The sequence below is a fragment of the Camellia sinensis genome, chromosome 4, assembly GCF_055761805.1.
Source record: "Camellia sinensis isolate YWXY chromosome 4, ASM5576180v1, whole genome shotgun sequence".
Lineage (NCBI taxonomy): Eukaryota > Viridiplantae > Streptophyta > Magnoliopsida > Ericales > Theaceae > Camellia > Camellia sinensis.
Window position 1 is genome coordinate 23859720 of NC_138964.1, and position 72089 is coordinate 23931808.

General features: G+C 42.0%; 2 protein-coding genes across 2 annotated transcripts; both read right to left on the reverse strand.

The window, feature by feature from the left end:
* Positions 1–41953: 41953 nt before the first annotated feature.
* On the reverse strand, positions 41954–50477 carry LOC114288265 (topless-related protein 2). The gene is given in 15 exon segments (XM_082923128.1): positions 41954–42250; positions 42339–42419; positions 44954–45019; positions 45800–45895; positions 45979–46107; positions 46436–46615; positions 46721–46831; positions 46904–46975; positions 47639–47731; positions 47813–47908; positions 47991–48067; positions 48141–48210; positions 48969–49078; positions 49186–49346; positions 50281–50477. Coding segments are annotated over 15 exon segments (1836 nt in total).
* Positions 50478–50678: 201 nt separating this feature from the next.
* Positions 50679–51667, reverse strand: LOC145823641 (uncharacterized). The gene is made up of 2 exons (XM_082923129.1): positions 51584–51667; positions 50679–51209 (listed from the first exon to the last, which is right to left on the reverse strand). Exons 1-2 carry the CDS (start codon positions 51665–51667, stop codon positions 50679–50681), a joined length of 615 nt encoding a protein of 204 aa, XP_082779255.1.
* Positions 51668–72089: the final 20422 nt, after the last annotated feature.

Sequence of the window (72089 nt, forward strand, 5' to 3'; positions counted from 1 at the left end):
GGAGGGGAGGCTAACCCCACCAAATTTGGACTTCCAAACATGATTTACCCACTGAAATAACTCTGAACAACAGTGTTAAAAAGCTCAAAAAGAGTTGACAACAAAGTAGGAAACACAAGGGCAAAGGCCTTAGAAGAAAGGTGTAAAGAAGGGCTATCAACCCCTCTACCTTTAATGGCCTTAAACTACAAGTTTCAGTCCAAAAATACAGGTTTTAAATAGTCCAAAACACAATAGAAAAGATGGAAAATAAGTGGTGTAAAGATGGTACAAAGGAAAGAGAAGATATATCTCTTGAAGAGGAATGAATCCTCAAGTCATAAACTACCAATTTCACACTCTCAAGTGCTTCAAGAGTTCAAATTCAAGCTCAAATAACATCAGCAAGAAGCTCTCTAGGTTTGGTTTAGAGTGTTTAGGCAAAGGCTATGCAAGTTGCAAGAGAGAGAGAGAGAGAGAGAGAGAGAGAGAGAGAGAGAATTTTAGAAAGATAGGATATTTTAAAAATTATTTCCTCACTCCTAAATGTTTCTAACCTTGAAAGCAAGAAGAGAGGTCCTCTATATATAGAAAACATGAGCCATAGGTCGAAAATATCTATAAAGGGACAGTTGGAGCTTTGTGGAAATAGCTGGCAAAAATATCTGGGTTTTACATTAGTGGTCAGCTAGTGGTCGGTCGGCCAGAAGTGTGAATTGCAGGCCACCAAAAATCCCTTTCCAAGCCCGACTTCAAATGGGCATATCTCCTTTATCCGAACTCAGTTTCAGGTCATTCTTGAATATAAATTGAAGCCCCGGAAGTCTACTTTCCAATGATGGAAGCCTCACATTTTAATTATAAATGTGAAAAGAGATATTTCTATTTTAGTGATGGTTGCTCGGTTTTGTGTTAATCGGATTGATGCCTAACTTCAAACAACCATATCTCCCTCATCCGAACTCGGCTTTAGGAGATTCTTGGGTCTAAATTGAAGCCCCAGAAGTCCAATTTCCAATGGTGGTAGCCTCACAACTAAATTCTAAGTGTAGATAGAGACAGACCGGATTTAGTGAAGGCTGATCAGTTCTCTCTTAACGGTTTCATGCCCAACTTCTCCCCAACTAGTTTTCTTCCCTCTCCTCCTATTTTCTTTAATTCCAAACCTCTAAATAAGATGTTTTAAAGATTTTTTCAAAGATTTCACCTCCCTTCTTTTATTTCCACTTTGTCCTTGCTCGGTTTACCGAAAAGTATAATTTTTAACAAAATGCGAGCCTCGGAACATCGTAGAAACTTTTGGGAAAAATATTTTGAAAAATAGGGTTTTAAGGTCTAAAATGATTTTGGTCAAAATAGTTTTGGTCCAAAATGGGGTGTAAGGTTGGGATTTAGAAGCTCTTCTTGCTGAAGAAATCGAACATTTGCACAACATAACTTTCATCATCGAGTGATTAATCAGTGGCGCCCAACTCTTAAGGGTGGTCAAAAATGGGCGTCTACAGCGACACTTCACTTTGTTTTTCGTTTCTCCACGCCGCTACCCGCTGTTGGGACCCGCTTACTAATGTGTTTCGCTTTAGATCACAAGAGATGTGTCCTACTCTTGAAGAATTTCAAGCGTCAATAGAGTCCCAATGCAATAAAGAGATTATGCCTCAACCCCTTTTTGGCCATGCACGGGCTCTTTAACAGATGTGTGGCTTCTCTTTCAATGAGGCTAAATCTTTGGCTCACAATGGAGAATTGAACATTCTTCGCCTAATTCACCATTTCTTTGATATCGAAAATAGGCATGATCTTCTTTGGCTAGGTTATCGCCAACATGCTCTCTACATATGCTTGCTCGCTCATTACCTTCTTGCCCCTAGTGGCAGCAGAGTCTGCATTCGTTTGATCGAAGTAGCTGAACACCTTAAGAAGGACCAAAGTTATATAGGCTTGGCACTAGCCAAAACCTTAATAGGTTTGGATGCTTTCCACAGGCGAGAGACTTCTCGGTTTGCGGGGAGTCCACTGTTTCTCTAGGTATTATTTCCCACCCTTTCTCATTTATGATTCCTCACATCACTTTGGCACTCACTCTCTATTTTTTCTCAAAATCCTTTTTCCTTTCTTTTTCTCTCAACGCACATCTCTTTATTCTTTGATCTCTCTTATATTTTATCCCTTCCCAGGTGTGGTTGATGGATTAGCTGAAAGTGGTGAACCCTTACCCCAAGTACTCGGCTAGATCCTACTTCTTTCGTGCACAACTAGTGCGCTTCTCCACAGAGGGGTTGTGGTGCGACTGGATATGTAGCAGATCGTGACAGATATGGCTTAGTGTTGCCCCTAGCTTAACTTGTCCGAGATGAGTTACAGCGTGTCCCGCTAGCCGAATATACAGTTGATCAGCCTTACATACTATGTTTTCTACTTCCCATTCTGGTTTAGATGCCAGTTTGGGCGCGAGCAAACTCATCCATATGAGGGGGGCGAATACCTAGCTTTATTTCCCGTCTGTGCTTCACTCTTGGCCCGATATCTCACTATTTGGAGGATGAAAGAGCTTCTGGCCCCTACTGCTAGCTTCAGTTGTACCCTTTCTAGCGAGTGCCTGGCTTAGCTTGAGGATGAGAGACAAGTCGGACCATCCTTGGTGGTAGAGACTTCTGCGAGTGCGGGCAAGAGGCAGGTGACCACTACCTAACTTGTCTGTACCCCTAGTTTATTGCTTTGACTTTTCTTTTCAAGTGTTATGGTGTGAAAGCAACTTTGATTTATCCTAAGAGTTGGAGGGTGTACTTGTGTTGAAATCATGTAATTAAAGTTGTGAGTACTAAAAATTTTCCTTTTTGGCCCAAAGAATGGTCTATGTTGCAAAAAGTAAAATTTTTAAGAAAATCAACTTCATTAAAACTTTCCAAAACAAATTTTCGCAAACAGTCAGTACCAGATATACATGGAATCAATCCTTAAGACGTACAACCCTGAATCAAGAAGATCATAACTGTCCATAACTGCATTCTCCTTCACCATTGTTCTGCCCCTTGATTTATCTTGCAACTGGACCTTCTACCAAATAGAGGTAAAGCAATCAAGCCAATAGATGGTGAGATGGACCGATTAACAATAGGTAGAACAATTGAGTTAAAAATGGTTAGGGTCGAATTTCAAGATGAAGTTTCCTACGTATCCCAAAGATAGGAATCAGGCCTTATGTAGTTCGGTTAAGGTTTACTCGAGTATTAACTCTCTCATTTTACGCTCTAACTTTTGCCAAAGCCACCATTTCGGGTTTTCAACCTTGCGAGCTCTATCTTTCTTTACTTATAATTTTTCACGCTCTAACTTTTGCCTAGGTCGTCTTTTCGAATTTTCGGCCTAGCGAGCCTCTCAATGATAGTATTTCTTTAACTTGTCCATGTTGATCGGTTGTGAGAACTCCAAGCCATCTAAATCTATGAGAATGATTGCTTTTCCTGACCAGATAGATTTAATGATGTAGAGACCAGTCCAATTGGGTCTGAACTTGCCCCTAGGGTCATGGATAGGGACTCAATTGTTTTTTAACACCATATCTCCCTCTTTTAAGTTTCTGGAATGGACTTTCTTGTTGAAGGCCCTGGCGATTTTGTGATGATATCCCGAGATGTGATGTAATGCCTTCAACCTCCTCTCATCAAGTAGCATCAATTCTTCGAACCTGTTCTTCTGCCAATCCGCCTCTGTTATCTGACCTTTGACCATAATTCTCAATAACGGTACTTCAATCTCGATCGGCAAAACTGTTTCCATCCCACATACCAAAGAGTAAGGGGTTGCCCCTGTAGATGTTCGAATTGATGTTCTATAACCCCAGAGTGCAAAAGACAATTTGTCTGGCCAGTCCTTATAGGTTTCAATCATCTTTCGCATAATATTCTTGATATTCTTGTTTGCAGCTTCAACGGCTCCATTGGTCTAGGGCCTATATATTGATGACTTGTGAAAAGCCGCGTTGTATTTCTTAAGCAAATCCACCACCTCCTTTTTGAAGTGTAAGCCATTGTCTGATATTATCTCATTTCGCACCCCATACCTGCAAATGATGTTATTCCTGATGAACTTGGCAACATATGGTGCTTTCAACATAGAATATGACTACGTCTCCACCCACTTGATAAAGTAATCTATTGCCACTAGAATGAACTCGTGTCTATTCAAGCCCTTTGGCAAGACCGCTTCGATGACGTCAATTCCCCAAACAGAAAAAGGCGATGGTGAAGTCATATTGTAGAGCTTTGATGGTGGGATATTCATGCGACTAACATGGATTTGACTTATGGCAACGCCAAACAAAGTTGATACAATCATCCTCCATGGTTAACCAATAGTAACCTTGCCTGAAGATTTCCCTGGCCAACATCACACCATTTATGTGTGCTCCGTACTCTCCCCCGTGATGGCCTCCATGAGATGCTTTGACTCTTCATGTTCGACGCGGAGCTTGTGCATTCCTAGATGTCCTTTTTTGTACAACTTACTTCCGTATATTATGAACCCGATGAATAGGCGTCGTATTTCCTGTTTATTCTTGGTGTTTCCCCCTTGTGGGTACATATCCTTTTCCAGGAAGTTTCAAATGTCATGATACCAGGGGTTCTTGTCTTGAACCTCGTCTATTGCGGCTATTGTCTCGTAAGCACGCGTATACTTCTATTCGATGATAATCGGATGTATCTTAACCCCGATCGGAATGTCTACCATAGAGGATATAGTTGCCAGTGCATCAACAAATTGATTGTTCTCTTTCAACAAGTGTGTAAATGTCAGTTTTTCAAACATTGGAATCAAAATGTCCAGGTTCTGGTGACAAACCTTTATTTTCTCTTATTTGACCTTCCAATCTCCATTAGCTTGAGAAACAACTAGGTTCGAGTCTCTAATGACGTCCAACCTTATAGCCCATAGTTCTAAGACAACTTCTAATCCAGCAATACACGCCTCATACTTTGCTTCGTTGTTGAATACTTTGAACCGGACTTTGAAAGCTATGGGTATATGGGAATCATCATGTGCTATACGCAACATGCCTATTCCATAACCATATTGATTAGCTGCTCCATCAAAGTACATTTTCCACGTCTCCTCTTCTACCTATAAGGTCTCCTCATCTGTGAATAGGTACTCTAATTCTTCATCTCCTTCCACTGGGTAGCCTGCTAAATTCTGCTACAGCTCTTCCTTCAACCAACTTGCGAGTGACATACTTGACGTCGAACTCAGAGAGAAGAAGCAACCAACGAGCTAGCCTACCCGTAAACACCGGTTTCTCAAAGAGATATTTAATGGGATCTAATCTTGAAACGAGAATTACAGAATAGGCTAACAGGTAGTGCCTCAACTTCCTAGTAGACCAAACCAAAGCTAAGCAAGCCTTCTCCAAAGGAGTGTAACGGGTCTCATAATCCAACATCTTTTTATTCAGATAGTAAATGGCCTTTTCCACCTTAGCTTATGATTCTTATGCTAGCATGCATCCCATGGTTGACTCTGTCACCGATTGATACCAGATTAGTGGCTTCCCCGGCTCTGGTGGCGACAATACATGCGGATTCTAAAGATACTGCTTGACTTGTTCGAAGGCAAACTAACATTGATCGTCCCATTAGAATTTCTTTCCCTTTTTTAAGAGACCAAATAATGGTTCACAAGTCAAGGTTAATTTAGAGATAAACCGTCTTATGAATTGCACTCTTCCTAGAAAGTCACGCACCTCCTTTTCAATCCTTGGTGGTGGCATTTCTTAGATGGCCTTGATCTTGGATGGATCTACTTCAATTCCCCTCTGTGTAATCAAAAAACCCAACATTTTCCCTGCAATCACCCCAAAAGTGCTCTTCTGTGGATTCAACCTCAACCTATGCTCCCTGATCCTCTCAAAAAATTTCTTTAACGCGATGTAATGGCCTTCTCGCTCTTTGAATTTCACAATCATATCATCCACATACACCTCGACTTCTTTGTGGATCATGTCGTGTAGTATTATGGTTGCAGCTCTCTGATATGTAGCCCTAACATTCATCAGCTCGAATGGCATGACCCTATAGCAGTAGGTATTTCATAGCGTGGTGAACGTAGTCTTTTCTCTGTCTTTTGGTGCCATCAAGATTTGGTTGTACCCTGAAAACCCATCCATGAATGACAACAAGGCATGGCCGGGGGTGAAGTCTACCAACTCATCAATGTGTGGCAACAGAAAGTCATTCTTAGGACTAGCCTTATTCAAATCCCTAAAGTCGACACAAACTTTGATTCTGCCGTCTTTCTTCGGAATTGGAACGATGTTGGCCAACCAAGTTGGATATTCAGACATCATAAAAAATTCAGCGTTAATCTTCTTGGTGCCCTCCTCTTTAATTTTCAGTGCCTAATCTAGATGGATTCTGCGAAGTTTCTACTTGACTGGTTGGGCCTCGAGGTCGAGAGGGATCTTGTGCTATACAATCTCAGGATCGATTCCAAGCATGTCTTCGTAGGACCACACAAAAACATCTTTGAAATCTTTTAACAAAGTAATTAAACGCTCGCGTTCCTCCAAAGACAACGTGGACCCGATCTGGACTAAGTGTGGATCTTTATCAGTACCGCGTTAATTGCAATGATCTCATCCATGTAAGGCTTAGCACGCCTCTCCTCCTCTTGGTCAATCAAGTTTTTCAAAGCCCGAGGAATTTCTTCCTCTCCGTTTAAGTCAAAATTTTGAAAATCGTTATCAGTGCAGCAAACTAAAGACACAAAAAAGTATGTAAAGTCCACTGCATTTTCATTTATAAAGTCTGGGTCCTCAGTTACAGTTGACTCAAAAGAAAAACTAACATATGATTAGATAGAACTTTAGCACCCAGGTTATTACCCTTGGAAGTGCCAGACTGACTCACTAGACTGACTCTAATTTGACTCAGACTCGACAAACTCGGTGGAATCAGACTCAGGCTCATCATCTGATTCAAAACTTGTAATAAAGCCCTTTTCCAATTGCCAAATAAGGCCCGCGCGCCCTCGACGCATCCAAAATAAAACTGGCAGAGTCCACAACCGGTTCATCCCCGATCATAGAAACAATAAAGGTATCCCCCAGGCTCTTAATACCAGTCTCAGGATTTGTCAAAAGACCAGCCTTCAGCTTCATTGCTATCTGAACCGTCATCTATGCTCTGGCCGATGTTTGGATCAACCCCATTTTCATCACCATCTTGAAGCTGATGGTTGAAGAAGATTTCGAATCCATGGAAATGCTTTTTTTTGTTAACGAATCGACCCAAGGCTCAGAAAAGCCACAAAAAGGAAAATGCTCTCTTTCTCTGATGAAGCGCCCATTCAAAGTTCCATAGATCGGCCTGTGGACAAGCTCATAGTATTTCCCAGCTCTCTTGGCCTTAACCCTTTCTCTCATCTTTTCTGCCTTCCTTCTCCAGTCTTTTTTGGTGGGTACATAGCCTAACCCAAAAGCATGTGGGTTGTGTGGTACATCGGCTAGCATCGAAACACCTTTCCTTCTGCTCCTTCCGAGCCCCATCCCGAGAATATGGCTCAGTTTATTCATGAAATAAATAGTCTGAACACTGACATACATGCCCTCATCCTCGACTAAGATTGTCTGCACCAATTAGGATTCCGCTAGAGTGAAACCCAAGAGAAACACATCCTCATCACCGTGATTGAATTCCAGCAAAGGTGTAGTAACCTCTAGAGGTGGACAAATGGACGAGGTCCTAAACATAGTAGTTATTACTCCCTTATGAGGGTATTTTAGCATTTGATGTAGAATAGAGGACACAACCTTCATGTAGTGCAACCAGGTCCTCTCCAGAAGTAGGTTGAAAGTAGCCAGTACATCAAACACATGGAACTCAATCTCATGCTCTGAAGGGCCCACTTGAATCTGTACTTTCATAGTCCCCATAACATCCCAACTTGTATTGTCGTATACCTGGATCATTTGAGTTATGGAAACGAAATCCGCTGGCTTCAGGCCTATTGCATAAGCAGTGCGGGAAGGACAAACATTGATAGAACCCATTTTCCTCTACATTCAATAGAGATGTATAGAGTTTATTGTGAGTTGATCCTTCCGGTGGCAGCTCCTTATCAGAGAAGGTAAGCACAGGCTTCGTGCTACCCTGCAAGATCCAGCCAACGAGCTGCTCTACTATAGTATAGATAGATAGCTTAGCTTTATCCATTGCTCACAAGATTGTATGTTGGTGTACTCGCAAAGCCATGAGAAAGCTCCAAATAGAAATGCCAGCCTAGATCTTTTTTAATTGTTTCAGAACCAGCTCTTTCTCCAGCTTTTTCTCCTTTTCCTTCTCAATCTCCTTTTCCTTTCCCGAAAGTTCTGCTTAGTCCAAGTATGGAGGCTTGAAGTACATCCACTCTTGGTTAGGTGATCTATCTCTTCAGCATACCAAGTCTCATTAGGGATGTGATCTCCCCAATTCTCGTTTGTGTGGGCAAGATTTAGGTCGCTATCTTCCCGCCATTCACCTTCAATTGTCGACAAACAATTGTCGAGCTCAACTTGAATCACTCCTACAGGACAATTATCCCCCTCGAGATGACAGGGTGCTTTGGCCTTCTGACTCTCCTCAATCCTCTCATGTCCAAACTGTCCTAATACTACTTCCAGCGAAGCACATATGCTTTCTTCTGTACCCAATTCTTGGTTTTGCTTAGTTGTACCACTGCTCTTAGGCACTTTTCCTTTCTCTTCGGCTTCTTCAACTACCACAGCTATCTCAACTTTCTTTTCCGCCTTAGATTTATCTCCAGTTTCCTCTCCTTTCTTCGAATCATCACTCAAGCACCCATGATTATCAGCCGACATGCCTAGATTAAACCACCCAACCTACACATTACCCTGGTCCTGTTCCTCGAAGAATTGGAGGTTATCCAACTCTTTCTCGAGATCTGCAAGATCGTCCAGTCCTTGGCTTAGGCCATCTTCTCTGATCACATTGACGTGAACTAAACTCGATAGCACTACCTTTGGCATTTATTGAACAATAGGAACAATGTATTGGCTCGGGTCATAATTTGCCTTAGACAACTCCCCTAGAATTTCAAGTAATAGACCTGTCACGCCCCAAAATTTGGACAATTACATATTAAATTAGGACTAAACCCCAATCAATATTCCGTCATCCAAATCCTAGGGGTGAAACAAGATCTAAACGTTCTCGTCTCCATAAGGTTTAAGTAAATTTCAATACTCAAAAAAAATACAAGGGATAAAAAAAATAATAATAAACACCAACCAAATTATCCATCATAGATTCATAATTATCCAATACCTCCAACATTAAAGTAGCAACAACTAGTCAAAACAACTTAAATAATGTAAAGTTGAAAAATAATCCACAATGCCAAATTGCCAAAATACTAAAGTCATAAATAAATAAACTAATATCAAATAAATGTAAATAAATAAATAAAAACAACGAATTAAATATAAATCAAGGAAAGTAGGTTTTGCACTCACAATTATTTTTGAAGATCAAAGAATCACTTGGAGAATTAATGAAGCCACCAAAATAAAACTCTAACCCCTTTTGTTTTTGTCTCCCTTCTTTACTTCTCTTTCCCATCTCTCTTTTCTCTCTCTCTCTCTCTCTCTCTCTCTCTCTCTCTCTCTCTCTCTCTCTCAGCTTGTTGTCGCCGCACACAACAATCCCTCTTTTTGTTATTATTTTTTTTCTTTCTTTTCTAAAGGGCAGCACACTTAAACTTAATATATATTATTATACTATATTTTCCAAATACAACCTAAATACAACATATATAAATATAAATACCTTATATAAAATCTATATAAATAATTTCTTTTATATATATATATATAAATATATAAATATAAATATTTAGATTAATTATATATAATTAACTAACATATTAAATTAACCAAATATCACATGAAATTCTCATGTAACTACACAATTAATGAAGTCTAAAAATAAAATAAGGTAATAATAATAATAACAAATAATGACTTAAGGAAAAAATTACGGTCGCTACAATATACATACCTCAAAAGAATCTCGTCCCAAGATTTGATAGGAGAGGGTGCTAAACAAAAAGCTCCAGGTGCATACGCCAAACTTTCTCTTATAATTCCCAAGTGATATTGTTTTCATCCTCGCTCCATTGTACTTTCACCCAGTTCACTTTCTTATGCCGCAACTGCTTTACATCCCGGTCTAGAATAGTAACCAGTCGCACCACATACGTTAGATCGTCACTAATCTCTAACACTTCTGGTGATACTACTTGGGAAAGGTCTTGCACACACTTCTGCAATAAAGATACATGGAACACGTTGTGAATCATAGCTAAAGCAGGTGATAGAGCTAATTTGTAAGCCACATTACCAATCTTCTCAGTGATCTCGTATGGTCCCACAAATCCAGGTGTCAACTTTTCCTTCTTTTTGAACCACATGATACTCTTTATCGACGAGACCTTCAAAAACACAAAATCTCCAACATTCAACTCAACCCTCCTACATTTTCTATCAATGTAACTCTTTTGAAAACTCTGTGCAGTCTTAATACGTTCTGGAATAATGTTCACCTTCTCTATGCTCTCTCTCACCAACTCTAGCCCTAACAACGGCACATCTCCTATATCCATCCAAGAAGCAGGTGATCGACATGGCCTCCCATACAAAGCCTCAAAAGGTGCCATCCCGATACTTGAGTGATAGCTATTATTATAAGCAAACTCCACCAATGGCAAGTGTTCTTCCCAACTACCACCAAGATCGAGGACACAAGCTCTCAACATATCCTCCAAGATCTGATTTACCCGCTCAGTTTACCCATTTGTCTAAGGATGATAAGTCGTGCTCAGGTCTAACCTAGCACCTAAAGCATGCTGAAAACTCTCCCAAAACTCTGCCATAAATAATGGATCACAATCTGAAACTATAGAAACTGGCATGCCGTGAAGTCGCACTACCTCTGAGGGCAATCCTTGATCAAACCCACTACAAGGTCATCGAGCTTGCTGATAAAGAACCCATCTAAATATTGCATCTGAGAAACTTTACCCAATAACATCGGCTGCACAGTCAAACTACCAATGTATGCCCTCTCGACACTCTCTATTGGTTGAACATCATGCATCAAAATTAACTCCAAGGACTTCCATTCCTAAATCATCAAAGAAGCTATAATCCCATGTTGTCGACTAAGTGCATCTGCAACCACATTTCCTTTCCTCGAATGGTAAAAGACCTCAAAATCATAACTACTGACGAATTCAACCCACCTTCGTTGCCTCATATTCAACCCTTTTTGAGGAAACAGATATTTGAGGCTCTTATGATCTGTATATAACTCAAAGCGCTCCCCAAACAAGTAGTGCCGCCACACTTTCAACGCAAAAACAACTGCTACTAGCTCTAAGTCATGAGTAGGGTATCATCTCTCATGAGATTTTAACTGTCGAGAAACATAAGATACAACCTTCTAATGTTACATCAACACACATCCCAACCCAGTCCCACTCGTATCAGTAAACATTACTAACTTTTTCCCTTGTACTAGTATAGTTAACACCAGTGTTGTAGTTAAACACTGCTTTAACTCCTGGAAAACTCTCTCACAATCATCTGACCATAAGAACTTCATATTCTTGCACGTTAACTTGGTCATGGGTGCTGCAATAATGGAAAACTTCTCTATAAATCTCATGTAATAACTGGCTAGTCCGAAAAAACTCCTCACCTCTGAAGGGTTCGTGGGCTACTTCCATTCTTTGACTACAACAACTTTCTCAGGATCTACCACTATCCCCTGATTGGACACAACATGTCCCAAAAATTGAACTTCTTTCTCCCAAAAGTGACACTTACTGAACTTAACGTATAACTACTACTCCCTCAAAGTTTGCAACATGACTTTCAAGTGTTCTCCGTGCTCTTCCTTATTCTTAGAATACACTAGGATATCAGAGTTGACTCTCCGGAGTACCAAGTGTGGGCCTCTGGCGTCTCTCGATGCATGTGGGGCAGCTTGTGAGTTGGCAAGCTACTGCACAAAGACGTGCAGCCTTAAGGGGGTGGATTGTAAAGTCCCAGTGTCCCACATCGGGAATGGAAGGGAAGTTCCTGGCCTATAAAAGTAAAAATCTAGACCCTTATATAGCATCAAGGCCTTTTCTCGGGTGGTGAGATCCCTAGCAGAACTACTAGAAATCCTTGTGGTCGTGGTCCAAAGCGAACAATATCGATAACAAGTGAAGGGTTGGAGCGTTACAAGATTGTCACCTTCTTCGGGTGTTGTCACCACATGTTTATGAGGCTCAGATTATGGGTTGAATGTGTTCATCATGCACAAGTCTATACCATCTGGGATGAACAACACCGATCTTGGTAGATGAGAGGGGGTGATATAGACGCTTGGGTCATAGGAAATGGGTAGGGTATGGATGAAGTTCATACGAGGTGGGGGTGGCACCTGGTTATGGTTAGGCAATGGGTTGGTTATGGTTTTGGCGTTTGGGGTGGAGCTATAACTTTGCAGTCGATGAGATCTTGGATCTCATGATGTAGACGGAAACACCTGTTGTAGACACCCCATTTTTGACCGACCTTGAGACTCAGACGTCACCAGTTGAGCGCTTGGTGATACTGCATATTGTGCTCGTCCAAAAGTTTCCGAGTCTCGGCTGCGAGCCTTGCCTCCGGACTTCCGGACTCTTTTGTGGTTTGCCTCGGTTTGCGAACCAGGCTCGATTTTCTCTGTTTCTTTTCCTGAGGGGAGGGAGAGGTCCCGTAGACCATCTCTCAGTGGCCGTGGGCTACATTTTGTGGCTGTAGGCCATTTTGCCCATTTCGGAGCCCGGTTCCCGATTTTTCGGAGCCGTCAGGCCGTGTGGCTCGGTTCGGGACCGCCTAACTATCTCCGATTGCTCCAGTTTTTGGCATGCGTCTTATTTACTCCCTTTTGAGGGACACTGAGGTCTGAGAGACCCACTTCGTGGTCGAATGCCACTTTCGGTGCTTAACAGGCAGTTTTCGGGGACCCGAACTGCGCGTTCTGGCCCCCGAACATTCATTTTGCATCGGTTTTCGTTCATTTTTAGCAGGTACCTCTGTTTCATCACCAAGAAGGCCATAGAAGGGTCGGAGGCCAGCAATTGTTTCAGCAACCATTTATATTCCTCCGGTGCCCTCCGACGCCCGTTTTTCTCACTTCCAAGCCTATGTTGACCACCCTAGGGTCACTTTCTTCAAACCTAACCCCCATATTTGTGTTGTACACACATGGGAGGACACCAAAAGTTGGTGGCCGGCCAGTAATTCCACTTGACCCTTTTGAACCCTTCCTAAAAATGGCCTATTCTCTCTCATGTTTTACAGTTGACAATTTTGAACCACAGGGCTGTGTTGAGGGCATCTGGGAGGACACCAATTTGTTGTGGCAAGCCATTAATTCACCTTGGCCCTTTTGACCCCTGGCCGGCCGGCCATGGGGGGTGGCTGGCCGGCCACCTGAAGCTCCAAAACCTGGCCGGCCTTGATCCTTGCACCCTGCTTAGTTCAGAACTGACCTCTTTGACCCCCCAAATTTTGTATCCGGAGGGCCAAATTTTGGGAGGGAAACTTGAATGTTTTCCCCCCCATTTTCCCCCCTCTTTTTCCCCTCCTTTTGCCTATATAACAGAGCATCCAGCTCTGGTTTTGGGTTGACAAAAATTTGCTTAGGGTCTCTTGCATGCATATCTCCCTCCATATCTCTCATTTCCTTCAAAAAACACCCAAATCCTACCCCATTTTCACACCATCACCTAGCACCACTCCACCACTTCCATTTACAGCAGCTTGGAGGTCTTCTCAGAGGCTAGGAGGCAGCAAATTTGGTCCAAGAAGTTGTTAAAGACTGGTCTACAAGGGTAAGCACCCTTTCCCCTCTTTTTGGCCTTTTTTTTGTATGTTTTTTTAGTTATTTTGCTTACTGTTTTGAGCTCCGACCAAAACTGAAAGTACCCTTTATTTGAGCTCTATTTCATGTTTCATTAAGGGAATTTTGTCATTTGAGGTCCCCATCTTGCACCTCCTTCTTTATCTCTTCTTTAGGCCGTAATCTTGCATGTTATTTTTGGCCTATATGTAATCTGTTTTGGGGCGTGTTATAAACTGTAAGTGAGCTTATTTTGAGCCCTTATTAAATATTGAAGAAGGGCTCATCACTGTTTAGATACCCCATGTGCTACTTGCTTTGAAATCCATGTTTTTGCCTCATTTTGCATGATTTTTTTAGCCTATTTTTCTTCTGTTTTTGGACCTTGGTCCGAACTTAAAGTGGCCATATTTTGACACCCTTGTCATGTTTCATTAAGAGTCTTTTCGTGTTTGAGGCATGCTTTGTATACTTTGTGTTATAACCTCTTTTGGGCCCTACCTTGCATGGCATTTTGAGTATGTCTGTATGCTGTTTTGGGGGCTACCATAAACTGTAAGTAGTCATATTTATGGTCCCTCTTCAGTGTTGTAGAAGGGTCTTTTTCTGTTTGGGCTTTTCATCTACCACTTGCTTCATTGCCTCCCTTGCGGAGCCACTTTTGTATGCTAATTTAGCCCAACTTGTGTTCACTATTTGGCCATGCTTTAAACTGTAAAAATTATTGTCTAGGGGCTGCCTTGCTTCTGTCTTTTCATATCATGTTCAAATTATGTTTTTATTGTATAGTTATAAGCCATTTCATGCACCAAAATCCATGTTTCGGGGCTCGTTCCATGCATCGGGTTTCATTTTACCGGGTTTCGGGGCTGTTTTGCATCTCATTTTACCTCTGATTTTTGCATTATAGTGTGCCATATTCCATGTTTTGCCATGTCTTGTTAGAGTGGCATTCCGTGCCGTAAGTTCGGTCCTCGGTTTGCGTGCACGCGTGCACGCGTCTCGAGTTGTTTCTTTTTCATCCGATGGCCTCCTATGTGAGTGTGGCTGAGGTCCACTCATGTTGGTGTAAGCCCATATTGCATTGTGTATGCCATCTCATTTCATAGCATTGTGTATGCTAGGCCGTATGTTAGCGCATTGTGTATACCATGATTACCTCGTGCATCGCGTATGCCATTTCATAACATTGTGTATGTTAGGATTGTATCTTAGTTGCATTTCATGCATGTCATGCATATTGCATCGTGTTCGGGATAGGAGTTAGCCCGGGCACGGGAAACGAGGTGCGTTTCGTACTCCGAGTGACGGAACGTGTCTCAATTCCCCCAATTACCGACACTCCGGATTATCCATGATGGAGTTAGGTTTTGTTTTGTTTTCATGCGCATTCATCCTATATTGAATTGTGCAATTCGACCCCTCGGCCATCATGCATCGAGATGCGTGATTCGTGGCACGAGGATCGAGGCATGCATACATTTGTGAAAATACATTGCTATGTCCCTTTCCTGTTCTCTGTTGCAGCAAATCAAGAATCAGCGGTCTTCCGAGGCTTGGCACGCATTTCAAGAACAGGTGCAAACAGAGGCTAATTGGGGCATCGTCATGGATTTCCGCGGAAAGGCAACCCGAGCATGTATCATTCATCATCCGGAATGGAATCAAGGCAGTCCCTGGCTTGCATGCCAGTTTATTTATTTTCTTAGTTAATTTGTTAATTAATTAGGAACTTGTACATATTTGGACTGTAATATTTATTTGGACTGTACTATTCTTTTATTTGGTACTGTACATTATTTATTCGGACCCTCTGTGCGAGGGCATAATTGTAATAAGTGTGGGTGAGTGTGATGTATGTCTTCCAACCCCACGTCATTCTTCTCTTTTATTTACCTGCTTATGATGGTTAGATTAGGGCATGTTTAAATTAGCATACAGTATGATAGCATGTTTGCATCATTCATCTATTTTGCATGCACCGGGCTCGGCGCATCATACTAACTGCATTGTATTTTCAATTCCAAGTTGAATACATGTTAGCTATAGCATTTCATATGCCATGTTTAGAATAGCCGAGCCTGCTATAGTTTCATTCTTGCATGTGTTGCATTAGGCATTTCAGCATATTTAGGATCATGCATGGATTTCTAATTAGCTTTTGTTTTGGCTTGGAGTACTCGGTAAGTTTTATGCTTTAGCATCCTTGCATGCGTGTGAGTGACCAGCATGAATAGCATGCTTACCATGAGGCTATTTGCTTATGTGATATAACTGCCTTGAATGCCTGTGGGTGAAGGTTGGGTTGTTTAGATTGGAACAAATCATCAAATGTGTGTTTTAAGCCCACTGGATAGTGGCAAAACCATCTTTTCTTAAGCCCACCTGAGGGTGGCAAAATCTGCATTTTAAGCCTACTTGCGAGTAGCAAACCACCTTTCAAAAACAAATACGAAATGTTTTGTTCCAATTCAGGTGACCCGGTCTATACTTGTATGCTGTGCGCATCACATAGTAAATCTAGGCTAATAACCGGAATAAGAACACACAATGTTTTCAAAATTTGATATCATGGTTAGTAGAGGCCGATCTTTGATCGGGCGAGCGGGGGTGCTCACAAAGTGACCTTCCCCAATCGTACCCAAGTTCCCGAGCCGAGGCAGCTTTGGTGATGACAGACACGTGGCCTTAGGCAAACGAGTCAGGGTTTCCTAAATTTCCCCCAAAATAAAATATTTAGGTGGCGACTCTGTATCTGGCAAAGCAGTCCATGTTTGGCACTTCTTTCAAAAAAATCTGTTTTCTCAAAACGATTTGCCGGATTTGGACTCTTTGGTTCAGACTTAGAACCGTAACAATTTGAGAGTCCTGAGCTGTAGTGACCCCAAATGAACGGAACGGGAGCTCACCCTCCCGGGGCGTTCGGGGACGTCTACAGTTTCTAGCGACTCTGCTGAGGATTTAGAGGACTTGACTCAAACTCATGATATCTTGTTTTGACTACACTTGTGTGTCTCTTTGCATTGCATTTGCATTGGTGCGCCTAGGACACCGTGTTTGCCATCTGCTATTCCTGAACGGTTTGCCGCAGGCTTGTCTTGTCAAGGCATGACCATAAGGCTGACCGGTTGTGGGCTTTACCAGTATGGGAACACAAACCCCGGTTTTACCGGGGCACCCTTTTTGACCATTCGACCTAGTGCATATTCGGATCCGTAGTGACCATTCCAAACTAGGACAGGTTGCTTACCTGTTTATAGGTTGTTTGAAACCGCTGCGTGCATAGTGAAACCCTAGCTCCTGACAAAATAGGACAGGGAAACCCTACCCCAACATAGGGGTGTTTTGGTTCTCACTTACTTGTTATGTGCTTTTGGGGTGCGTCTCCATACGAATGCATGTATCAGTTTACCGGGTTCGGGCATCAGGCCTGCGGGCGCCAGTTCAGTATTGTGGGTATCAGGCCTGCGGGCATCAGTCAGTATTTGAGAATCTGTTCTCTGCGGGTATCAGATTCAGTTTGAGGGCAGTGATTCAGGGATAATAATCAGTGTTGGAGGACAGTGTGAATTCAGCTTGTCAACCGTGTGTTGTTATGCCAGGCTGTGTGTTATGCATTTATTTTAAGCTGTTATGCTGTCCGTTTATCTGTTTATTTATTTCCTTTTCGTTTTATTTATCTTTTGCTAGGGCCGTTCTAGCACAATTGCTTCCAACCTAGCAGACATTCCCCAAGCACTTTGGACACGAGGTCGTCGACTCAATCGATCCGAGGATCTAATTGACGGACAGCCAATGTTCCATTCTCTACCCCCCGTTGTCAGAAGAAAGCCGAGAAAGCGTAGTGCGTCTGAACAGAGGTCGCCAGAACAGTGGTATCCCCCATCAGCGGACAGTCGGATTGAGATCCCCATTGTTGCTATAGAGATAGATCTGCCAGTAGTTCAGATAGATCAAAACAGTATGGCGGCACCAACAGGAGTTGAGGAGATGATGCGCCAAATGCAAGAAACCATGCGGGCCATGTAGCAGGATGCCATTCGCCGAGATGAGTTCGCCAAGCAACAGGCCGAAATCAAGGCCCAGCAGGCCGAGCTAATTACCAGACTGCAACAGCAGAATGCGGCATCTGCTTCACATCAAGTTCCTCCCCCACCAGGGGCTCCACTGCCTGAGCAGACACCAAATACCCAGAACACTCTGCCAAACACCCAGAACATTCAAGCAGATACAGACGCACCAGCAGGGCCGGCTCCGCCCCCGATTCTACCTCAGATGTCTAAGGCGCCTACGCCTTTCAACCACCCGGACTCTCCCTTCGAGTTCGAGATAGACCATACAGCTCTGAAATTGAGCAAGCTTGAGAAACTCTTCAAGAAATCGCAAGGGGTAAAGGCCATCCCGGATATCGAGGACGGATATACCGATGAGGCCGTGACATTGCCCGATAGGTTCAAGATGCCGCAAATTGACCGTTTCGACGGATCCGGAGACCTCATGGTCCATCTTCGGCTATTCTCAGACATCCTGCGACCAATGGGCCTAACCCGACCACAAAAGCTTTCATTGTTCGGCCGAACCCTGTCGGGTGTGGCCGCCATCTGGTACGTGAAGTTAGAGGATGAGGTCAAAAGAAATTGGGATGAAATGGCTGAGGCCTTTGTCGCACAATACTCGTATAACACCCAGATCGAGATTACAACCCGTGATCTCGAAACGACAAGGCAAGAGCCCAAGGAAACTTTCTCTGACTTTGTAACCCGGTGGAGGGCAAAGGCGTCAATGATGACTTTGAGGCCCACTGATAAGGACCAAATCTAGATGATCGTGCGCAATCTCCAACCAAAGTTAATGCAGAAAATGATTGTACTCCCCTTTCCCACTTTCTCAGATTTACACGAGATGGGGGTACAAATCGAAGACGCAATGAAGCAAGGTCTGATTGACCAGGATAGGGAGCAACCCCAGAGAACATTCAACCGTAACAACAATGCAGGCCCGAGTGGCGCTGCAACTGCAAGAGCTTCGGAGGTCAGTATGGTCACCACCATTCCCCCTCCCCTTCCAAGGCCCATGGCGGCCACACCCTTCTCCGGTGCATCCGGAAGCAATACTCAAACCTCCAAATACCCCCCCAGAGGCCAAAGAACCTTCACCCCACTATACATGCCTTTGTCTAAGGCTCTGGGGGTCTTGATCAGAAAGGGGCATCTAAAACCCCTAGAGCCGAGGCCATTGCCGAATCCACTCCCTCCCTCTCACAACCCAGCCAAGTACTGTGCATATCACCAGCAGCACGGCCATGATACTGACCAATGTTTCAGGCTGCGTCACGAGATTCAAGACCTCATTGATAAAAATGTGATTTTGCCACCAAAAAAACCCAACGTCACAACCAACCCCCTCCCTACACACAACCAAGCTCCACCTCCCAAAAGAGTCAACCTTATCCAGACTGGGGTCGTATCTTACGATCCTAGCATCTATATTACTCCCACCCACCTACCTAAGCCAGACGTGCTCCTTCCCGACTGCATTGACCTTTTGTGCATGTTGGACATCTCTACAACCCAACCCGAACCAGCGGTGGTGACCGTGGAAGATAGTGCAGCAAGGGTTGCAGAGGGGGATAGAATGGTCGAGGCTGGGTTTGAACAGTCTGGAATTTTGCTGGGGAAGCCTACGACCCAAGTGAATACATCCTATCAGTGGGCCAATCCGAGCTGAGTGTGGGGTTGCCAGAACGTGCAGAACTGTGTATGATCCGAGGGGGGGATTTGAGCAGAGATCAGATGACTTGACAACAGTGGAAGAGGACTTAGCCAACCTCCAGTTCTTCAACGACCAAGAATCAGGGGACACAGCAGTCAACTAGTTCGAATATGAGGAGTCAGCAAAGGCCACTGGATGGCTCGATGATCAACCAGATGTAGTGGGAGAATCCCAACCAGAACAGGGCCCGACTGGGGCGAGAGTATCAGCTGTGGCCGGAAGGGCCGGAAGTCAAGTTACATTGCCGGAGAGCGCCGGTACAAAGAATTTCGCTCAGGACGGAAGCATTGTGAAGATTGAACAACAAACTGCACTGACGCAGATAGAACAACAGGGTTCTGAGAGAACCGGGAAAGCCAAGATCCATGAAGGGGTCGAAAGTGCTGCGGGCACGAAAACAAAAGATGCTGTGAGCATACGGGCTGAAAGTGCTGTGAGCATGAACATGCCCGAACCAGACGGGTGTCTTTTGAATGCCAGCGGAATGTGGTGGGAAGACGATGACTTATGTCTTGCCCACACGGACGAAGACTGGGGAAGCAATCAATCGGATGACACTTGGTACCTCGATGAGGTGGATCACATGACGAGAAGCGGGCGGTATTTCAAGCCCCCGCACCTAGACCAACCCGAGGCATCCGGGAAGGATAAAGAAGCGGAGAAACAGAAGGAGAAGCAGATTGAGGAGGAAGCTGTGCTGAAACAGCTAAAGAAGATACAAGCAGACATCTCCATCTGGGGACTGCTTATGGCATCGCGAGTACATAGGCAAGCTGTCCTATCTGCTATGGACAAGTCCAAACTCTCCATAGATACTACACCAGAGCAGCTGGTTGGGCTGGTTTTTCCGGGAGGAGGTACCCCGGCATTAACCTTTTCGGACAAAGAACTACCGCCTGAGGGCACAAATCACAACAAACCCCTCTACATTTTCGTGGAATGTAGAGATAAGTGGATACCGGTGGTACTTGTTGATACCGGGTCCGCTATCAATGTCTGCCCGACTAGAACAGCGTATGCAATCGGGTTGAAGCCCGCGGACTTCGTCCCAACTACTCAAGTGATCAGAGCATACGATACCACTAGCAGGGAAGTGATGGGGACTGTCAAAATTCAAACCAAGGTTGGTCCAGGACAACACAACATTGAATTCCATGTCTTGGACGTTCCCGCAACCTTTAACCAACTTTTGGGGCGACCGTGGTTGCACCAGGTCAAGGCAGTCTCTTCCACTCTACATCAGATGCTGAAGTATCCTCACGGGAAGGGGGTAGCTATTGTCTTTGGGAATTCATCAATCCATCCGCCGCCGGAAGTGTCCACACCAGTATTGGAAATCGAGCATGGCACTGAGGATGTGTTCTTGTCAGGGTTCACTTTGGCTGAGGCTCGACTGGTACAGAATGTTATGGCTGTGAATGAGGGGGTGTACGTCAGCGCTCAATCAGTCTACCTCATGAACAAGTTACAACACATTCCCGGAATGGGATTGGGAAGGAGCGGCCGGAGAGGCGTCGCGGCATTGGCCGAAGTGCCACACAACCCTCACACCTTTGGATTGGGTTATCTGCCCACCAAAGAGGACTGGGTGAGGAAGGGTAAAAAGATGGTCGGAAGAGCCAGAGCAAAGAAGGCTGGGAAGCCTTTCGAATTAATGCATAGGCCCATTCAGGGTACCCTAAACGGACGCTTCGTCCGGGAGGGGGAGGACTTTCCGTTTTGCGGCTTCCCAGAACCATGGCTGAACGCGGAGAGGAAGCGCGTGCATGGTTTCGAGATCTTCTTCGACTTGCAACTACCCGGGGATGACGTTGCCGAAGAGCAGACAGACCCATCAGCTGAGGTTGAGCAGTGTAAGGCAGTGGATTCTGAGAGCACTGAACTTGAGATGGGGGTAGCACTGGCGTGTCTACTTTCAGATCCTTCGATCGACCAAAAGTGCTTGGGGGATAACTCCTCGGTTTCTATGATTGGAGATGAAACAGCTGCGGGCCTTCCAGCGACTATCTTGGATGCATCTATCGCACCCTCTCTCACTTGGCAGTATGAGGAGGGATTTTTGTCCAGCAACACCGGGTCAGGTAGTGAGCCGGAATCTGATTCCACCGAGTCCTGTGAGTCGGAATCAGGTTCCAGCTCGACTGAGTCTGAGTCTGGTAATCCTGGGGATGATAACCCGGATGCCACAGTTATGTCCAGGTCGTCTTTTTCTTTCTCATTTGAGTCTGTTGTAACCGAGAATTCGGACGATTTGGATGAGCTTAATGAGAATCAAGTAACTGTGGTTTCTGAGTACTTTTATGTGCCCTTAATTTATTGCATAAACTCAGACTTTCAATATTTTGATGAAAACGACGAGGACGAAATTCCTCCAGTTTTGTAACGTTTAATTGAGCAAGAGCAGAAGAGATTTGTCAAACCCTTAACGGATGAAATCATTACCGTGAACATTGGTACTGAGGAGGACCCGCGGCTGGTCCAGATCGGGTCCACGCTGTCTTCGGAGGAATGCGAGCGCTTAGTCGCTTTATTAAAAGATTTCAAAGATGTTTTCGCGTGGTCCTACGAAGACATGCCTGGGATCGATCCTGAGATTGTACAGCACCGGATCCCCCTTGACCCCGAAGCCCGACCTGTCAAGCAGAAACTCAGAAGGATCCGCCCGGACTGGGCTCTCAAGATTAAAGAAGAGGTCACCAAGCAGATCGACGCAGGCTCCCTACTGGTATCCGAATACCCGACTTGGTTGGCCAACATCGTTCCAGTGCCGAAGAAGGATGGCAGGATCCGGGTATGTGTGGATTTCAGGGATTTGAACAGAGCTAGTCCGAAGGACGACTTTCCCTTACCGCATATCGATGAGTTGGTGGACTTCACAGCAGGGCATGCTTTGCTCTCATTCATGGATGGCTTCTCAGGGTACAATCAGATAGTAATGGCACCAGAAGATAGAGAAAAGACTGCATTCACCACCCCGTGGGGAACATACTGCTACAGTGTAATGCCATTTGGGTTAAAGAATTCCGGAGCTACTTATCAACGGGCCGCGACCACAATATTGCACGACATGATCCACAAGGAGGTTGAGGTGTACGTGGACGACATGATTGTCAAGTCCAAAGAAAGAGAGGGCCACTACACCGCCTTACAAAAGTTCTTTCAAAGGATCAGAGAATTTCGGTTGCGGCTAAACCCTCAGAAGTGTACGTTTGGTGTTACAGCGGGAAAAATGCTGGGGTTGCTAATTACACAAAGGGGCATCGAGGTCGACCCTTCAAAGATCAAGGCCATCTTAGAAATGCCACCACCAAGGACTGAAAAGGAGGTGCGAGGCTTTCTGGGTAAAGTGCAATTCATAAGACGGTTTATCTCAAAATTAACCTTGACTTGTGAACCACTTTTTGGTCTCCTGAAGAAAGGCAAGAAGTTCCAATGGGATGGCCGATGCCAAGCTGCTTTTGAGCAAATCAAAGAATATTTACAGAACCCGCCCGTGTTGTCGCCACCAGAGCCGGGGAAACCGTTGATATTGTACCTTTCAGTGACCGAAACTACAATGGGCTGCATGCTCGCACAAGAATCGGAGGATAAGGTGGAGAAGGCCATCTACTATCTGAGCAAGAAGATGTTGGACTACGAGACCCGCTACACTCCGCTCGAGAAGGCTTGCTTAGCTTTGGTATGGGCTACCAGGAAGCTGCGGCACTACTTGTTAGCTCACTCAGTAATGTTGGTTTCACAACTGGATCCCATCAAATACCTTTTCGAGAAACCGGCACTTAGGCGTAGGCTGGCTCGTTGGTTGCTGTTGCTCTCCGAATTCGATCTGAAATATGTGTCACGCAAGTCAGTCAAAGGAAGAGCAGTGACAGAGTTCTTGGCCGACCATCCAGTCGAAGAAGGTAAAGCAGTGGAGTACCTATTCCTAGATGAAGCCATTTTGCACATCGATGACGAATATTGGACGATGTACTTTGACGGAGCGTCAAATCAATACGGGTATGGGATAGGGGTGTTGCTGATAGCACCCGACAATTCCTGTATCCCTCTAGCCTTCAAACTCCGGTTCAAAGTCTCGAACAACGAAGCAGAATATAAGGCGTGCATTGCCGGTCTAGAAGCGGCCCTAGAACTAGGGGCAAGACGTTTGGACGTCATCGGGGATTCAAACCTTGTTGTATCTCAGGCAAACGGAGACTGAAAAGTCAAAGAAGAAAAGATGATGATGTACCACCAGACCTTGGACTTGCTAATTCCTCGGTTTGAAAAGCTAAACTTTGCTCATCTTCCAAGAGAGAACAACAGGTTCGCAGATTCTTTAGCAACTCTATCTTCCATGATAGACATCCCATTTGGAATCCGGATGCGTCCAGTCGTCATTGACCAGAAATTTGCGCCAGCCTACGAGTCGATCGCCGCTATAGACGAGGTTCAGGACGAAAACCCCTGGTATTTTGACATTTGGAATTTCTTGGAAAAGGAATCATACCCGCCAGGGGTAAATGCCAAGGATAAGAGGGCAATCAGAAGAATGGCCGTCCAGTTCATCATCTGTGGGGGTAAGCTATATAAAAGAGGTCATCTGGGAATGCACAAGCTGTGTGTTGAAGCCGAAGAATCGAAGCGCCTGATGGAGGCCATCCATGGAGGAAAATGCGGCGCGCATATGAACGGAGTAATGCTAGCACGGAAGATCCTCAAACAGGGTTATTACTGGTCCACCATGGAGGAAGATTGTATTAGTTTTGTTCGGCGATGCCACAAGTGTCAGATTCATGCAAACCGCATGAACATCCCGCCGTCAAAGCTATACAACATGACTTCGCCATGGCCATTTTCAATTTGGGGAATCGATGTGATTGGGGCTGTCACTCCGAAAGGGTCGAATGGGCATGAGTTCATCCTAGTTGCGATAGATTATTTCACGAAGTGGGTCGAGGCCCAATCATATGCGGTGTTGAAGGCATCACACGTTGCAAAGTTTATTAGAAACAACATCATTTGTCACTATGGGGTCCCAAACGAGATAATTTCAGATAATGGTTCCCACTTCAAGAAGGAAGTGACAAACTTGTTGGAGAAATACAACGTGGCTTTCCATAAGTCATCTACATATCGGCCGCAAACCAACGGAGCAGTCGAGGCCGCCAACAAGAATATCAAACACATACTGCAGAAGATGGTGGAAACCTACCGGGATTGGCCAGATAAGCTGCCATTTGCTCTGTGGGGCTACAGGACTTCAATCAGAACTTCTACCGGAGCGACTCCGTATTCATTGGTTTATGGGATGGAGATCGTTCTACCTATCGAGATTGAGGTTCCGTCGTTACAAGTATTGGCTGAGTGTCAAATGGCCGAGGCAGATTGGCAGCAGAGCAGATTTGAGGAACTCATGCTTTTTGACGAAAGAAAACTGAAAGCACTGTACCATATTCAAGGCTATAACGCAGAATTGCTCGGGCTTTCAACAAGAAGGTTAAGTCCAGGAACCTAAAAGAAGGAGATTTGGTGCTCAAGGGCAATCGAGCTCCCATCCACGACCCAAGGGGCAAGTTCAAACCCAATTGGACCGGTCCCTACATCATCAAAGCTATCTGGTCAGGTGGAGCTATGGTTCTAATGGATCTAGATGGCCTAGAGTTTTCCCAACCGATCAACATGGACAAGTTGAAGAAATACTACCCCTGAGAGGCTCGCTAGGCCGAAAACCCGAAAGGGCGACCTAGGCAAAAGTTAGAGCACAAAAAATTGGAAAATATAAAAACTGAGCTCGCAAGGTTGAAAACCCGCAAAGGGCGACCTTGGCAAAAGTTAGAGCGTAAAAGGAGAGTGAAAATACCCGAGTGAACCTAAGCCTGAACTATGTAAGGCTTGATTTCCATCTTTGGGATACGTAGGCAGCTTCACCCTGAAGTTCAGCCATAAACTTTTCCCCGATCAACTTTGTCCATTTTGACCATCTCGGTCATCTTTATCCATCAGCGTTTATCGCGATCTCCAGTACAGAGCTACTCAGACTAGGGGCAACTTTCCGTTGCCACGACGGTGCAGAGCTATTCAGACTAGGGGCAACTTTCTGTTGCCATGCAGCGCCGCGGTACTCTTCAAACTAGGGGCAACTTTCCAGTTGCAAGGATCCGGGGTTGTGCATCTCAGTGACAGATCTTAGGCGTGTCCAGTTCTGATCCATATCGAAAATGGTTTTGAAAAGTTTTTGTAAAAGTTGACTTTGTTCAAATTAATCTCTTTACAACTAAGACTATTTTTGGACCAAAGCGGAAAATTTTCAGTACCACAACCTTCAATTTCATTGATTTCAAAACAGAGTTCTCCTGCTCTTGCATACAATCAAAGTTGCTTTTTATTACATTCATAAACAAAACTTGAAAGTACTAATAAAGCAATAAATCTGGGGCATAGTCAAGTCAAGTATCCCTGCGCCCCCTCCCAGAGCTGGTCGAAGCCTCTGACGCCAAGCTAGGCCCAACCTGTGCCTCCGCGTTGAGCCAATCCAAGCACTTGTCAGACAAAGTGCAATTGAAAGTGGGAGCAGGAGCCAAGAGCTCTCTAGTCCTCCATGCCGTGGCGTATCGGGCAAGCTGTGCACCTCGGACCGGGAAAGCAGCTGGGTACTCAATCTCTTCTGGTGAGCAAATCTGATCATGACCGAACTGGCGCAGGAACCAGAATGGAAAGTAGAACACACAGTGGGTCAGACCAATCAACTGGATCCCGATTAGCCGGGACATGCTATAGCTCATTGCCGGGAGGTTGAGCCAAAGAAAACGCCAAGCAATGCGATCTGCGAACAAATTGCACATCCAGTCAAACCACCACCCTTCGTCAGGGGCATCGACTAGGCGCTGTCGAAAGAAATAGCCTCGAGTCGAGTAGGCCGGGCAAGAGTCCACAACCTGCAATTTGTCCATTAACCATACCTGGGGGAGGGATGAAAAATGAGAGAATAAAGAATAGAGAGGTGTACGATGAGAGAAAAGTGAGAAAAGGGTTTTGTGAGAAGAAAAAAACCGAGCCTGAGGGCCGAGTGATGTGAGCAAATACATATGTAAGATTGGTGGGAAACATTACCTGCAGCAGCAGTGGACTCCCAGCAAATCTAGTCGTCTCCTGGCAATAGACAGAATCCAAGCCCATCAGCGTCTCGGCCAAGGTCATGGCGATGCAGCTCTTTCCTTCCCTCAAGCCTTGAGTAACATCAATCAAATGAATGCTAGCTCCACCGAAGCCCGGGGAAAGCAGAAAGTGAGACAACAAGCACAAGCAAAGGGCGTGTTGCCGGAAACCTTGCCAATAATGGTTGCTGCGGTCACCGGCGTCAGAAAAGCGATGGATCAAACCAAGGATATCCAGTTCCCCATTACAGATCAGAGACCGAGCATCATGCGCGGTAAGTCCACACATTCACCCTAAAGCTTGGGCGTGACCAAAGCGGAACTAGGGCAAGATCTCTTCATGACTTTCAGATTCCATCAAAACTTGAAAATCTTCAAAAGTTGGACATACCTCTTGACCGCCGAAGCTAAAGACGTGCGTCACCGGGTTCCAAAACCTCACCGCGGCATGGAGGAAAGGGAGATGCAGCGGAGTGCGGCTCAGCGTGAATAGTGCGTTCAAGCCGAATCCCCGGAAGTTTAACTTTTCCGAGCCATCTAGAAAAGCGATCCAAGCTGTGAGATTTTCAACGAGAAACGCCTCCATCTTTGTGCAAAACTAAGATGAATTGAATCAAAGCACGGAGCTAAGGCTTTTAAAGAGGGAAAAACACTATTCAGGAGGACAAGTGTCAAAAATTGGGCGGCTGCAGGGATAAGTGGCCGGCCGGCCACTTTTTCTGGCAGGCCGGCCACTTCTTGTTACAAAAATGGCCGGTGGCCCCCTCTCTGCAAAAAAAAAAAAAAAAACTGGCCGGCCGGCTCCCAAAAGTGGCCGGCCATGCTCCAATGTATGCCTTTGGCCCTGTTTTACCCTCCGAGAGAAAGTTTCAAGCATTTCCATGCAACGGATGTACCGAAGGCCCCTATTTCCCTCTGTTTTGGATGCGTTCCGTTGCCCAGATCGTCCGAAGTACACTTCGTTTTGTTAAGTCTTGTTTATCGAGTTGTTGTTTTGTTTATCGAGTTGTCGTTTTGCTTATCGAGTTGTTTGTCGAGCTGTCGTATTTCGCGTTTTTGAGTTGTTACTCTTTGTTTAAGCTTTTTTGTTTAAGTCTTGTTTATCGAATTGTCAACATTATTGCATTTTGATTATCGAGTTGTAAACTTGCTAGGGTTCTGTTATATCTTAGTAAGTTGAGTTGCTTAGTTTGTTGCGTCGGTTCACTACCTGACTTGGTGATTACACAATGCACATTCCCATTCAATTTTATTTTTGTGCAAAATAAAATGATGCGATACGATGCTAAAAGTTTAAAATACAAACACCTTTTCAAAAGCTGTTTCATTCCATCATGTTTTACAACAAACAAAGGTATAAGTTTTACAGAAAATAAAGCTGCCTAACAATATGCAAAGTGCTACAAACTACTAGCAAAAAGGAAAATAAAGCAGGAAACAGCAGCATCAATGCCCTCGGGAGCGGGAATGAGAGGCCCTCCTCATCCTCTTCTGCGGGACAACCTCTACACCACCATCATCATCCGGGTCGGAGCTGTCATCCTCAGGATCCCCCTCAGCCTCGCCTCCACTCCCGGAACCAAGACCGGAGTCCCCCTCCTCAGTAGATGTCTCTGACTGACGGTCTGTAAACTCCTCCTCCTCCTCCTCATCGGGCTCCGCCTCTATAACATGTGCCCTGCGTCTGCGAGAGGACCCTCCTCGAGCTCCTCGGAAAGGCCTGGATGGCCCAGCTCCTCGGGAAAGCCTGGATGGCCCAGGTCCGTGAAAAGGCCCAGATGGCCCAGCTCCCCGAGAAGGCCCAGGTGGCCCGGCCTGCGGCTGAGCATATACCAGAGGCATCTGAGAACAAAGAGTTCAAATTAAATACATCAGTCCAAACATGTACATCAGATGCAGATGCAAGCAAAAACTACATGAAGTGGGTGCATGTAAACACAGTGTACAAGCGGGGTATGTGTCAGATGTGCTCTACACAAATAGCCTATCAATGCAGTAGAAATCAACATGTCATCAGAAGTATGATAAATGCCAGAAAACTGAAGGGTACCTGAAAGCCCATGATAGACAACTGTGCCTTCCTCCGCAAGACCATGCCCTCGAGGGAGGCCACCAATCCGATCACCTCCTCCATGTACTCTCTGGGTGGCTGCAAATACAAGCTCAAATCATCAACAAATAAAGGAGTGTCTAAGCATTTGAATGATAGATGAAAAGCAGTAGAACATACCAGCGGTGAGTCGGGATCAACGACATATCGATGACCGGGCATCGGAGGCTCAATCGGAATCGGAATCAGAGAGGTAGTCCCAAACTACCACCTCATCAGCTCAGTCGGCATATCCGGCCACCCAGGATGAGGAGGAGTCGGAGGAATCGGAGGAACCGATCTACCCCCACCTCTCAATGTACCAGCCCTGCTGGTGGAAGGGGCGTCTGCAGCCCGAGCCCGGGCCTGGCTCGAGGATAGCATACCAGCGGACCTCATCATCGGGGTGCGAACTCCCGTCAATGGAGGCATCAGGTATGTATGACGGTAAGTGGCGTAATCCCCCTCCTCGAGATGTAGCAAAGCTTCAGTACCCAGCATAGCACTGACTACATCCTAGGAAGAGAGCCTATCAGCAATCCGCATACTGACTGGGGGTGCTGCGGGAGGGTCCTGAGAAATGTACCCCCATACCTGACGCAAAAAGCGTTCCCCCAGAAACCATGCTCTACCAACCGGTCCTTCGAGCAGGATCCTGTACTGGGAGGTGCCCGATCCTCCGGCATACTAAAATCGGAGACCATCGCCCAAGGGTGCCCAGGGCTGCCATGTAATCTGTGGATAACAAGTGCATAAACCAATCAGAAATCGGGAATATGCGGGGCAAATCAAAGATGAAAATGGAAGGGACTGAGAGTTTTGAAATACCTCCGTCGTTCGCACAGAGTCAAAATACTGCCGTAGATAAAAGAGAGTCTCTCGGGGTCTCGGCCGGTGCTGGCCCTCGAACACCAGTGAGTACGGGGTCATGAGGGGCCCTGACACCTCCAACTCTGGGGCTAACGCCGGGAAATATACGTAGACCCATAACTGAGAAAAGCAGTGCAGAATGTAAATACAAAGTGCTGAGGGCAAAATACAGACTATAAAGTGCGTTATGTGTGCAATGTACAAGTAATGAGGAGCAGAAATGTAAATCAAGATGACAGAAAGTACCTCCCAGGCTCTCCAATAACCGCCAAGTAAGTCTCCTTGCCCGCGGGAGGTCGCGCTCATGTAACAGTAAAGGGTAGCCAGGCCGGTGCCACCCCAGTCATACCGACCGACCTGTGATACGTCAACCAGAGCGCTCAATAGATACAGGCCAACCGTGTTCCCTCTATCGGAAAACAGAGTAGTCCCGAAGAGGAACATAAGAAAACCACGGGCATACTGCTCTGCCTCCTCAGGAGTCCCGGGCTCCATCTCCCCCCTCCGAAAATGGGAAGAGAACCAAGTGTATCAGACTCTCCCGGAAGCTCTGTCAACAGGCGGGCGGGCCCCCAGCAAATGTATCCAAGCGGCCTCCCATTCGCCCATGTCCTCGTCGTAAGGAATGGGCCAACCTCCTATGTCCAGGCCAGCCAATACAACAAAATCCAGCGGGGTCATAGTCAAATCCCCAGTGGCGGAAAAATGAAAGGAGTTGGTGGTGTCCCACCATCTCTCCACCAAATCTGCCATCAGTGTCCTCCTGGCAAGACAACGCGATAACCCAACGCAGAAGGCCCCGAACCTCGCCAGATCTACTAAATCCCGGACAGCCTCCGGGAACTCAACATACCAATCTCTCGCAGCGGTGGAGCCATATCACCGCACAGTGCGAGAACCAACCTGCATTCAGAATGAATACATGTGTAAGTATAAAAATGAATGAGCTGTGTGCCAATGAAATGAGTAAGCTGTGTGCAAGTAAATAGGCTGCGTGCGAAGAAAAGTATGCGAACTGCGTGTTCTACTCTCAATCAGTGTGGGCTGTGTGTTCACCTTCAATTTGGGCTGTGTGTTCAGAAAATCAGAGTTTGGGCTGTGTGTTCACCTTCAATCTGGGTTGCGCGTTCAGAAAATCAGAGTTAGGGCTGTGTGTTCTACTCTCAATCAGTGTGGGCTGTGTGTTCACCTTCGACTTGGGCTGCGTGTTCAGAAAATCAGAGTTTGGGCTGTGTGTTCTACTCTCAATCAGTGTGGGCTGTGTGTTCACCTTCAACTTGGGCTGCGTGTTCAGAAAATCAGAGTTTGGGCTGTATGTTCTACTCTCAATCAGTGTGGGCTGTGTGTTCACCTTCAACTTGGGCTGCGTGTTCAGAAAATCAGAGTTTGGGCTGTGTGTTCTACTCTCAATCAGTGTGGGATGTGTGTTCCCCTTCGACTTGGGCTGCGTGTTCAGAAAATCAGAGTTTGGGCTGTGTGTTCTACTCTCAATCAGTGTGGGCTGTGTGTTCACCTTCGACTTGGGCCGCGTGTTCAGAAAATCAGAGTTTGGGCTGTGTGTTCTACTCTCAATCAGTGTGGGCTGTGTGTTCACCTTCAATTTGGGCTGTGTGTTCAGAAAATCAGAGTTTGGGCTGCGTGTTCTACTCTCGATCAGTGTGGGCTGTGCGTTCACCATCAATTTGGGCTGTGTGTTCAGAGAATTAATGTTTGGGCTGTGTGTTCAAAATCAGTGTGTGCCATGTCTTCACCATCAATTTGAGCTGCGTGTTCAGAGAATCAGAGTTTGGGCTACGTGTTCTACTCTTAGTCAGTGTGTGCTGTGTGTTCACCTTCAAATTAGGGTTGTGTGTTCGACAAATCAGTGTTTGAGCCGCGTGTTCACTTCTTAACTAATGTGTGTCGTGTGTTCGCAATCAATTAATGAGCCGAGTGTTCAGAAATTCAAGTATTTAAGCCACATGTTCAGGATACAAACAAAGTACTATGTCATAGGCTAAACTGTGTGTTCATGCATGGCAAAGGCACGAAATGCACGAAAAATGCAGAAAATGAAGTAAATACCTCTCGTGCCTCATAGGAGAGGTGATGCTCTAGCTCTCGCAGAAGTAGATCTCCAGGTGCTCGATCATCAAAATCAGTAAAGTGACGAAAAATGGCCCGGGGAAGAACATGTGCCGGCGGGGCATACCTCTCGGGAATAAAGGGTCGAACCCTCGGAGGCAAAGTCATGACATCAAAATCATCCCTGGCGCTCGGAGAGCCTCCACCATGAGGAAAATTACCCGCCATTTCGGAAAATCTACAAAAGGAGCAAAAATGAGCAAAAATGAGCCAAAATTGGAAAAAGTCAACAAAAGTCAACTCTCGGGAAATGAAAAAGTCAACAAAAGCCAACCCCCGAGAAAATCTTCCAAATATTGAGACAAACTCACCTCAAGTGGCGAAAATGAGAAAAGAAGCCCCGAAACCAAAATTTAATCGGTTCAAAGTGCTTGAAACTGAATGTTTTCGCGAAAACAACTTGCGTGGGGCGTTGGAAAATGCGTATAAAGCTCAGATCTGAGGGAGAAAATGGTTTGGGAAGCAATAGGAGAAGATTTCGTGGCTGAGGTTATGAGCTCGAAGTGTTTGGGTGAGAGAATATAAAGAAAAGAAGGTGAAAAGACCAATTTGCCCGCGGATTTGGGCAGGTGGCCAGCCGGCCACCTTTTCTGGCTGGCCGGCCATTCTCTTTTTGAAAAGTGGCCGGTGGCTTCCCCTTGGGAAAATAACTGGCCGGTGGTATCCCCCACATGCTCACCTAGCTCTCTGCAAATTTTGAGGAAGATCAGAGTTCCCGGGACCTGAAAAAGTTCAAGAAAAGTGCACTTTCTGTCGCGAAATTCCTCCGCCGGAACTTCAGCTTCAAGTTCTGACATGTGTCTCATCATTATTCATCGAAATCAAAATTTATCCTTTTTGAATGTGTTGTAGCCTTTCCAGGAAGTGAATCGGAGGCCGTGATCGAGTCGCCTTCGCCGAAACACGCGTTTCCTTGCTCGTTATTTCGTAACAAACGGGCACCTTGATTTATGCTCGTTTTGCACTATCATGCACATAACTTGCATTCTCATGAGCATACTTGCATTATTATGCACATTTCTTGATATTGCCATACCTCTATGCTTGAGCATGCGTTGTCACGCACGTTCCTTTCTCGCATCGCGATGCATTCACTCGCTGGCACTGCGTGTGTCAAACTTTCGGAATCACATTGAATATATGTTGTTAGCATATTGTGCTTGTTGAATTTCTCTCTTTTGCAGGCACGATATTGTATGTACGGTTCATTTGAGACTGGTGGGACCAGACGAATCGCGCAGGTATCGTATCTTCTCTGTGTGAGACGCGACGAGAATTGAACAATTCTCTGCATTCTTAACTGCATGAAATGTAGTTGTTGCTTTGCATTCTTGCTTAAAACTGTTGTATCTATTTGCGAATACTTGCTTCATTACAGCTTGCTGCATTTGCATGATCATTGAGTTACCTCCGGCTCTATGCATATCGCTTTGCATTTTGCCCCCTTGCCTACGGGCATGCCTGCGGGCACATCTCTGTTTATCTTGTACGTTTGTCTAAGTCTTCGGCCTTGTCAAAAATGGGTCGTCTCTGGGCTTTGACATTCACTCCCGTCACTTGTGACTTCCGAGTTCTGTCAAAGAGGGGCAACTATAAACACCCCATTTTTGACCGACCTTGAGACTCAGACGTCACCAGTTGAGCGCTTGGTGATACTGCATATTGTGCTCGTCCAAAAGTTTCAGAGTCTCAGCTGCGAGCCTTGCCTTCGGACGTCCGGACTCTTTTGTGCTTTGCCTCGGTTTGCGAAGCACGCTCGATTTGCTCTGTTTCTTTTCCTGAGGGGAGGGAGAGGTCCCGTAGACCATCTCTCAGTGGCCGTGGGCTACATTTTGTGGCTGTAGGCCATTTTGCCCATTTCGGAGCCCGGTTCCCGGTTTTTCGGAGCCGTCAGGCCGTGTGGCTCAGTTCGAGACCGCCTAACTATCTCCGATTGCTCCGGTTTTTGGCATGCGTCTTATTTACTCCCTTTTGAGGGACACTGAGGTCTGAGAGACCCACTTCGTGGTCGAATGCCACTTTCGGTGCTTAACAGGCAGTTTTCGGGGCCCCGAACTGCGCGTTCTGGCCCCCGAACATTCATTTTGCATCGGTTTTCGTTCAGTTTTGGCAGGTACCTCTGTTTCATCACCAGGAAAGCCGTAGAAGGGTGGGAGGCCAGCAATTGTTTTAGCAACCAGTTATATTCCTTCGGCGCCCTCCGACGCCCGTTTTTCTCACTTCCAAGCCAATGTTGACCACCCTAGGGTCACTTTCTTCAAACCTTGGCCCTTTTGACCCCTGGCCGGCCGGCCATGGGGGGTGGCCGGCCGGCCACCTGAAGCTCCAACACCTGGCCGGCCTTGATCCTTGCACCCTGCTTAGTTCAGAACTGACCTCTTTGACCCCCCAAATTTTGTATCCGGAGGGCCAAATTTTTTGGGGGAAACTTGAATGTTTTCCCCCCCCCCCATTTTTCCCCCTCTTTCTCCCCTCCTTTTGCCTATATAACAAGCATCCAGCTCTGGTTTTGGGTTGAAAAAAATTTGCTTAGGGGCTCTTGCATGCATATCTCCCTCCATCTCTCTCATTTCCTTCAAAAAACACCCAAATCCTACCCCACTTTCATACCATCACCTAGCACCACTCCACCACTTCCATTTACAGCAGCTTGGAGGTCTTCTCAGAGGCTAGGAGGCAACAAATTTGGTCCAAGAAGTTGTTAAAGACTGGTCTACAAGGGTAAGCACCCTTTCCCCTCTTTTTGGCCTTTTTTTGTATCTTTTTTTAGTTATTTTGCTTACTGTTTTGAGCTCCGACCAAAACTCAAAGTACCCTTTATTTGAGCTCTATTTCATGTTTCATTAAGGGAATTTTGTCATTTGAGGTCCCCATCTTGAACCTCCTTCTTTATCTCTTCTTTAGGCCCTAATCTTGCATGTTATTTTTGGCGTATATTTAATCTGTTTTGGGGCGTGTTAATAACTGTAAGTGAGATTATTTTGAGCCCTTATTAAACATTGAAGAAGGGCTCATCACTGTTTAGATACCCCATGTGCTACTTGCTTTGAAATCCATGTTTTTGCCTCATTTTGCATGATTTTTTTTAGCCTATTTTTCTTCTGTTTTTGGACCTTGGTCCGAACTGAAAGTGGACATATTTTGACCCCCTTGTCACGTTTCATTAAGATTCTTTTCGTGTTTCAGGCATGCTTTGTATACTTTGTGTTATAACCTGTTTTGGGCCCTACCTTGCATGGCATTTTGAGTATGTTTGTATGCTGTTTTGGGGGCTTTCATAAACTGTAAGTAGTCATATTTTTGGTCCCTCTTCAGTGTTGTAGAAGGGTCTTTTTCTGTTTGGGCTTTGCATCTACCACTTGCTTCATTGCCTCCCTTGTGGAGCCACTTTTGTATGCTAATTTAGCCCAACTTGTGTTCACTATTTGGCCATGCTTTAAAATGTAAAAATTCTTCTCTAGGGGCTGCATTTCTTCTGTATTTTTATCTCATGTTCAAATTATGTTTGTATTGTATAGTTATAAGCCATTTCATGCACCAAAATCCATGTTTCGGGGCTCGTTCCATGCATCGGGTTTCATTTTACCGGGTTTCGGGGCTGTTTTGCATCTCATTTTACCTCTGATTTTTGCATTATAGTGTGCCATATTCCATGTATTTCCATGTCTTGTTAGAGTGGCATTCCGTGCCGTAAGTTCGGTCCTCGATTTGCGTGCACGCGTGCACGCGTCTCGAGTTGTTTCTTTTTCATCCGATGGCCTCCTATGTGAGTGTGGCTGAGGTCCACTCATGTTGGCGTAAGCCCATATTGCATTGTGTATGCCATCTCATTTCATAGCATTGTGTATGCTAGGCCGTATGTTAGCGCATTGTGTATACCAGGATTACCTCATGCATCGCGTATGCCATTTCATAACATTGTGTATGTTAGGATTGTATCTTAGTTGCATTTCATGCATGTCATGCATATTGCATCGTGTTCGGGATAGGAGTTAGCCCGGGCACGGGAAACGAGGTGCGTTTCATACTCCGAGTGACGGAACGTGTCTCAATTCCCCCAGTCACCGACACTCCGGATTATCCATGATGGAGTTAGGTTTTGTTTTGTTTTCATGCGCATTCATCCTATATTGAATTGTGCAATTCGACCCCTCGGCCATCATGCATCGAGATGCGTGATTGGTGGCATGAGGATCGAGGCATGCATACATTTGTGAAAATACATTGCTATGCCCCTTTCCTGCTCTCTGTTGCAGCAAATCGAGAATTAGCGGTCTTCCGAGGCTTGGCACGCATTTCAAGAACAGGTGCAAACAGAGGCTAATTGGGGCATCGTCATGGATTTCCGCGCAAAGGCAACCCGAGCATGCATCATTCATCATCCGGAATGGAATCAGGGTAGTCCCTAGCTTGCATGTCAGTTTATATATTTTCTTAGTTAATTTGTTAATTAATTAGGAACTTGTACATATTTGGACTGTAATATTTATTTGGACTGTACTATTCTTTTATTTGGAACTGTACATTATTTATTCGGACCCTCTGTGCGAGGGCATAATTGTAATAAGTGTGGGTGAGTGTGACGTATGTCTTCCAACCCCACGTCTTTCTTCCCTTTTATTTACCTGCTTATGATGGTTAGATTAGGGCATGTTTAAATTAGCATACAGTATGATAGCATGTTTGCATCATTCATCTGTTTTGCATGCATCGGGCTCGGCGCATCATACTAACTGCATTGTATTTTCAATTCCAAGTTGAATACATGTTAGCTATAGCATTTCATATGCCATGTTTAGAATAGCCGAGCCTGCTATAGTTGCATTCTTGCATGTGTTGCATTAGTCATTTCAGCATATTTAGGATCATGCATGGATTTCTAATTAGCTTTTGTTTTGGCTTGGAGTACTCTGTAAGTTTTATGCTTTAGCATCCTTACATGCGTGTGAGTGACTGCCATGAATAGCATGCTTACCATGAGGCTATTTGCTTATGTGATATAACTGTCTTGAATGCCTGTGGGTGAAGGTTGGGTTGTTTTGATTGGAACAAATCATCAAATGTGTGTTTTAAGCCCACTAGATAGTGGCAAAACCATCTTTTCTTAAGCCCACCTGAGGGTGGCAAAATCTGCATTTTAAGCCTACTTGCGAGTAGCAAACCACCTTTCAAAAACAAATACGAAATGTTTTGTTCCAATTCAGGCGACCCGGTCTATACTTGTATGTTGTGCGCATCACATAGTAAATCTAGGCTAATAACCGGAATAAGAACACACAATGTTTTCAAAATTTGATATCATGGTTAGTAGAGGCCGATCTTTGATCGAGCGAGCGGGGGTGCTCACAAAGTGACCTTCCCCAATCGTACCCAAGTTCCCGAGCCGAGGCAGCTTTGGTGATGACGAACACGTGGCCTTAGGCAAACGAGTCAGGGTTTCCTAAATTTCCCCCAAAATAAAATATTTAGGTGGCGACTCTGTATCTGGCAAAGCAGTCCATGTTTGGCACTTCTTTCAAAAAAATCTGTTTTCTCAAAACGATTTGCCGGATTTAGACTCTTTGGTTCAGACTTAGAACCGTAACAATTTGAGAGTCCTGAGCTGTAGTGACCCCAAATGAACGGAACGGGAGCTCACCCTCCCGGGGCGTTCGGGGACGTCTACACCTGTCTGTTTCGTGGGCATGTTGTTGATAGAAGGTACAATACTTGGTGGGATCGTGCCTAGGTGGAAGACAGTCCGGAGGTGGCCGAGGGTCGAGGGGTTTCAGATGCCCCTTTTTTATTAACACTTGGATGGCTCGAGATAGAGTCCTGTGAAGCTGGTTGAAAGTCCTACCTGGGGATCAGGTAGGATTGGAGGTTTATGGGCTCATATTGGCAAAGGGGTTATTACACCCCAAAATTTGGACACTTAAATATTAAATTAGGATCAAACCCCAATTAATATTCCATCATCCAAATCCTATGGGTGAAAAAAAAAAAAAAAAAAAAACTAAACACCAACCAAACCATCTACCATAAATTCATAACTAACCAATACCTCCAACATTAACGCAACAATACATAGTCAAAATAACTTAAATAATGTACGGTTACAAACCATGCCAAATTATCCCAATACTAAAGTCATAAAAAAAAAAAAAAAACATAAACTAATATCAACCCTAAGCTCAAGAAAACAAAAGAAATCCAAGAGGCATGTCCAACAACTATAATTATTCCATATCACCACCGTACCCCTAACTAATCCTGCAAAGAAAGCTTGGCTGTGCTTAAACAGAATGCACCCGAGTTGCCAACAGACAAAACGGGTCAGTATACAGGTATACCGGTATCAGTACAAGATTTAACACCCACGTGTCCACCAGACACAAACAAAAAATACATTTAATTCTTGTTACGGGACAAGACAAGTAGTTTCAATTGCACTGAGATGACTGGGTAATTTCCTGAGATACGATGGCATTTAGTTTCTTTCCCGTACACAACAAAATATAAATTGAGTATAAAATAAAAAAAAATAGAAATAAAAATATGATGGGTCAACCCTGCATAAAAAAGTTTGTAAAACACACCATTCTGCCAAAAAAAATAAAGTTAGTATAACTTAATCCTAAGTAACTTACTGAAGAAGTATAAAAATGCACCTTTTCATGCTTAAATAATTTGAATTGACCAAAACTCAAAGAACAAAAGTTGTACAGAATCAAATTTCCTAAACGGTAAGGCAAATGAATTTAGTAGAAACTAAATAGGTTGATAGAAAAACCTGATAAAAGAACCTAGACAGAATTCAACCGAAAAATCTGAAGCTGAAAACGAAAAGAAACTACCCTAAGATGATTATTATCGAAAAAGTTTAAAACACAAAAAGTGTTCATAATAATGTTTTACTTCAGTTTACGCGAAACCAATAAAAATGAGCTCGTTCCGTGGGTTAAAACAGCCTCTAAAATCCGTATTGTTAAAATGAATCAAAACAACAATAACCAATATTATCTAATTACAAGTTCTAATCAATCTTTTTAATAAAAAGTTAAAACACAAAAGTTGTCTAGAATCACGTATACATGTCTTTTGCTCAAATTTCATAATTTATCAAGGTCAGTTATTATTTTTTCCAATATGTACAAATCAATACAATTCACACTATAACAATAAACTCATAATTAAATTCTTTGTACCTTAACTCCACCACTTCGGCCCTTCACTTCCGGCCTACACATATATCCCATGTGCCTCCCGTATATCTAACACCGCTCCGAAGCCAAACTTGCACGGTGATATTGTCCCAAGTTTGATCCACACTCCCCGGATGGTTAGCATATACGTACACGCGTAAATCAAAGCACTCGTCTACTCATGAGAACGAGGCAACAAAATACATATACAAAACATCTCACTCATGAGAACAAATATAACAATGCCAAGCCTAAGGCATTCAAATAAATCTCATAATCCTCACTTCTTTTTTTTTTTTATGCACTCTTTCTCACTAACACTCAAATAAAACAACAATCCATGGAGTCATGGTGGAGTATATGAAATTTATCTATGGGTTCCTAATTAATTTGAATTTCATATAATCATGAATGTGATTACAACCATAAAATAAATCCATAGAAAAACCCTAACCCTTGCATACACAACTAATCAAAATAATTAAAATTAATCAATCAACTAAAAACCCTAAACCTTACATACACAATTAAACAAAATAGTTAAAATCAATCAATCATCTAAAAACCCTAAACCTTACATACACAACTAATCAAAATAATTAAAATCGATCAATCATCCATATGAAAATATGAAATCAATTCAACATCAAATAAAATAAAAATTAATAAATAAAAACAACGAATTAAATATAAATCAAGGGAAGTGGGTTTTGTACTCACTATACTTTTTGAAGATCAAATAATCACTTAGAGAATTAATGGAGCCACCAAAACAAAACCCTAACCCTTTCTTTTGCTTCCCTCTCCTCTTTCTCCTTTTACCGCTGTCTCTCTGTTCTCACGCCACACACACAGCACACTCTTTTTATTTTTCTTTGATTACTCTCTCTCTCTCTCTCACTCTCTCTCTCTCTCTCTCATGGGCTTGCTGCTCTCCTCTTTTTTCTTTCTTTCTTTCTTTCTTTGTTTCCTAATGAACTTCTAATCCAAGTTGACTACTTATATTATATTATATATATAATAACCTAATTTCCTATTATATTATATTATACAAATAAATCACATATATAAATATAAATATCTTATATAAAATTTATATCAATAATTTCTTTTTTAATATATAAATATATAAATATAAGTATTTAGATTAATTATATGTAATTCACTAACATGTTAAATTAATTAAATACCACATTAAATTCTCATGTATCCACACAATTAATAGAGCCAAAAATAAAAATAAAGTAATAATAATAATATCTAATGACTTAAGAAAATTAGGGTCGCTACAATATACATACCTCAAAAGAATCTCGTCCCGAGATTCGATAGGAAAGAGTACTAAGCAAAACGTTCCGGGTGCATATGACGATCTTTCTCTTCTAATTCCCAAGTGATATCGTTCTCATCTTCGCTCCATTACACTTTCACCAAGTTTACTTTCTTGCGCCGCAACTGCTTTACATCCTGATCTAGAATAGTAATCGGTCGCACCACATAAGTTAGATCGTCACTAATCTCTAACACTTCTGGTGATGCTACTTGGGAAGGGTCTTGCACACACTTTCGCAATAAAGATACATGGAACACATTGTGAATCATAACTAAAGAAGGTGGTAGAGCTAATTTCTAAGCCACATTACCAATCCTCTCAATGATCTCGTATGGTCCCACAAATCTAGGTGCCAACTTTCCCTTCTTTCTGAACCGCATAATACCCTTCATTGGCAAGACCTTCAAAAATACAAAATCTCCAACATTCAACTCAACCCCCTTACGTTTTCTATCAATTTAACTCTTCTGACGACTCTGTGCAGTCTTAATACGTTCCCAAATAATGTTCACCTTCTCCGTGGTCTCTCTCACCAACTCTGGTTCTAACAATGGTGTATCTCCTACCTCCATCCAACAAGCAGGTGATCGACATGGCCTCCCATACAAAGCCTCAAAAGGTGCCATCCCAATACTAGAATGATAGCTATTATTATAAGAAAATTCCACCAATGGCAAGTGTTCTTCCCAACTGCCACCAAGATCGAGGACAGAAGCTCTCAATATATCCTCCAAGATCTGATTTACCCGCTCAGTTTGCCCATCCGTCTGAGGATGATAAGTCGTGCTTAGGTCTAACCTAGCACCCAAAGCATGCTGAAAACTCTCCCAAAACTCTGCCACAAACAATGGATCATGATCCAAAACTATAGAAATTGGTGCGCCATAAAGTCGCACCACCTCCCGAATATATAACCTAGCCAGTTTATCCTCAGTTCAATAAACACTGATTGGAATAAAATGAGCAGACTTGGTGAGTCGATCCACTATCACCCAAATAGATTCATTACCTCGCTTAGACCGCGACAATCCATCCACGAAACCCATAGAGATGTACACCTATTTCCAAGTAGAGATCTCGAGAGGCTGCAAAAGTCCAAATGGTCATTAGTGTTCTGCCTTAACCTGTTGGCACACATAACATCGAGAAACATACTCTCCTACATCCTTCTTCATACTTTCCCACTAAAATGTCCTCTTCAGGTCATGATACATCTTAGTCCCACCAGGGTGAATAGTATATCGGGACCTATGGGCATCATCCATAATCTATTTTCTCAATTCAACAATGTTAGGTACACACAACCTGCCCTTGAATCGCAATCCCCCATCTAAGTCCACAGACCAATCAGTAGGACAATCATCGATCAAATCCACTACAAAGTCATCAAGCTTGCTAACGAGAAACTCATCTAAATTCTAAATCTGACAAACTTTACCCAGTAACGTCAGCTGCACGGTCAAACTACCAATTTATGCCCTCTCAGCACTCTCTATAGGTTGAACATCATGCATCGAAATTAACTCCAAGGACTTTCATTCTTGAATCATCAAAGAAGCTATAATCCCATGTTGTCTACTAAGTGCATCTGCGACCACATTTCCTTTCCCTGGGTGGTAAAGGATTTCGAAATCATAACTACTGACGAATTCAACCCACCTTTGTTGCTTCATGTTCAAGTCCTTTTGAGAAAAAAGATATTTGAGGCTCATGTGATTAGTGTACAACTCAAAGTGCTCCCCAAACAAGTAGTGTCGCCACACTTTCAACGTAAAAATAACTGCTGCCAACTCTAAGTCATGAGTAGGGTATCGCCTCTCATGAGGTTTTAACTGTCAAGAAGCATATGATACAACCTTCTGATGCTGCATCAACACACATCCCAAACCAGTTCCACTCGCATCAGTAAACACTACTAACTTTTCCCTTTGTATCGGTATAGTTAACACCGGAGCTGTAGTTAACCGTTGCTTTAACTCCTGGAAGCTTTCTCACAATTATCTGTGCATAAGAACTTCACATTCTTGCGAGTCAACTTGGTCATAGGTACTGCAACAGTGGAAAACATCTCTATAAATCTCCTGTAATAATCGGCTAGTCCTAAAAAACTTCTCACCTCTGTAGGGTTCGTGGGCTGCTTCCATTCTTTGACCGCAACAACTTTCTCAAGATCTACCCCTATCCCTTGATTGGATACAACATGCCCCAAAAATCGAACAATCGAACTTCTTCCTCCCAAAAGTGACACTTACTGAACTTAGCGTGTAACTGCTGCTCCCTCAAAGTCTGCAATACAACTTTCAAGTGTTCTCTATGTTCCTCCTCATTCTTAGAATCACTACAAGAATTAACACTTTTGGCAACTAAAAAATTGGTCGCTAAAAGCCCATTTTTGGTCGGCAAAAGTAATCCGCGACCAATTTTTTTGGTCGCTACTTTGGTCGCCAATTGAGGGTCGGCAAAAGTAATTCGCGACCAAAAATTTGGTTGGTCAGGAAAAATTGAATTTGCCGACTAAATTTTTGGTCGCTAAATATTTAATTACCGCGACTAATTCATTTTGTCGCTAAAATACTTTGGTCGCGAAAAGTGATATTTTCCCAACCAAATATCTTAGTCGCCAATTGACACATTTCGCAACCAAAAAGTTTGGCCGCCAATTATCACATTCAACAACCAAAATGTTTGGTCGCCAATTGTGACATTCCACGACCAAATAATTTGGTCGGCATTTGTTACTTTTCGCGACCAAAACTTTTGGTCGGCAAAAGTGAGTTTCCACGACCAAGAGCTGTTTTGGTCGGCAATAGATGTATTTTTTGCGACCAAAACTCTTGGTCGGCAATTGTCATTTTTTGTGAAAAAAAATTATTTATTTGTCGCGACTAATAAATTGGTCGCCAAAGCAGGAAAACAATACACCTGTAATTCCTAATAATTCATTCAATCCATAATAAACCTATAATTTTATAGCATCATTCAAATTAACTGAATCATTAACATTCGACACAATACATAATTCATTAACATTCGACACAATACAACTATTCTAAGTTTTCATTCACAAGTCACATCCATCTAGCATAACAATTTGAAACATAACTATTTGTTATACATGTGCAGCTATCAACAAATAAAACTACTAATATTTGTTATCCATACACATCCATCCAAAAATATTTAATCCTCCAAAAAATGCTTATACTGCCAAGTAGTCTTGTACAATTTTGCTTCGTGAACTTGTTAAGAAATATGTTGGGAAGGGTGCTCATTTGGTTCGTGAACAGACATGATTGATTCTGGCCTTGAACCCTTTGTTGAAGTTACTCTCTACCTAAACCATGAAAAAAATCAGTATCTTTGTTATTGTTCAAAAAGAAAATAACTTAAACAAGGTAAGAACATACCGAAGAAACAGCCCTATTTCCAGCCCGTCAGTCACCATTACCATTAGAGCTAGATTTCCCAACTTTTGATCCACTTTTCAATAATGGCCCAAAATTATGTCACTATGAAACAGCACTACCGAAGATAACCTGTTGCTGTACTTGCAAATTTCAGTACGCGATGATTAATAAGCTAACAGCTATAACAACCTTGCCAGTAAGATTTTGAAAAAAAGTGAAATACCTGTATCCCCTCCACCTGCTCTTTAAGTGAGATAATGGCTGCAACAACAAAGGGGGTTACTCACTATACATTCAACCATGAAGTGAAACACTTGTAACGTGTGCAAAACTAAAAAGGTATAAACTATGTGCAATCAAAAAGACATAAAAATTAGGGGACAAAGTCCAACCACTTTACAATACTATAATCAATATAAAAAGTTGAAGTTAACTTGCTGAACCAGTAACGCCAAAGCAAAACATGCAAACTTCTAACAAAACCACAAGCACCGTATATGGACATGTGACACACATCTCCTCTGAACATAGAATTCAATGATAGCATATCTTACAAATACTAATTATTCAGGCATAGTTAACTATCAGGCATAGAACTCATTCAGGCATAGTTATTCAAGCATAGAATTCATTGTCAAATCCTACTCCAACACAAATACAATTCAATGATTGCTAATTGGAGGTTGAGCAGTTATATCAGACACTAATTACTTCTCTAGGTAGCATATCTTACAAATGATGAGTTATTGAAGACCTTCAGGATTCAAAAATTAAAAAATGAATCTTGTTAGGCCAAAAAAAACACACTTCAGGATTCAAAAATTAATTGGACAGGAGCAAAGAAACTGCAAATGATCCAGCCATAAGAGAGAGGCATAACCCCAAGATGACAGGAAGCAATTCCGTGACAAAATAACTTTCCATTTGCATATGCTAAGTTCAAACAAATCAGAAAATTAAAACGCATGCACTCCAGCTCTCCACCCCTAATATGCAAGATCAACTTTGGGTAGTGGCATATTTCACATACAGCAAGTTCAAACTGCAACAGCTTGACTAAATAAACATCTTCAATTGTAGATTTGTAAGCTACATGATTTCAACTGCAATTGCGAAAGTAATACTCACCAGATGATCAGAGTTCCCATTCACAGCATCATTATCAGACTTCTCCAATGGAATCCTAAGCCACAACTTTAATATGGAAATAAATAATAAGAACGAAGACTACACAATAGGAGAAACAATGTAAGACATGAAGCAAGACTCAAATAGTGGATGCGTGATATATGGTTTAAGATTAGCACCTGCATGTTGGTCAGATTCTGTAGAATCTGATTCGCACATCTAGCATAATTAGCACAGGATGCAAATAGTGAAAACAATAAGCTTCTTATGCAACGATTGGAAATGCAAAATCGATTAAAGACACAAAATCGATTACAGTGGCAATGCAGTTTGTTGATACATTTCACAACAACATAATGGGTAAAGATTAACACAATCGAGTAATTGAAATCAAGTGTTGACTAAATAAAGTTGAACATACCCTGCATTTCACCTCAGTATGCAACTGTCACAATTCTTTGAAGCATATATACAAACAGATAATGAGCTTATATGCTTTGCACACATTTTAAGCTAAAGAACCAACACAATTGCCTTAACAGCTAAACTTAACACTTCCCACAGGAGATAAATGCCCTCAATATTATCCGCCAAAAGTCCCACAAAACTCTATCAATAAATGCCCTAAATAGATAAAGGCAATTTGGCAAGAAGATCGCAAGGTTTGGTCCTTGGGTGCTGAAACATGAGGTCTCTGCAAGGAGGAACTGAAGAAGTAGGAGAACGAAGCTCCTTCCCAATTTCTCGTTGAGTTTAGGTTCAAAGCAAACACTGGATTTAGATGTTTTTCAAATTGAAAATAGTTAAATGATCTCAGATGACAAGGAAAACTGTAAGAAAAATTACCTGAGCATCAGCTCCTGATGAAACTAATATGTTAAGATTGGTAGAAAAAGCTAATCCAGATTCGCGCTTTTGGTGACCTTTAAGTTTTGATTTAACCTATAAAACACAAAGTGTATCAGATTGCTTCTAATTATGTGATTGGCACAAATATTTGATAGGACATGATAGAAAGCAATTACCTCATCCACCCGAACATTGTATTTATGGATAGTTGAATCTTCCATTCCAATGGCTATGATGTTATTATCTTGAGAATGAAATGCTAGGAAGGTTGAAGCAGGTGGAGGTGGCATAAACGTAGTCATTACCTACATTTCAAAACAATCTGATCTTTAATCCTTCATAAATATAACTAGATTGTATATATGTACACATATAAAACCACGTATATCAATATAATTAGTTGATCTCTTCTCTTTTTCTTTTTTTCTTTTTTCTTTTTTTTTGTTGAGAAAATGACATAGTTTCATGCATTATGCAAATAGAATTAAATTGCAGTGAATCGCAATTGAATCATAAGATTCACATAATATAAAAATCAACTTCACGAATCAAATCATTTTGCTTGAAACTCGTATCGGATCATACAAATTGAATTGTGAATTGTAAAATTCTAACAACCACGTGCAGACATACCTTGAATGTCATCATGTTGAACAACGAAACCTTGTCGCCACAGGCTGACATTACATAAGAGTCATTCTTTGAGAGTGCTATGCAAGGCACTGCTTCCTCGAGGTTAACACTTGTGACATCATTAGTCATAACAAGACCACTGTTTGGTTGCCATTGCTATGGAACAACATTGGCAGTGGCCTTTAGACCCTCACCAAATTCAGAATTCTCCTCCACAAATATCGACTAATAAAAGAAAAGAAACAGGAAAACATGCAAATGAAATTACTCCCAACTGGCTATTACCTTTCCACCAGGATTTTGTTCACTGCGTGTCCACTTCCGTAACTTCTGAATCCCATTAGAACCAAGTGCCAAAACACCAAAACCGGAATTTGTATAGAGTAGTCAAGCAACCTAGATGTAGATGTGTCAGTCGAGCATAATCGAATAGATAGATTCTGCAGCAACAAATGAGTAGGAACACACCTTGTTGACTGCATCCATCCTGTCTGGCATGGTAACCTGCTGGCATTGAGCAGGATCTATAATTTCGGCCAACTGGAAAGCAGGCCTTGATTTTCCCATCAATAGCAGTTAAGAATATAAACTGCAAATGTACAAGTGGAAAGCATTGTGTAAATAAAACATGTTCTCCGCTAAAAAATGAACTTCCACAAAATAAAAGTCTATCTCTAACAGCAATAACGTCCTACTGTTCCCATTAATTAAGAGGTAAAATGGTGGTTGAAAATAGTACCTATCTTATCAATATCTTACAATTCGTGATTTGATTCACAATTCAATTCATGATTCATGCATAGATCAATGTGAATCTATTTTGGGACAGAATCGATGGTGAATCGCATGATTCACAATTCGATTCATGTTAAATGATTCATATGATTCTTGAAACTATTGGGTACAACAAATTCCGACCTCTTTTACCTATTGTTTGGTGAAAATGTCAGAATACAATTTCCAAGTATGTTTAGTACAAGAAAAAGTCAACACCTATGCATGATTTGTTGTTATTTTGGCAATCAGAATAAATCAGACCCAACAAATTCTTTAACCGTTTTTTTTCCCCTCATTTTTTTTCCTTACAAACATGTCAAAATACATCTTCTAGGCATGTTTAAGGCTAAATAACTTGCATCTATAAATCAATTAAATGCTAAACAGGTTACCAACTAAGAAATTATTTCCCTTTATCTTAGATACCTGAATATTCTCTTTCTGATGAGGACATATAGAATATACAGCCACTGGGTGCCCTTCAAAGTTAAATAGCTTTCGGCCCGTTAAATCCCAAACCTGTTTCAAATGTTTCCTTCAGTGAAGAAGCAATTAAACAAATAAACCTATCAACAAATTTCCTAAAAACAATCCACGCACCTTTATCAACTTATCATCTCCGCACGTCACTACACATAGTTGTTTGTTTGGATAAGCAAAAGCCAGGTCATTAACTTGACCATTATGGGCTTCAACCTGTAACCACAAAGGAATGGAAAGCCAATTAGAAGTTACAGATTTTATTTCTTATTGGCCAGGAAGCAATGTCCCAACTCACCTCTAAATGCTGGTGCAAGTCATTGGACCCACCAGTGCAAGAATACAAATGGATCAAATGCTTTGTAAAGGCAACCCCTGCAGCATGAAAAATAATAAGAAATGTGCACATGGACAATCTGAAATCTAGCAGAAGTTAAAGTGCACGTACCTATAAAATTTCCGTCTGGACCCCACGTAACACGAGTAACAGATACTTGTTCATCTTTGACAATGGAAGCCTGTTTGCACCCTTAATTGTTAGAGCCCATGACAAAAAAACATGTTTCAACTAAGAAAGCAGGACACTAAAAGGCTAAGAAGTACGGACACGAATACAGGTACGGTAACACGGGTACAAACACAGGACATGGCAATTTTTAAAAAAAGAGGATACGGACACGGTTGGCATATGGGGGGAAAATTATATACTTCTATCAGCTATGTATATGAATATATATAAAAAAAACTCGCAAAGGTGTCTTGAGGCTTGTCCACACACAAGACATGCGTTTCTGTGAAATATCCCCAAAATTCCTACAAAAAAGTACTAATTAAAAAAATTGACTTGACACACGTGTGTTCCTGTCGTGTTTGTGTCCCATACCTGTCTAACATAGACATGACACCCATTTTGAAGTGTTGGTGCTTCATAGCTAGAGGGTATCCAACAAATAAGGAGCATAGTGTACACAATGTTAGCATCAATTGGAACCTTAGTTCCAAATTATGACTATGTTCTCAAGATTTCAAATGGAAGATCTAGAAATGAATACTAAGCTGCAGCTAGTTGATAAACATTTTAAAATTACTACTGTCCACAAAACTAGGATGCACTAAATCTGGTTAGAATTAATTCATGCACACAGCGTACAACCTACATACATGTCTCATATGTTACACATACAACATTGTAGAAATCTAAGACAAATAACAAAGAATTTTTCTAATTAGAAAACGTATAAAAAATGTAATCACCATAGAAAGATAATAGGGGAACCTGAAATGGCAATGAACAATTTGTCATGTCCCATATCTTGAATGGCTTTGAAAGCTGTTTCTCCTTCATCACAACCTCCCAAAGCGTTATTTCAACACTAGTAGAACCAACTGTTTTAAAAAGACTATGTCAAATAAAGGAAAGAAGAACAAGAAGAAGAGAAGATGTATTTTTATTTAGCAGATGTCAACTAATAATCGATCATAGACCATCATACCAAGAAGCAATGTGTGATGAGAAGGATGAAAATCCAAGCTAGTGAAGGAAGCAATGCATAATGGATCGTAAGCAATGCAAAGCAATGTGTGATCAGAGACCATCATACCAAGAAGCAATGCAGAATGGATCGTAAACAGTCTTGAATTAGGGCACTTCTCTCTGCAACAACATCAGGAGAGACATTCCCAAAAATCTTTCTGGATACCCGTTCGACAGAGGACCAGGTAGAAGGAAGAATCCAGCCTTGCCCAGTAAACAATGTCTTCAACCGACGATAGAGAGTGCAAAAATCACGGTACCGTATGCATACGTATGCTTTTGGCGAATACTCAGCAACAACCACAGCAGCGAATACCCAGCAATCGCTCCCTCTGTGTGAGAGAAAGACAGAGGGCGATGGCGATTTGCGGCGGTGGCGATGTGCGACGGATGTGAGCAACGGTGGTGAGGGACTTCGGTCAGCTAGAGAGAGTGGGCACCGATTGAGAGAAAGAACACAGAGAGGGAGAGGGCGGACCGAGACACAGAGCGAGATAGAGACAATGGAGATTAGGGCTCTCTTTTTTTCTTTTTTCTTTTTTTTTCCTGCTTCCATGGTACAAAACAACGTCGTTTTGTAATTGGCGACCAAATTTATTTGTCGCAGAAAAATTTCAATTCCCGCCCCACTAAAAATCAAATTTCCCTCCCAAACTTTTGGCGACCAAAAGACCACATTAGTCACAGAAAAGGTATCTTCGCCGACAAAGTTTTTTAGTCGCCAAATCTCAATCAGCGGCGACTAAAATATTAGTCGCTAAAAGTACTAATTTGGCGACTAATTTTTGGCGACCAAAATTTTGGTCGGCAAAAAATATGTGACCTTCCGTGACCAAATTTGTAGTTGGTTGGCCAAAGCATACCACTTTTTGTGACCAACTCATTTTTTGGTCGCTAAAATATAACCTTCTGCGACCAATAATATTTGGTCGCCAAAAATAATGATCATTCGTGACTAATTAATATTTGGTCGCCAAATGTCATTTTTTTGTGACCAAAATTTTTTTGGTCGGCAAAAGTGGTCGGCAAATGTGTGAATTTTTGTAGTGAATACACCAGGATATCATCTATGAAGATAATCACAAACTTATCTAGATACGGTTGAAAATTTCTATTCATCAAGTCCATGAAATAGGTAGGAGCATTGGTCAAATCAAAAGGCATTACAGGAAATTCGTACAACCCATACCGAGTCCAGAAAGTAGTAAGTGGTATACTTTCCTCTGACACACCCATCTGATGGTAACCCATTCTGAGATCAAATTAAGAGAACATGGCTACCCCCTTCAACTGATCAAATATGTCATCAATTCTAGGTAGTGGATACTTGTTCTTGATAGTCACCTTGTTTAGCTCTTTGTAATCTATGTACATACGGAGAGTGCCATCTTTCTTGGAGACAAAGATCGCGGGTGCTCCCCACGGGGGGTTACTTGAACGAATGAACCCTTTCTAAAGCATCTCTTCCAGCTGCTTCTTCATCTCCACAAGCTCTTTAGGTGCCATTCTATATGCCACCTTAGAAATCGGTGCAGTTCCCGGCATTAGGTCAATGCAAAATTCTACTACCCATCGAGGTGGAGGTCCAAGTATCTCCTGAAATACATCCTTAAACTCACGTACCACATCAACCTCGCTAATATCCTGCTTAGGGATTTCTACCGAGCATAGAAAAATCATCATCACTGACTCTTCTCCATCGCTAGAAGTGTGGGTAAGCCGTGGCATACCGGGAATATCTATATTTATAGTCTTTTCAGCACAATCTAGAGTCACAAAGTATTTTCGCAGCCAATCCATACCCAAAATAATTGTAAACCCCTCAAACCCTAAAACAATTAGGTCTGCATATAAGACTCTACCTGCAAAGTCAATCTCAAAATCTTTACACATCTCATAAAGAGTAACTGCCCCTCCTAAAGGGGTCTCAACACGAATAGGTGTAGACAAAGAGGCAGTTACAATATGTTCTCTTTCTACAAACTGTCTATATATAAAAGAATGAGAGGCACCAGTATCAAAAAGTACTCTAATGGGTTCTTGATAGAGATGCCCCAACTGCTAACACCCAAAACACTTCCTATTGATCGGTTGAGGTGCTACTGGTCTAATAGGTGGGGGCCCCTCTAACTGAGGTACGAGAGGACAATAACCTAACTGTGGCACTTGATGCCGCTGTTCTTGATAGCCCTGTGGGTGCGGACCACCCTGTCTTCGATAATAGTGCCCCTAGCGTTAAAAATTGTGCTGAGGCTGGAAATTACCCTGAGGTCTGAAATTTCCCTTACTACCTTGTTGTTGTGGCCTCTGAAACTGCTGACCCATATGCCTTAGATCATAGAGTCGGTATTTATTACCATCCCGCTGTTGGAAGTGACTTCCTCTAGAAGTCTCTCCGACCTTAGCCTTTCCTTCTTTAAACTACTTTTCATTTTCCTCATACTTTAGTGCCAAGTCAAGAACTCTGTCAAACGGTTCAGCATCAAAGGGAATAAGGGACTTAGATAGGTAATGATTCAATCCCTTAATAAACTTTTCATCCTTCTTCTCCTGCGCGTCGACCAAGTAAGGGGCATAATGAGACAACTCATTAAACTTGGTGACATACTCAATCACTATTCTACCCTCTTGAGTCCACTTCAAAAATTCATCACTCAGTTAAGACCGAATAGCAGCAGGAACAAACTTCCGGTCAAAACGAGTCTTGAAATCTGCCTAAGTCAAAGTCGTCAAATCTAGACCCCCCTTTCACGAGTTCCACCAAAATAGGGCTGCTTCTTCAAGCTGATGTGTAGCCAACTCCTGTTTTTGAACCTCGGTGAGCTGCATACGACCAAACACCATCTCACATTTATGAACCCAAGCATCAGCTACAATGGGTCCTCCATCTCCAGAGAATTTTTGACCACCTAAAGAACCAAAGTCCTTGTTTCTTTTCGCAAAGAGATCTCCCTGGTGGCCTTGATTATTGTTCTGAACAACCTAAAATAACTGAGCCATCATCTCCCCCACATTAACCTGCACCGTATTGGTTGTCCCGGTAGTAGCCGCCGGCGCATTGCAATTGTTTCTTCCTCTGTGCCATTGGCCTTAGCACTTCTCAAATTATACCTTCCAGCTATCACCTTCAAGTTAAACACACAAAAAGAATTCATTCACAACTGCTTGGAATAAACTTAACCAGCTAACCCATGTTTCCACGATTCGAGGATCACCTAAACTCTCACAAGTCTAGGGTAACCTAGGGCTCTAATACCAAACTGTCACGGCCCAAAATTTGGACAATTAAATATTAAATTAGGACTAAACCCCAATTAATATTCCATCATCCAAATCCTAGGGGTGAAACAAAAAAAAAAAAAACTAAACGCCAACCCAACCATCTACTATAAATTCATAACTAACCAATACCTCCAACATTAAAGTAACAATACATAGTCAAAATAACTTAAAAAATGTACGATTACAAACCATGCCAAATTATCCCAATACTAAAGTCATAAAAAAAATAATAAACACATAAACTAATATCAACCCTAAGCTCAAGAAAACAAAAGAAATCCAAGAGACATGTCCAACAACTATAGTTATTCCACATCACCACTGTAGCCCCAACTAATCCTGCAAAGGAAGTTTGGCTGCGCTTAAACAGAACGCACCCGAGTTACCAAGAGACAAAGCGGGTTAGTATACAGGTATACTGGTATGAGTACAAGATTTAACACCCACATGTCCACCAGACACAAACAAAAAATGCATTTAGTTTTTGTTATGGGACAAGACAAGTAGTTCTAACTGCACCGAGACGAATGGGTAATTTCCCGAGATACGGTGGTATTTAGTTTCTTGCCCGTACATAACGAAATATAAATTGAGTATAAAATAAACAAAATAGAAATATAAATATGGTGGGTTAACCCTGCATAAAAAAGTTAGCAAAACCCACCATTCTGCCAAAAAAAATAAAGTTAGTATAACTTAATCCTAAGTAACTTACTGAAGAAGTATAAAAATGCACCTTTTCATGCTTAAATAATTTGAATTGACCAAAACTCAAAGAACAAAAGTTGTACAGAATCAAATTTCCTAAACGGTAAGGCAGATGAATTTAGTAGAAACTAAACAGGTTGATAGAAAAACTTGATAAAAGAACCTAGATGGAATTCAACCGAAAAATCTGAAGCTGAAAATGAAAAGAAACTACCCTAAGATGATTTTTATCGAAAAAGTTTAAAACACAAAAAGTGTTTAGAATAATGTTTTACTTCAATTTACGTGAAACCAATAAAAATGATCTCGTTCCATGGGTTAAAACAGCCTCTAAAATCTGCATTGCTAAAATGAATCAAAACTACAATAACCAAGATCATCTGATTATAAGTTCTAATCAATCTTTTTAATAAAAAAGTTAAAACACAAAAGTCATCTACAATCACGTATACATGCCTCTGCTCAAATTTCATAATTTATCGAGGTCATTTACTATTTTTTTCAATATCTACAAATCAATACAATTCACACTATAACAATAAAATCATAATTAAATTCTTTGTACCTTAACTCTACCACTTCGGCCCTTCACTTCCGGCCTACACATTTATCCCATGTGTCTCCCATATATCTAACACCGCTCCGAAGCCAAACTTGCAAGGAAATATCGTCCCGAGTTTGACCCACACTCCCCGGATGGTTAGCATATACGTACGTGCGTAAATCAAAGCACTCATCTACTCATGAGAACGAGGCAACAATATACATATACAAAATATCTCACTCATGAGAACAAATATAACAATGCCAAGCCTAAGGCATTCAAATAAATCTCGTAATTCTCACTTTTTTTTTTTTATACATTCATTCTCACCAACACTAAAATAAAACAACAATCCATGGAGTCATGGTGGAGTATAAGAAATTTATCTATGGGTTCCTAATTAATTTTAATTTCATATAACAATGAGTGTGATTACAACCATAAAATAAATCCATGTAAGATCCCTAAACCTGGCATACACAACTAAGAAAAATAATTAAAATTAATCAATCATCTAAAAACCCTAAACCTTACATATACAACTAAACAAAATAATTAAAATCAATCATTCATCTAAAAACCCTAAACCTTACATACACAACTAATCAAAATAATTAAAATCGATCAATCATCTACATGCAAATATGAAATCAATTCAACATCAAATAAATAAAAATTAATAAATAAAAACAACAAATTAAATATAAATCAAGGGAAGTGGGTTTTGTGCTCACTATATTTTTTTGGAGATCAAATAATCACTTAGAGAATTAATTCAACATCAAATAAATAAAAATTAATAAATAAAAACAACCCTAACCCTTTCTTTTTCTTCCCTCTCCTCTTTCTCCTCTTGCCACCGTCTCTCTGTTCTCACGCCACACACACAGCACACTCTTTTTATTTTTCTTTGATTACTTTCTCTCTCTCTCTCTCTCTCTCGGGCTTGCTGCTCTCTTTTCTTTTCTTTTTTTCTTTCTTTCTTTGTTTCCTTATGAACTTCTAAACCTAGTTGACTACTTATATTATATTACATATATAATAATCTAATTTCCTATTACATTATATTATACAAATAAATCACATATATAAATATAAATATCTTATATAAAATTTATATCAATAATTTCTTTTTTAATATATAAAAATATATAAATATAAATATTCATATTAATTATATATAATTAACTAACACATTAAATTAATTAAATACCACATTAAATTCTCTTGTATTCATACAACTAATAAAGCCAAAAATAAAAATAAAGTAATAATAATAATAATTAATGACTTAAGAAAATTAGGGTTGCTATAGGGGTCAACGATTTTGGTAGTGGTGACAACACTCACCTCTAAAGGCCTTGCAGCTGTACTACCCCCGGTAGCGTTGGAACTGCGAATAAAAGGTTTCTTGGCTAGCTCCTTGTCATCTATGATGATATCCTGCTTCATCACATCTTCAATTTGAACTCCCATTTCATGAATCTCTTTGAACGTGAACAAGGGGAGAACGATCATTTTCTGAAGCAACTTCCCGTGAAGATTCCCAACAACCATCCGGATTTGGTCCGAGTGGTTATCGTTGTTGTTGTGATGGTTGTTGTGTCTTGTCTCATAAACCACTACAAGTTATGCGGGTTGAAGAGGCATCTGTGTTTTTTCCTTGGTGTTTTGTTGTTCAGGCGTCTTTGGGTTCCTAAGATGTTGAACCTAGAATCTAGGAACTTATCCCATGATGGATCTGAACGTAGGTTTGTGTTGTATCCTTTGTAATCATTGAGTTGCTTTTGGGTGTCGGTGTTTCTTCAATTTTGAGGACGGAATTTCCTAAGGTGTGGAGGTTGTAGCACTATGTACTTCTTGTTATAATGGAATTATATGTGACTCTTTGATTATCTTGATTAGGAACCTTCTTAGTCGATATTTGAGCCTTGGTTGAGGTGTTACCATAATGGTTGGGTGAGATTGAATCAATAACTCCAAATTTGAATAGTTGTTATTGAGTAATCTTCACTCTTTTATCATTTTCTCTCTCCACACTTTGAGTCTGGATGTAAGGTTAGAACTATTGGAAAGCGTACTTCCGGGGCTTCAATTTAGACACAAGAATAAGCCTAAACAAAGTCTGGACGAGAGAGTTATACTTGTTTGAAATTTACAAATTTGTGTTATGAGCATAGTGCGCTCGAGCGCAACTTTCAACGCTCGACCATACTGCGCAAAATCAGGTCTTTAAAAGTCACTTTTTGGGTCAAACCTATTCACTTTTCACTTCCTTCTCTCTCTGTTTCCACCATTTTTGCTTTCTCAAGCTTTTTAACCTTGATTTCATCTATTTCTACACATCTTTGACCCTTAGTTCCATATATCAAAACGTAGAGCACGACGAGGGCATCCATTTAATCTCAACGGACTGTCGTTTCACTGCTGGTGATTTTTTTGACTTGTTTCCTTATTGCTTTAAGTGGTGAGATCTATTTCTTAAACTCAATATGAGTTCGGTGGTCAATTTGTGGTGTATTTTAAATATATAGATTCCATTGTTCTTGGATTGATTTTTGGAAATTTGTTTTATAAGTGAGAGTTTGTACCAAATAGGATTGTTGAGCTATGGTTTAGCTACAAAATGTTTATCTTCCACTTTAAAAAAAAAAAATTATATGAGTTTTTAAAAGTAAAAAGCCCTAATTTGGAGAAACACTAAAATGTTGATCTTTTTGGGAAGTTTTTGGATTATTAAATCAAAATGTAAAAGAAAGGTTTCCAAATGTTTTCTTGAAAAAGGTTGTGATTATGAAATTGAAGTTGATATATGTTGAAATGAGCTATTTCTTGCATTGAAATGGATTTTCAAAGAGGAAAGGGGTTATGCCCTAAAATGTAATTGTTGAGATTGTAAAAAGGAAATGGAATAAATGTTGAGTAATGTGAAATTGAAATGAAGATTAATGATGATGGTGGAGTTGGATATATATTATCACTCTCATTTGAGATTTTGGAAAAGTATATCTTTAATTGAATTTATTTATCTGTTTAGAGATATCTGTTTTGGGCTATCGGTGGAGGATAGTTATGATTGTTGTAGAAATTGCATACGAACTAAGCAAACTGGACTATTTATAAATCATGCATATCATGGAGCATGTAATGGAATTTGAAATTTTAAATTGTGTGTTTTGGAAAAAGGTTTTGGAAATTCTCGCATTATGTTTTGAAACACTTGCATTGTTTTGGGAAAATAATATTTTAAACCACATGTATTGTGCTATTTGGAAAGGATAAATAAAATGGTGAATCTGAAAAAAGAAAAAGAGTTGTTGCTACATCAATTAAGTTGGCATGTGTATCTAAGATGACAGTCCTGAAAACTGCGCATATACATGGGTGCCGATCCCGTGGATGAAATTTTCATAAAATAGCAATGGTAGTTCTTGTATAACCTACATTTACATGGGTCCCATTTGATAGTTTCCCAAGGATGAAATTTCTATGAAAGGTTGTATTGGTTTTGGAGATTTACCCATTTTATTTATTATCATTTTGCTTTTGGAAACAAATGATTTTAAAACGGTCTTAGCAATGGAATTACTATTGGTTAACGATGTATTCGTATTGGAATTGGTAATGAAATTGCTAGTTGGTATTGAGATACCTGAATTGACTTGTGGAAATGGATTTTATATCAAACTAATGTATTGAATTCGAAAACATTTTGAATAAACGAAAGGTTTTGAAGACTAGAAAGAAATGGTTTTTATTGAGAAAGCAAGTGGATTTGCGAATGTATTTGAGCATATTATATATGTATGTATTGCATTTATGATTATTTGCACTGGTGGAGCATATTTAGTTTTTGAAATATTTCCTACTGGGCTTTATGCTCACCTTACGTGGTTGAAAATGTTTTTCATATATGCTTATGTGGATGTGGACTAAGACAGTGAAGTTGTGTTCAGAACCGTATAGGGTGATTCCTTTATTTGTAAGCCTTGGGCCATTTATGTTACTGTTGGTCATGTGCCATTCTTGTAAGGGTTACACCCTTTGTATATAATGTAAGCCTTTGGGTATTTGAAGTTGATTATAATATCTTTGTATGTTTTGGTTATATAGCATCCATTCGACTTAGATATTGTATCTTGAATGTATAAAATTGGAATAGCATATGTACTGTGTGCCTATATTATATACACCTATATGAGTGTTGTTAATTATCGTCTATCGTTGGTTGATTTACTCACGTGGGTTGGACCTCATAAATCCGAGACGTGACACACATTTTTTTAGATGGGATGGGATTCTCTCCTATCCATATTTGGACTGGAAAGGCATTGTTTGGGCTCATGGTGCCCACTATAGTCTCATTTCGTTGATCTGAACAATTCATTTCTTAAGACTTTTCGTATATATCATCCACACAAAAAATTAAGTCAAGCTGATAATTGTAACATATTTATGTTATCACATTTGTGTTAAAAAAATGAAATGTCTATTTTTAAAAACACATTTATTGTTCATTTATTAAAAAAACAAACACAAGATGAAGATACTATAATTATCAGATTGACTAAATTTTTTGTGTCAATAATATACACGAAGATTCCTAAAAAATGAAATATTTGGATCATCAAAATGGGCCCGTGATGACCCCTCAGGCTCAGATGGTGTCTCTCTAATTCAGATCTGGGTTGACGAGAACCTCTCATTCTCATATATACATACCCTTTTTTGTAGGTGTGTACAATACACATTTTCATAAATATACATATTCATAAATAATTACGATGATTAGCAATTAACACCATAAGGTATGGTAACAAAGCAATACAAAGCCTCATAATGAACCACACCGCAAAGGTTGCTAACAAAACAACCGCAATTTCATAACAAATCATAAAATCTCATAACTCCACTGTCTTTTTTAGTACACACCTTCGTAATTAACACAAAAAGATTCACTATTGAAACAATAGTCTCATATATAATGTGTATAGTAGCATTTCATTTTTTTCATAAAGGTCTGGCTAATAACAACTCTTAATAAGGGTTCTACTAGTGACAATTTTAAGAATTGTCAATAAAAAGTACAAAAAATCAAAATTTTTATAATTTCAATTCATTTCTCATATATTTCAAATCACCTTCACACATTTAAATATAGTTTTTACACATTTTTTCAATAGCAACAACAACTTTTAAGGCACTACAACAAAATGCACATTTGGCGACTAAAATTGGCGACCCAAACAATTTTAGTCGCCAAAAGCACCATATTGGGCAACTAAAAACTTGATTTAGTCGGCATTCATTTAATATTTTTAGGTACTAAATTAATTTAGTCGCCATACATTATTATTGGCGACCAAACTTAGTTGTACTCGTTGCTTGCTACCATTTTGCAACAAAAAAATTTTGTCGCCAAAAGATGGGCACATTTTTGATGAATTTGTGGCGACCAAAACTAAGTTAGTCATTGCATAGTAAACATTGCTGACGAAAATTGGAATTAGTAGCCAAATAGGATGCTTTTGGCGACCAATTTTGAGTCGCTGTTAAGGATTTTTGGCGACAAATAATGATTTAGTCGCTAAAGCTTCGAAATTTTTTTTAGAGGGAAACTTATTAAATATTCACGCCCAGTATATATATTTCACAGACAGATTTTTGGAACTGTTTTGTCTCACACACCAACATACAGACCTCACACACCAGCAGTCGATACCAAACTTGATCGCCGATCATCACCATCGCTGGCCACCACGACCACTGCAAATTGGCCCCACCACTGATTACAGGTATTTGTCTCTCATCTCTCTCCCTCTCTGTCGATCTGGGTCTGTCTATTTGCATCTCTTTCTCGCTGTCTCTCCCATCCCGTGTCTCTAACGATTTCTGTAGGGTTTTAAATGTTTTTTTTTCTTTCATTTTCTGTTGATTTCGTAAACAATTTTTAGGGCTTTTTCTGATTTCGTGAATGGGTTTGGTTAAAATTTTGGATTGCCGATTTCTGATTCTCAATTATGGATTGTTGAACTATATGACCAAATGTGCCTCTGTTTTAGGAATATTCCAAACTAACCCTATATATATATATATATATATATATGCATGCATAGGTGAGAAATCTAAATAATGTCTTACCTTGTTTTGTGTGTTAGTGAGAGGACCTGAGACCACAAGGACAAAGCCTCTGCAATCTAAGTAAGCTAAGGAGCTTAAAGTGACATTAGAGTTCCCTTCTGCTGTGCTTTTTGGAGATTTAAGGTACCTTTTCTTTGGAAAAAATTTCCGTCTAATTTGCTTATAACTTTTTTTTATTTTTGCTCTGATGATTAAAATCCTATTTATGTTGTTCCCAGCATTTAGAACAACATATGTTTGAATGTAATCAAACACTCAAATTTGAGAGCCCCAATTACAACTACATTATAAAAAATGTTTGAGAGCCCCAATCATTTTTAAACATCTACAATTTTTACATACACTAGCATCACTTGGATGGGGTAGTCGCGACCATCCTACTATAACCTGTTGCTCATTCAATACCCCATCTCATCCACTATGGATTTAGTAGTAGTATATGGAAAATAAAAATAAAACAACAAAAAAACTAAACAGAGGATATAACTAAGGTTTACATTCAAAGTAGTGGCAACCATTAAAAGCACTAGGAGTCTAGTCGCTCAGATTTTAGTAGCCCCTCCTGATGATGATAACTTCCATTCTGAAGGCAGAGGCTGTTGGCCACCAAAGAGTTATTATGGGAGTGTGTCCATTTAATTAGCTTCAGTTGCATACTCTAATGCCTTTAATAATGTAGGCAGAAATAGTTTGAGAGAGAACCACAAACAATTTGCCTTAGGATCCTGTGAACTACCACACATCCCAAACCACATCTTGTTGATTACCCAACAATGCCCTCACATAAATGTATTGAACATATACTTCCTGTGCCATGAATCATTTGCGTACAAGGGTCTTCTTAATAAAATTCAAAATACAAATTGTTGTTGTGTCCCCAGGATTATAAGTTAACAAATTTTCTTCTCCCCTCAGCACGGGTTAACAATATAATGTCATGAACTAAAATTATGACAAAAGTGTAGTTTCTTGTCATTAATGCTAGTATGACTTGCAGACATCAAACAGTAATTAATGACTGAACATATTGATATCGGAAACTTCTCTCTGTCGTGGCATAAAATAATTTTTTGATATTTTTTCATGCAATTATTTTATGATTCAATCTTTAAAAACACTAAGAAGTTGCATCCATCATTTGTGATGAGCTCATGAGCCAGATAGTTGCATATTTTTTCTGCTGAAAAGTTAATCCGTCCAACAAAAAATGTTCTGCTATATTTTTCTTTTTAACCTGATGGATTTGTATATGGCAGGAGGCATGTCCCTACAAATTATTTTATGTTGTTACTCGTTTTCATGTCATGTGTGACTTGGACAGTTCAAACTGGACTTTCAAATATTGAACTATCAACATAACACTTCCAAATTTTAAACTGACCTTTTTGTACATTTTGAACTGTCAGTAGCATCATCTCTCAATTTTATCATTGTTGAGAATTTTCTTTCTTGATCAGAAATCTGTTGCCTAAATTTTTTTGTTGAAATCTGACAGGTTGTGAAGGAGATAATTTCCCAAGTGTTGTGCATGTATTGGCGTGCTCATTAAACTAAATAATTTATATAAATGGAAGAAATTATGTTGCTAGATAACTGATGCCATGATTTTGTATTAAAATTTCCACTTACAAAAAATGATTTCAGTATTAAATTTTATACTCAACTTAGACTTTCATATGCAAGTTGTTAGCTCTTGCTAACAGGAGTGGTGCTTTCTGATTTTAGGTGACTAATACACCATGGGGCGAAAGGGTATCATTTTTATTTGATCCTACTACTAATCTAGTTGCAAAATCACAGCATATTAGTCCATTCATGGTAAGGTTAAGTGATTGCTTGGCTTGTATACTATTTGTTTCCTTCCTTTATTGCCATTTTGCTTTTACCTTTTAAGTAATTAACATGATGGTTCACAATATGAATTGTATATAATGTGGAATTAATATGATATACAGATATCTCTTTGCACTCATGTTATTTCAGTTTGTTTACAAGATTGCTCATGCACTTATGATTCATACTTCAATAACTTGGGCCCCCTTTTTGTAATCTTATTAATACCCCCATCAAACTTAATAGTAATTTTAATTTGGGCATATCATGCTTTCTTTAATAAACACAATAAATAAATAAATAGTTACATTGCCAATCTTCTAGATTTCAGCCACTTCTGTGCATTCACAGTGGCAGCAAAGTTTTTTTATTTTATTTATTATTATAAAACTTATGTGCTTATAACTCTTTTTATTTGACTAATATATAAAATAATATCATGAACATGTGAATGGAAAACCTTGATGTGGATCATAGGGAATAGAAACCAAAATCATTTACAAAATTATAAATACATACTGACAATGAATCAATGAACATGTGAAAAAATTAACTAAATAGTTAAAGAGAGCAATGAATTTAAAGGGTATGGGCAACTGAAGTACTAAATTAACCCCATGAAAGAAGATATGATTTTAAAAAGTACGTATACGACTCTAATATGTAAAAAGTCATGATTGAAAGAATGGTTACAATAATTGTCAAGCTTTTTGTGTCCAAGTTCAACGAAATCCAACGTCAAAGGAAATAGAATGTAGAAGTTTGATTACATACGAATAAAATTCAAAAAATAAACAACTACCTTCCATGACCGCAATGGAGAAACATATACATTATGTATTGCAGATACTTTTTTTGGAGACATATCAGGAAGACTTGGAAATGGTGATATCGTAGGTGATCCAGGTCATTGACCTACTTGTAAAAGCAAGATATCAATAAAACAAAATAAAATAAAAAAGAAACTAACAAGGGGAAAAAATAAAATAAACAGACCATACCATCAGTGCCATTGTTAGTTTCTGAATTTTGGTTTTTTTAAGCTGTTCCAAAAGGGGCAAGCTTCACCAGTACTGGGTTTACAACAGGAACAAATATTTCGTTGTAAAATGTAATTATATCAACATGCTCCTGCCCTGTTTTCTATTTTCAGATGTAAAGGATTTGAATAACATTTGCTTGTGTGCTCTGTTTTGCTAGGTTTGTCTTTGCTCTGCTCAGTTGGTTTGTTGCTGCAGGCAGGGTGGGTGTGGGCTGTTTATGCTTTGTTTATTGTTGAGGTTTTGGTTGATGTTGGTCATGGTTGCTGGGTGGAGTTTAATAGGTCTATGGGGTGTTTGGTTTTTGGTTTATTCCAAATAATGGTAGTTTGGGGTTTTGATTCTTTAGGGGGAAGGGTTTTCTTGCCTTTTTTTTCTTGTTAGGTTTGGTTTCTCACCAACCCTCGGGGTCAAGCTTGCAGATGATTGGGCTCTCTGCTCGGTGCCAACCTAGTTGGGATTGTGTAGTTTGCAATGATGCTTTGTGCTCTTTACATAAAGTTACAATTATATGTCTCCCTCTAAGATTCTTTGTGCTCTTTAGAAATTAGTATAATGTTTGTTAAATATAAATTAATCTTGCACCAAGACTAGCAAATGCCCCTATTAATTAATATAGAATTGAAGAATCATATTAAGGGTATATGTGGAGAAGTGGTTTTGGAAATACTCTTCTGATCCTGTGAGACACTCTTGATCCTCTTCTAGTCACCTGAAAAAGAATGAGCACTCCGGTCAGGGGTGCCGGAATTAGCACTCCGACGGGCAAGTCAGTTTCACACTCAATATTGCTTGTATTCTAAGTTAAGCACCATTCTTTCTTACATACCTCTTTCTGGCTGATGTCTTTTCTATATATATCCTTTCCTCTTTGGGACTCAGGATTAGATCCATTTCCAACCTCCTATTTGGCATATTTTATAATTGACCGATCTTCACTCGGCCCTTGCTTAATCAGCTATTTGGCCGAGTAGGGTTGGATTTGAGTTTTCGAGCCGATCGCCGAATGCTTTGAATCCTGACTCCCAGATTCGACTATCCGGAATCACTACAACGCCCAATACTCGATCCCCACAATTGCCCCCCAAACGCTCCACTAACAACAGTTGGCTGGAATGTTTGGCTTAGAACTTCGAAAAGCCAAAGCTGAAATTTGGTGGCTGACCGCATTCCAACGCAAATATCTGTGCACACGCTTCTCGGTTATCATTTCAACTTCCCGCCTCTTCGTACACTTCTATTTATTGTGAATTAAAATTTTGACGTCTTTTCAAATGCATACACGCTTTTAGATGCCTGTCGTTGGACTGTCTTCCGAGCTACCTCTACAACTTCCTACTCTTCTCCATCTCCTTCGCCTCTTGTAAGTTCTCTCCTTCTTTGCTTTGAATCTCTTTCCTTGCTTTATTTTTTGGCTTAGCATAACCCTATTGACTGGGGAGAATGGCGCAACATTTAAAAGATCTCCTCTTACCGAATCAAATTTCTGGCTTCCGACGTTATTTTTCCATTCCTGACGACGTTCGTCTGTCATTTGTGGCAGACGGCACCCTCGATATGGAGAGGGCTGATGAAACCACGATCGTTTTCCCTCTTCTATCAATCGCAGAGGGTGGGATCTGTTTCCCCCTTCACCCACTCCTTAGGGTCGTGCTTTGCCATTGGGGGTTAATCCCTTCCCAATCCAACGTCAACTTCTTTAGAATCGTGATGGGGATTATCGCTCTAAACCGCCGCCTTGGGCTTAACCTTGGCATTCCCGCTATTCGGCATTGCTTCACCTTGGCCAAGTATTCTGGTCGGCACGGGCGTTATTTCCTTAGGGCCAAAGACACCTACTATGTTTTCCAGCTCTAGGAAGCGAGTCGATGATGTTATGGTCGTTGTCCAAGGAAACTGGGAATTCGGCGAAAGCGATGAGCGCCTTGATCGTATTCCTAGACGGAGGGGAGAACCAGGTGGCCGAATATCTGCCTTTATTTATTTGTTATATTTATAAAACTTCATTTTTGGGACCTCATGATTTTGCTTTTGTAGGAAACGATTTAAAGAAAATCTTGACCTCGACTGACGACGTCGTCCTTTCGAAAATCAAGACTGCGCTCAAGTATTTTGACCGACAGAGTCTTCAGAAACAAGGGAGGGCGGCCCATGTTCTGCTCCACTATGAGCCGACTTATACGACCTTTTTGGCGGCAGAAAATATACCAATTCCGAAGGGTGAGGAGTTTCTTACTGCCCTTATCTTGACTAATTTCAGAAATTTGAGACAAGTCGGTTGCGAGGGATCAGATTCGGAGCAACCGAAAGTAGCTGAGGCCGATGAATCAAAAGAATCCAAAACTGAGGTTGACGAGGCTTTGAAATTAGTATTTGAAGAAGCCGGCCTCAGTTCGGCTGATCCTCCGTCCACTTCAGGTCGAGAGGACCGTTCACTTGACGATATTTTTCACGGTCTGGAGGTTCTTCCCGGCGCATACCCAGAAGATATGGCTAGGTTGAGCCTCACTAAACTTGCCAAGAAGGCGAATGCCGAAAGGATGGCCGCGCAGCGAAGGGCGGAGGAGATTCGGGTTACCGAATCTCAGTCCCAGTCTTTGCCTGTTATTGAGGAGGGGACGGCAAAAGATGGAAGTACAGAGGTGGAACCTTTTGCGCAGGCAAGTGTAGAAGCTAAGCAAAGGGTGGAGAAGCACCCTACCGATGTCGAGGCCGGCTCAGAGGAAGGTCGTGCTGACAAACGACCTCGTTTGGAGGAGTCGGATGTGATTGTACCCTTTGTTGTTCAGCCCAAGATAAAAAATACGCCGATCTCCTCCGATGCTTCGGTGATCAAAGATCCAGCGGTTGCACTCAGCTTGGCGACGTCCATTTCGTTGCCAGCTGACAAGGCGACTTTTCGGGCAGAGCTTGATCTGGTTTCTATTGCGTTGACCGCGCAATCGGCTCTTTTGGTATATATCTGGACTTTGTCTTTTTTCTTTATGTGGATATTATTTTGTTCTTAACTTCTTGTCTTACAAGCCGTCGGGAGGATAGCCGACATGGGCTGTCGCTATCACAAAGTCGTTGAGCTAATTGGCTGTTTAAAAGTGGAGGTTGAGGACCAAAGGAGTAGGGTGCAGACGGAGGGCGCCCATGCCGAGGCCGAGATGGAGAGAGCCCGCAATGCTGAAGAATTAAGGTCGGTCACCGAGAGGAAGGAAGATGCGAGTGACCACGCGCTTAAATTGGCCCAGGAAGCGATCTCTAAATTGGAGGCTAAGTTGGAAGAGATGAAGGTGGCGAAGGAAACAGCCGACTTGAAGGTTTCCAGCGCATTCGATGCTGGGAAAAAATTTGTTTATGATGAATATGTAGACGAAGTGCCCAAATTTGAGAATTGGGGATTTAAACACGGCTAGCTCAAAGCCCTTGTTGCTGCTGATATGAAATTGGCTACGCTAATTCCATACGAGCAAGTGGATGTTGAGCCGCTGGAGTCTTACTCCGATGGTTAATTTGGGCAGCTCTTGTTTTTGTTTTAGGATTTGCGTGTAATTTTTAGCTTTTTATAGCTTTTTGTTTAGTAATTTTCATATGTAAAATGGTTACAATTTGTGCCCAATTTACTTAATGAAAATTCATTTTGTACTTTGTTATTGCGAATGAATGGAATTGTTCGGTTGCTGTTGTGAATAAAAACGTTTTGTATACTTGCCGACTAGATGATTAGGCCGTTTTAAAAGCCAAAAATCAGTGCATGACGTGGCTGTGGCACATATCAATCCGCATGAGGCCAAGGTGTTCGGCTAGATAGATTAATAAATCTGCCCTTGCCCTAGCCAGTGCATGAACTCCAAAGCATTCATCTATAATTGTCGTTTAGATGATTAGGCCGTTTTAAAAGCCAAAATCAGTGCATGAAGTGGCTGTGGCACATATCAATCGTCATGAGGCCTAAGTGTTCAGCCGAATAGATTAATAAATCTGCCCTTGCCCCAGCCAGTGCATGAACTCCAAGACATTCATCTCAAATTGCCGTTTAGATAACTAGGCCGTTTTAAAAGCCAAAATCAGTGCATGAAGTGGCTGTGGCACATATCAATCGGCATGAGGCCAAGGTGTTCGGCTAGATAGATTAATAAATCTGCCCTTGCCCCAGCCAGTGCGTCAACTCCAAGGCATTCATCTATAATTGCCGTTTAGCTGATTAGGCCATTTTAAAAGCCAAAATCAGTGCATGAAGTAGCTGTGGCACATATCAATCGGCATGAGGCCAAGGTGTTCGGCCGGATAGATTAATAAATCTGCCCTTGCCCCAGCCAGTGCATGAACTCCAAGGCATTCATCTAAAATTGTCATTTAGATAACTGGGCCATTTTAAAAGCCAAAATCAGTATCCGTGGTTTGGAGAGTAACGTTAATGAGATTACCTCGGGGTCGCTGCAAGCATTAGAAATAAATGGGCTCATCGTGCCAGTAACTTCGCTTTCTGTGTTCAGACGTAATTCAGGACAACTTGTCGCGAATGTCGAATAGAGTTTTCTTCAACAGCAGAGGCGAAGGTCGAACTTTGGCTGAGCTTGATGCTGCAATGAATCGTGGCAGAGAAACTACCTGTGCGGGAAGTTGGGAGTCCAAAGAACAGGAAAAACGTCAACCTTCAAGTCGTCGAAGCAGATCACCCCAAAAGGAGAAACAGCAACGGGAAAGCTCTCCGCAACCGTTGAGTTTTGCAGTTTTTGTGGGGAATAAACCGATGACGGAGGCGGACTCCATTATCAAGGACCCAGGGGTGGCAGTCGAGTTTGCTCGACAGATTTTTCCACCGGAGGTCCAACAGTCGATGGTTGGACGACAGGATTTCGACGTATTTCAAGAGGGCATCCATGGGGCGGTGAAGGGGCTGTACACCGCCTACGAAATCGGCATGCGCCTGCGCACCACGCAGTGGGAGATAGAAAGGATGGACCAACGGATCCGCAGTTCGGAGGCTCAGGCAGAGAAAGCCGAACACGAGCTTAAGGAGCTTAGAACAGCTAAATCTGCCGAGCTTTATGCGACAAGTCAATCTAACCTGATCGTGGAGGAGAGGGTTACCCAACGGCTATTGAGTCATGCCATCGCCGATCGAGATACGGCAAGCATGTTTGTCATAGAAAATGCGAGGTCCAAGGGTTATGAGCAAGGCTTTCATGTGGGTCGGAAGGTTGGGATCGACAAAATGAAAGAGAAACTTGCAGAGCAGGTCTGCCGCTGTGAGAATCGGGGCTTTAAGCACGGTTGGATCGCGGCATTTCGGGCCATAAAGGCCTTTCGAGCAAAGGGTGTCGATTCGGCTTTGCCGCAGTACCGACATAATCATTTTCCCTTTTCTGTCTTTGAAGTCAAAAAGAGCAACGATGAGGGAGACGCCGCATAAAAATATTCATTGTAATGTTCAAGCGCGGATTGCGTCGAAAATTATTTAATTACTTGTCGAATGAATAAAATGATCCGTTTTTAATATTCCTGTTGGAGAAACATTATAATTTTTGCGTTGGCATACTTATATTTGCATGTTTTGTGCTTTATTGGAGAAACATTGTTCGAATAAATGGTTTTTTTTCCGGCTCATCATCATGGAGCACTTTACCAAATATTTATTCAGTATACATGTTACACTGCCCAAAGACGGTGTTGATAAGGCTCTAAATTCAGAGGCTTTATCGGCCCAACGACGTCATGCGCCGAGGGGGCTTCGAATCCGGAGGCTTTATCGGCCCAACGACGTCATGCGCCGAAAGGGCTCCGAATCCAAAGACTTTGATTGGCCAATTATGATATCTACGAAGGGCGCTCTGAATTTGGAGGCTTTATCGGCCCAACGACGTCGTGCGCCGAAAGGGCTCCGAATCCGGAGACTTTGATTGGCCAATCGTGATATCCACGAAGGGCACTCCGAATCTGGAGGCTTTATCGGCCCAACGACGTCATGTGTTGAAGGGGCTCCGAATCCGGAGACTTTGATTGGCCAATCATGATATCCACGAAGGGCGCTCCGAATCCGGAGGCTTTATCGGCCCAACGACGTCATGTGCCGAAGGGGCTTCGAATCCGGAGACTTTGATTGGCCAATCGTGATATCCACGAAGGGCGCTCTGAATCCGGAGGCTTTATCGGCCCAATGACGTCATGCGCCGAAGGGGCTGCAAATCCAGAGACTTTGATTGGCCAATCGTGATATCCACGAAGGGCGCTTCGAATCTGGAGGCTTTATCGGCCCAACGACGTCATGCATCAAAGGGGCTCCGAATCCGGAGACTTTGATTGGCCAATCGTGATATCCACGAAGGGCGCTCCGAATCCGGAGGCTTTATTAGCCCAACGACGTCATGCATCAAAGGGGCTCCGAATCCGGAGACTTTGATTGGCCATTAGTGATATCCACGAAGGGCGCTCCAAATCCGGAGGCTTTATTGGCCCAACGACGTCATGCGCCGAAGGGGCGCCGAATCCAGAGACTTTGATTGGCCAATCGTGATATCCACGAAGGGCGCTCCAAATCCGGAGGCTTTATTGGCCCAACCACGTCATGCGCCGAAGGGGCGCCGAATCCAGAGACTTTGATTGGCCAATCGTGATATCCACGAAGGGCGCTCCAAATCCGGAGGCTTTACATCGGAACACTTTTCAACAAGAATCCTCGTATTACAAAAGTGGGGTTTGTACATGACGAATCGTTTTAAAACTGAAATCATTCCCCACAGGTCGGGTTTAATAATAAAACTTTCGCAAATGCGTTGAGTTCCAAGGCTGTGGAAGACTCCTTCCTGACATATCTTTCAGCCGATACGCCCCTGCTCCTGCGATAGAATCTATTTGATAGGGGCCATCCCAGTTCGGACCAAGTTTTCCATCAGTCGACTTTCTGTTAGCTGGCTGGACCTTTTTCAGGTCCAATTCTCCGGGTGTGTAGCGGCGGAGCTGAACTCGTTGATTGTACGACTTTGCCAGTTGTTGCTGGTACCGTGCCATGGACGCAAGGGCACGGTCTTTTCGTTCCTCGATTAGAATCAAATCCAATGCCAACGTCATGTCATTTTGGCCTGTATCAAAAACTTGTGACTTGAGAGTCGGGTGGCCGATCTCCAGGGGTAAGATCGCCTGGTTTCCAAAGCATAAGGCAAACGGCGCTTCTCCAGTTGATCTCCTCGGCGTTGTCCGATGAGCCCACAATACACACGGCAATTCCTCGACCCATTTGCCTTTGGCTTTCTCCAGCCTCTTCTTGATGCCGTCCAAGATGGATTTGTTAAAGGCTTCAGCTTGACCATTACTTTGGGGATAAGCTGGCGTAGAAAAATACGACCGGATACCATACTTGTCGCACAGTTCTCGTTAACACCACAATCAAACTGGGTGTCGTTGTCTGAGATAAGGGCTCTTGGAATGCCGAATCGTGTTATGATGTTCCTCCACACAAAGCACTTAACATCAACATCTCGAATATGTGTTAATGCCTCCGCTTCGACCCATTTTGTGAAGTAATCTGTTACGACGATCAAGTATCGCTTGTTCCCTGGGTCCCTCGGCAGTGGTCCTACGATATCGAGCCCCCACTGGGCGAATGACCAGGGACTGGTGATGGAGTTCAACTCTTCTGCAGGCAAATGGGTTAATGGGGAGAACTTCTGGCACTGTTCACACTTTTTTGCATAACACTCGGCGTCCACTCTCATTGTTGGCCAATAATACCCCTGCATTATAGCTCGATGGGCCAAAGAGCGCCTACCAGAATAGGCACCACAACTGCCTTCGTGTATCTCAGTCAGGAGCTACTTGGCTTTGTCCGGGTGCACGCATTCCAAATATGGACCGGAGAGGGATTTTTTATAAAGCCTTCCTTGTGGATCCAAGTAGTATCGTATGGCTTTGTTTCGTAGCTTGTGCGCTTCTTTCTTGTCCTCTGGGAGTTGCTCAGAAGATGGGAATGTAGCAATGGGATCCATCCAACAATGCTCCAGGATTGCTGTGATTTGCCTTGGGTTAGCTTCGATTCCTCGGTGGTTGACAATATATCCCAAGAATTTGCCAGAGCCGATTCCAAAAGCACATTTGGAAGCATTAAGCTTCATTCCATATTCGCGTAAGATGCCGAATATTTCATCAAGATCGGCTATATGATTCTGCTTTACCTTGGACTTGACCACCATATCGTCAATGTACACTTCCATTGTGCCGCCGAGTTGCTTTTTGAACATGGTGGTGACTAGTCTCTGATAGGTTGCCCCTGCATTCTTTAGCCCTAAAGGCATAACCTTGTAGCAATAGGTTCCTCTTGGAGTGAGGAATGCAGTTTTGTCCTGGTCCTCCGGATACATGGCAATTTGATGGTAGGCTCTGTAGGCATTGAGGAAACTCATCCACTGATGACATGCTGTTGCATCTACCAGCTGGTCTATCCTTGGGAGAGAAAAACAGTCTTTAGGGCAGGCTTTGTTTAGGTCCGTGAAATCAACACAGACTTACCAGGACCCACTCTTCTTTTTCACAACCACAGTATTAGAGAGCCATGTGGGGTAAGTCACTTCCCTGATTGCCCCTACATCAAACAGCCGGTCAGCTTCTTCAACGACAGCGGCAGTGTGCTCTGTGGCTGATCGCTGGCTATTCTGCACGACCGATTTGCACTTAGGGTCAACATTCAAACGGTGCTCCGAAACAGATGGGTCTACGCCCGACATTTCATATGGGATCCACGCAAATACATCAAGATTGTCGAGCATGAAGGATACTAGCTGCTGTCTGTCGGCTTGACTTGGGAAGGCGCCGACCATGAAGAACCTCTCTAGATTGCCGTCAATCTCAACTCGGTCTAGATCTTCCGTGGCTTTCTCATTTGGGAGCCACCCGACATCGTCGAGGCTATCTCGATCCGGCACCTCAATGGAATTGACGTGCAACTCCTTTGGCGTCTTTCTGGAGAGGAGATAACATGCTTGTGCGGATTACTGGGAACCACGGATCTGCTCAATGTCGTGTTCCGTCGGGAATCGTAGAAGCTGACGATAGGTGCTTGGGACGGCCCGCATAGTATGCAACCAAGTTCGCCCCATGATGAGATTGTACGGCGAAGGAAGCTTGACGACTAGGAATTCCACAGCCACTGTTCAGGAGCCCGCTCAAACGGGTAGTATGATTTTCCCCAATGGATATTCTAGATTTGCATTGAAGCCGAATAATGGATAAAGAGCCGGAGAGAAGTCTGATTCGTTGAAGCCAAGTTTGATGAAGGTCTTGTAATACATAACCTCCGAAGTACTTCCCTGGTCTATGAGAACGCACTCAATG

What these genes read in the sequence shown, in the direction of transcription:
- LOC145823641 (XM_082923129.1), bottom strand. Translation starts at nt 51,667, where the DNA reads ATGAGGAAAATGAAAAGTAGTTTAAAGAAGGAAAGGCTAAGGTCGGAG. An exon ending in TCACTTCCAACAGCGGGATG is followed by an intron (nt 51,210 to 51,583) that starts GTAATAAATACC and finishes ATATATAGACAG; the next exon opens with TTTGTAGAAAGAGAACATAT.